The sequence below is a fragment of the Lycium ferocissimum genome, chromosome 9, assembly GCF_029784015.1.
Source record: "Lycium ferocissimum isolate CSIRO_LF1 chromosome 9, AGI_CSIRO_Lferr_CH_V1, whole genome shotgun sequence".
NCBI classification, from domain to species: domain Eukaryota; kingdom Viridiplantae; phylum Streptophyta; class Magnoliopsida; order Solanales; family Solanaceae; genus Lycium; species Lycium ferocissimum.
In genome coordinates, this window is record NC_081350.1 from 3,667,577 (window position 1) to 3,730,627 (window position 63,051).

At 37.5% G+C, this 63,051-nt stretch overlaps 2 protein-coding genes across 2 annotated transcripts; both read right to left on the reverse strand.

The window, feature by feature from the left end:
* Nucleotides 1–39,048: 39,048 nt before the first annotated feature.
* On the reverse strand, nucleotides 39,049–42,504 carry LOC132029525 (probable polygalacturonase At3g15720). Its single transcript, XM_059418778.1, has 9 exons — nucleotides 42,359–42,504; nucleotides 41,722–41,859; nucleotides 41,435–41,596; nucleotides 41,056–41,082; nucleotides 40,581–40,788; nucleotides 39,924–40,005; nucleotides 39,735–39,843; nucleotides 39,497–39,613; nucleotides 39,049–39,381 (listed from the first exon to the last, which is right to left on the reverse strand). Exons 1-9 carry the CDS (start codon nucleotides 42,458–42,460, stop codon nucleotides 39,148–39,150), a joined length of 1,179 nt encoding a protein of 392 aa, XP_059274761.1. The 5' UTR covers nucleotides 42,461–42,504; the 3' UTR covers nucleotides 39,049–39,147.
* A 12,878-nt stretch (nucleotides 42,505–55,382) lies between these two features.
* Nucleotides 55,383–55,896, reverse strand: LOC132031531 (uncharacterized). Its single transcript, XM_059421527.1, has 2 exons — nucleotides 55,554–55,896; nucleotides 55,383–55,444 (listed from the first exon to the last, which is right to left on the reverse strand). The coding sequence occupies exons 1-2, from the start codon at nucleotides 55,894–55,896 to the stop codon at nucleotides 55,383–55,385; spliced, it is 405 nt and encodes a 134-aa protein (XP_059277510.1).
* Nucleotides 55,897–63,051: the final 7,155 nt, after the last annotated feature.

The following is a 63,051-nucleotide window of genomic DNA, read 5'->3' on the forward strand; positions in this document are numbered from 1 at the left end:
GGGGAAAAGGGAAACCGGATGATAAGGGGGATGAACAACGAAGTAGGGGTAGTGCTAGGGAAATGAGCGCACGGTAGGAATATGAGAACAAACAGGGGTGAACAGAATATGATTTGGAAGTAAGAAAGGGATTAGGTAGGAGTAATATTTCTGAAAATGTAGCGGTATTAATAAGCTCCTCGTGCGCAGAAAAGGATGGACATAGACTGGGAAAATATGGTAAGGGAATACTAAAGAAAGCATAAGGGGGTACTGCGTGCACACGATTCCACCTCGAAAATAATGGGACTTTTAAGCGACAAGACGGTAAGCTTAAAGAAGCAGATGATATAGGTCGAGACTGAGATGCTATCCCAAGAGAGTCTTGGACACCTATCATCGGAATATAAGTGCCACCTAACCGAGAAATTGGAATGCCTATAAGTATTAGATAATTATTGATTGAAGTACGAGCCCTTTTAATTCGAAGGGAGATGTGTTATGAGAAAGTTTTGAAACCTGTCAAGACGTTAACTTACTCCAGATTATGTGTTGAAGGTCATGTGGCGAGGTCGACGCGATCATACTAGCGTTAGAGCATCGAATTTCGTCAGAGTTCCAAAGTTAAGCGTCTGGGGGAGCAATTTTAGGATGGGTGACCCTGGAAGTTTTGGAAGCCTTGCTGGAATTCGGGCGTAAGGAGCAAATGAGAAGTTAGGTTAATCTAAGGAAAAATTAGAGTCTGCGGAATGGGCAGAAACCTTAAGAGGTCGTGTAGAACGAGGCGGATTGAACCGGTGAAAAAGAAAGAAGGTGCATTGCGGCCTTAGAATCAGGGTAAGTTGAATAGCATTGGGAATATTTTGTAAGCAAGAGGATAGCAATTATGTAGACACATGTATATGATATCCTATACATGACTATATCAGCGGGCATGTACATCCCAGCAACCGACGTTGTGGCATATTGGAGGGCAATAATCGGACAAAATAACGAGCTCAAGTGAAAGAAGAAAAAAATGGCACAAGTATTATAAAGCAAGCTGATGATGTTTTCACTACCGAGTAAGCTCGGAAAGTTCTAATATAATGATATTTTGAAAAAGAAAGAAAGTGAGTAGATGGGAGGTAAGGTGACCAAAATACCGGAAAAGGTGAAAAGTAAGAAACATGAGAGAGTGAAGCCTCCAAGAGAAACGACGGGCAAAACGCGGGACTATTTGGATAGGGATTTGAAGGTAGGCATGTGAAAGGAATAGAATGTGGTAGTATGGCACCAAAGAGGAATGAGAAGTAAAGGAAAGAATGAATAGGCCGTGCAACGACGCTAAGAGATTTCCTGACTCTCGAAAGATAAGTGCTGAAGACGATGGTTATTTGAAAATTATTGGCATAGTAGGACCTCCCTAACAAAGGGGGGGGGAGGGGAGAACATATTGAACTTGAAAGAGATTATGGCGTTCTCATACTCTATAAAGGGAAATTTGTTGGCTTGGAACGAGAGTTTGAAATGATTGCTAATACAAGGAAATCGAAGACACGTATATTTGTGCTATGATAGAATCATAAGGGAGTAAGAATGTCCGTAACCTATGCTTCTGGGTTGTGTTTTAAGAATTGAGGGATGAAGGTTAAAGGAATAGTTGTGGCGAGAGAGCAAAGAAAAAGCCCAAGGATTTAAGTTTGAACTCGGGCGAAATTGCCATAAATGTAGCTATACGGTGCATGATAGCGAAAGGCGCAAAACCATTGCATAGAACATACTTTGGATAAATAGCCACGAGAAGGAGCTAGGAAGGGTTTGAAAGACATGACCATTATATGCACTAGCGATAAAGTCACATTGGATGAGCACTCGAGACGTAAAAGTAAATAGTAACAAGGTTATAAGGACTAATGACGGTTATCGAACCGCGAGAGTCGCACAAGCGCACATTCAAGACTATTCATCTAGTTAAAGGCTATGCACGATTATATATAGAGAGACTTTCCAACGCTCTCACATCTATGATCTCGGACAGAGGAGCTCAGTTACAGCTAACTCCTGGAGATCACCCCCGAAGGGATGAGGTCACGAGCAAATTTTGATGTAGTATGTCACCCTCCGACTGACGGACAGACCGAGTGTCCTATTCAGCCATTAAAGAATATATTGCGGCCGGCGTGAGTGATTTTCGAGGCAGCCAAGATGATTATTTGCCACTTATTGAGTTCGAATGTAATAATACCTATCATTCTAGTATCCGAGATAGCCGTATGAGACTGGGTATGCGGGAAGTGCAAGTCACCGATTGGCTGGTTCGAGGTTAGCGAAACTAAGTTAATTGGGCCAGATATGATTCGACAAGTAGTTGACAAAGTGAAGCTCATTTGGGAGCGGTTATTAGCAGCTCGGAAGCAACAGAAGTCATATGCAGATACTCGACGTCGACACCTATAGTTCCAGGTCGACGATTGGGTATCTCTGGAAGTGTCACCCTTGAGGGGTGTTATGAGATTCGGCAAAAAGGGAAAGCTTAGTCCGAGATATACTGGGTCTAATCAGATAGTCCGTAGGATAAGCAAGGTTGCCTATGAATCAGATCTACCGTCTGATTTGGGAACAGGACATCCAGTCTTCTACCTGTCAGCACTTCGTAAAGGTATAGGCGATCCTTCCAGAGTAATTCACATAGATGATATCCAAATGACAGGGGATATATCCTACGAGGAGCAACCAGTAACCGTACTAGACCATTAGGTGAGGAAGTTGTGTGCTAAATGTATAGCTTTCGCTAAGATATTGTGATGGAACAATAATAGGGAACGGATGAGGAATGAGTATCCCTATGTATTTCCTATATCTTCTGGTCGTCTGAACTCTTTAACGGGTTATACTGATTGATTAACGAACTGTATGTGACAGCTATGAAAGAGACTCCCCCAAAATGCCTGTAAGACCCTATACGACTAGTTTAACATTCGAGGACGAATGTTCTAAAGGGGGGGAGGATGTTATATCCCGTATTTTGTACGTCGGGACATTTCGAGCTATTGGCGGAAAGTTAAGGACAAGGCTATTTCGGGATACAAGATTGAGACTTTTGACCCTCGATTTTATTTTAAGGCATATGTGCTTATGAATGTATTGGTATGGAATATTAAGGAAAATTTGGGGTTAAAAGTGAATTATGGAAAACTAATTAATTTTCATGAAATAGCCAAAAATGGCCATTTAGCCGTGTGGCACTAGTGGTTCCTACACATGATTTGGCCAAATTAAATTCATCCAAATCATGTGTGGGACATAGCACACATGGATGAATAACATATGGTTATATTAGATGACAAGCAAGAATAATAGTCATCTTTTTCAACTCTAGAAGTATGAAGAAACATGGAGAAAAAAATGAAGCATATTCGGCCATGGCTGGCCGAATTCATGCCATGGGAATTGGTCTCCAAAAATTATTTTCTTCTATGTTTTCCACTCTTTGGAAGGTGCTAAACAACATGAAGTAGTTGTTGAATCAAGCAAAGCCTTTGTTCTTGCAAAACCTTACCTTGGCCGAATGAAGAAGGTAAGTTTTAATCCTCTTTTCATGTGTTATGAAGGGTTTGTGCATGTTGTAGTAAGTGGAAGTGGATGAAATTCATGAAAATATGGATGTTAGTGTGTGGCCGAGTATGTGTGTTGTGTGTAGGAATGAAGAACTAATTTTATTTAGTATGTTTTGGTTGTTGTTGTATAGATTTTATGGTGAAAATGATGATTTAATGATCCAAGTTGAAGTAGAGAACGTTTATGGGCTGTTTTGAAGATAATGTGAATTTAGTGTAGTTTCTTGTATTGTTAAGGTTAATGTTGTGAGTATGTGGATTATTGGTGTAGTTTATGAATTTGAAAGAAAGAAATGTGTTGTTGTGGTTCCTATGGAAATTGGAAGGTTTCGGATAGCATTGCACATTGGTTGGACCGTTTGGACATTGTGTAGACTGTTTGACGTGTTTTTGAATCTTGTTTGAGTAATTTTGGATTAGTATTTGAATGTGTGTGCATTAGTGTTGGCTTGAGAGTGTGTGGTTAATTTGAATGAAAATGGAATGTCGTCGAAATATGTAGAAAAGAGTTATTGATGGTAGAATGCCTTTTGAATTAATTATTGATGTTGTTAGAATGGTTGTTGGTATTGTTGTTGAAGATTTAGCCGAGTTGAAATCTCGGGGATGTTGAATTTACAGGGAAATGTTTGCCCAAATTTCTGCAAATGGAGTGCTAGTTTAGAATTGGATTTCTAAGAGCTTACGACTAATGTTGGGCGTCTAATGATGTTATTGTAGATTTTGGAGAAGCCAAGACGTAAGTTTGGATTAATCTAGAAAGCGGACGAGATATGTAAAGCCTAACTTTTCTTTCTTTTGGCATGTCCTAGTGTAAGTACGAGTCTCGGGGGAACTTCATTCTTAAGATCCGAGGACGTATACGATTCTTGTTTACTTCTTAATGTTAACGTCCTTAATATGGTCAACTTATGGTTCTTAAGTCTTTTGTACAATTGGATTTCAAATTTTGCATAAAGAATATTGTTTTTAAAGGATCCTATAACTACGAACAACCGTAACTTTCATAGACGAGCTCGGATCGCTTCGAAACGTTCGTGGGGAGATTCCATAATGAATAAGGTCTCCAACTTTCATAGATGGACTCGGATTGGTTTGATACCCGTCCGTGGGCCCCGAGACTTTCCCTGGTGTAATACTAACGACCTTTGAAAGAATTTGATGTGACTATTATCTTAACCCTCGAGCGTCAACTACTTACTTCTCTATCGGGTTGTAAAGACGATTATGCCCTTAATCTTCATAAGCTATTTCATATGGTTTGATACATATCTACGAGTCCTAAAGTTCTATTTGATATGTTCTCGAACAACATTTGGAAGAAACTGGATTTGACTATCGCCTTGTTCTTTTTTTAAAACAATGGTTCTTTTTAATTATTCCATCGAGTCTTTGAAAATGTTTTAAACTGCATATAGTTGCTCACGACTCTGCTAGTGCATTATGTTATTACATCCTTCACCGAGTCCCGGGCCGGTTATGTATCGTGCGCACTATGTTATATTCCGGAGTATGATGTGTCGGTTCGCCGAGCCCCTCGTTAGAGGGCCGGGTACCGAGTATATTTGGTGTTATGCTGTGTTATGATGTGTTATGATGTGTGACGGGGATACGGAGATATGAAACCTTCTGGTGTGATGCTGTGTTGTGGCGCCAACGACGGGCGGGCGACCACAGTTCTAAGAGCCCCATGCATGACTTGTGTTTTATGAGTAAGCATTTTTGATATTATGAATACTGCATTTACTTTCTGTACTTCTGGTTTTGACTATGATCCTGTTTACTATATTCCATACTTTGCATACTCAGTACATATTCCGTACTGACCCCCTTTCTTCGGGGGCTGCGTTTCATGCCGCGCAGGTACAGATACTTATTTGGATGATCCACCAGCTTAGGATTCCTGTTCAGCGGACTTGGAGCGCTCCCTTGTTCTGGAGCCTATACTTTGATCCAGCTTCTGTTATTGTATGTATGTATATGTTTGTTCACGGGTACGGCGGGGCCCTGTCCCGTCATATGATTCTGTTATGACTCTTAGAGGTCTGTAGACATTTGTGTGTGGGTATGGGTAGTCACTGTTCAGTCATGTCTGTGTGATTTGTGTTTCGGACGGCCCCCCGTATTCTGATAGCCTTGTTGGCCTATATGTGATATCATTTGCTGACAGCGATATGTGCATATGAATTTGTGATAGATTTTGGGGGTGACGGTTCACTCCTTTGTATGTGTAAGATCTGATTATGCCAGCTATGGTCTGATGTCTGACTTTTGTGTATGCAAAATCTGGTTGTACGCTGATTATGGTCGATAGGTGCGTATGGGTGCCCAGCTCGGGCACTAGTCACGGCCTACGGGGTTGGGTCGTGACATGTTTTGACTCAGTCCTTCGCATTCGATTAAAGTACCTGCAATCAAGTAGCAGCTAAGATCAAGACGTTAATACTTGGATAAATAATGCAATACAATTTACTCTGCTAAAAATAATTGATTTTTATGTCCTTAGCAACGGCGCCAAAAACTTGTGGCGTCCAAATGCACACGCAAGTATACGTGGTCGTACAAGTAATATAGTGATTATATAAAATAGGATGTCAAACCCACAGAGACTTATGACCAATACTTTCACAAAAATAAACTATTGCTACTAATTATGCAAGTAATGAATAAAAGCTTTGTTTGTTTTGTAACTTAATGTTGAAAACTAAATACTAACAATATAAACTAGAATTGGTGAACGTCTTTGAGAGTTGCTTTTATCAAGATTTTAGAAACATTCCAGGGTCATGATTGGTTCACCAATCCTATTGAGCCATTCAAGCATCATACCTTAGTAACTTTGTTCACAACTGCTAATTAATCGGATTATTAATCTCGTAGTATTCTTCCGAACTACTACTCACCGATTCAAGATAATTTGCCTCCTATATTCCTATGGTATTGACTTATCAAGAACGCAATAAGAGCACGGTATGTAATTGATTGCAGTAACTAAGTATATTTCTATCCTAGTCAAAAATCCTAGCCCAACTATAGGGATAATCAAATCACAATCTCTTTACTGCTTCTCTAAACTAACAATGTCTTTCCCAAGCACGTATATCAATTAGTAAATAGAACTCAACTGTTTTGCGGACAATCGAGAAATTAAGCACAGAAGTAAAGAAACAATTGCATACGAACAACCTACTAAGATTAAAATACTTGTCAAACGTCAATATTCATGGCTAAACCACAACCCCAGAATTAAGGTGTTTAGTTACACATGATTCCAGAATAGAAGCTAGAATTCATGAATAACATAGGGTTTCAATGTAAAGAAAAATAATACAACAACAACCCAGTGAAATCTCACAACGTGGGGTTTGGGGAGGGTAGAGTGTACGCAGACCTTACTCCTACCAAGGTAGGATGGCTGTTTCCAAAAGACTCTCGGCTCAATAGAAAGCATAAAAAAAGGTATAAAGAAAAATAATAGAAGAGGAATAAAACCTAGAAAGAGTTTCACAAGTCTCAAAAATCGTCTAAGCCACCTATGTAATGTTTAAAATGACTATTTATAAGCTAGGGAAAATATGAGATAAGTTGGCCCAATGCCAATCAAATTAGGATTACTGACGCCTCTTGTGTGCTGGCTATGCGACGCATGGCCTGCGCATGATCTTCCTTGTGTTTTGCTCACTCGACGCATGACTAGCGCATGGCCTGTCTAAGATCCAGGGATGGAGTTGTTGTGCGATGGCTATGTGACGCATGGCTAGTGCATGAGACCCCTTCAGTGGTTAGATTCTGCCTTCAAGTGCTGGAACTTCCTTCCCAACATTAAATCAATGTGCACACCCTTAGAATCAATCAAAAAAAGCTTAGACTACCCCTCATTTGTCCTTGTTGTACCGATTCATGCAAGCATACCAAACATAAGCTCATATCAACAATTTACATTAAAAACTACGATTAAAGTGCTAAGAATTAGAGTGAGCATGACACTAAATCTAGATATTTATGCCAAATGTCATACCCCATTCCCCATATTGATGTTTTATTTGACCAGCTTCAGGGGGCTTCTGCGTTTTCTAAGATTGACTTGAGATCGAGTTACCATCAGCTGAAGATTCGAGCTGAAGATATTCCTAAGACAACTTTTAGGACTAGATATGGGCACTATGAGTTTCTTGTTATGTCATTTGGGCTTACTAATGCCCCAACTGCTTTTATGGATTTGATGAATGGCATTTTTAAGCCATACTTGGATTTTTCTGTGATAGTGTTCATTGATGAAATTCTTATTTACTCGCAGAGTAGGAAGGATCACGAGAAACACTTGAGGATTGTTCTTGGTTGCTGAAAGGCAGGGAGTTACATGCTAAGTTCTCCAAGTGTGAGTTTTGGCTTGAGTCTGTATCTTTCTTGGGCTTATGGTTTCGAAGGAGGGAATTATGGTAGATCCTAAAAAGATTGAGGCAGTGAGAGATTGGGCTAGGCCTACTTCAGTGACAGAGATTCGTAGCTTCAGGGATCTGGCTAGCTACTACCGTCGATTCGTGAAGGGGTTTGCTTCTATTGCCTCGCATTTGACCCATCTGACTCAAAAAGAAGTACCTTTTCAGTGGTCTGGCGAGTGTGAGGAGAGCTTTCAAAAGCTCAAGACGTTACTGACTATAAGTTTGATTCTAGCATTGTTTGTGGAAGACAAGGACTTTGTGCTTTATTGTGATGCTTCTCATTTTGGTTTGGGTATGTTGTTGATGCAGGAAAAGAAAGTTATTGCGTATGCTTCTAGACAGCTGAAGATTCATGAAAAGAACTATCCTACGTATGATTTAGAGTTGGCAGCGGTGGTATTTGCTTTGAAAATCTAAAGGCACTATCTCTATGGTGTCCATTGTGAGGTATTCACCGATCATCGCAGTCTTCAGCATGTGTTTACTCAGCGGGACCTTAATTCTAGGTAGTGGATATGGATGGAATTGCTTAAGGATTACGACATTACCACTTTATATCATCCTGGTAAGGCAAATGTGGTAGCGGATGCCTTGAGCAGAAAGTCGGATAGTCTGGGTAGTTTGGCTCGCCTGATCGCTTTGGAGCTTCTGTTAGCCATGAAGGTTTAGATTTTGGCTAACAGTTTCTTGAGGCTTGATATGTTCAATTCGGGTAGGGTGTTAGCTTGTGTTGAAGCAAGATCATCGCTTTTGGACCAGATTAAAGAAAAGCAGTTTGAGGATGCAAGATTGTGCAAGATTTGTGATAAGGTTTTGAGTGGTGAGGCCAAAGAGGCCATGATTGATAGTGAGGGGATCTTAAGGATCAAGGGACGTATTTGCGTTCCTCGTGTTGATGACTTGATTCGGACGATTTTGGAGGAGTCCCACAGTTCTAGATATTCTATTCATCCTGGTGCTACCAAAATGTATCGTGACTTGAGGCGACACTACTGGTGCACTAGGATGAAGCATGATATTGTTGAGTTTGTTTCGCAGTGTCTAAATTGTCAGCAGGTAAAGTACAAGTACCAAAAACCCGGGGGTATGCTTCAAAGGATGCCCATTCCCAAGTGAAAGTAGAAAAGGATAGCCATGGATTTTATCGTTGGTCTTCCAAAGAACTTGCACAAGTTTGAATCGATTTGGGTCATTGTTGATAGGTTGACTAAGTTTGCTCATTTCATACCGGTTCAGATCACCTACACAGCTCAAAAGTTGGCCCAGGTTTATATCTATGAGATTATTCGTTTATATGGGGTCCCTATTTCCATCATATCTGATAAAGGCACGCAGTTTACATCCCGATTTTGGAGGATTTTGCAGGCCGAGTTGGGCACTCGATTGGATCTCAGTACATCATTTCACCCTCAGATAAATAGTCAGTCTAAGCGGATGATTCAGGTTCTCGAGGATATTCTTCGAGCTTGTGTGATTGATTTTGGTGGTCATTGGGACTAGTTCTTACCATTGACAGAGTTTGCTTATAATAATAGTTACCACTCGAGCATTGATATGGCTCCATTTGAGGCTCTTTATGGGAGGCGATATAGATGTCCTATTGGGTGGTTTGATGCATTTGAGTTAAGACAAAGGGGTACTGACGTTTTGAGAGATTCATTAGATAAAGTTAAGGTGATTCAGGATAAGATCCTTGCGGCTCAGAGTAGACAAAAGGAATATGCGGACCGAAAGGTCCAAGATCTTAAGTTCATAGTTAGGGAGCAGGTCTTGCTGAAGGTGTCACCCATGAAGGGTGTGATGAGGTTTGGGAAGAAGGGCAAGTTCAGTCCTAGATTCATCGGCCCGTTTGAGATTCTTAACCGTGTGGGGAGGTATCCTATGAGTTAGCTTTGCCTCCAGGTTTGTCAGGTGTTCTCCCATTGTTTCATGTCTCTAGGTTAAAGAGATATCATAATGATGATTCTTTCATCATTTGTTGGGATTCAGTCTTATTGGATAAGAACTTGTCTTATGAGGAGGAGCCTATCGCTATTTTAGACAGAGAGGTTAGTAAGTTCAGGTCTAAGGAGATAGTGATTGTGAAGGTTCAGTGGAAGAATCGTCACGTTAAGGAGGCTACTTGAGAGACTGAGTCTGATATGCTTAATAAATATCCCCAGCTTTTCACTAAGTCAGGTACCTTTCCCCTTGTTTTCTTTCATTGTCCGTTTAAGGACGAACGGTTATTTAATTGGTATCTGGTGTAACGACCCGCTAGGTCGTTATGGGAATTTTGATCATTTTACCCCTGTTACTTCCTTTCCGAGACTAGTAGTGACCCCAATGAAAACTTAAAGAGTTAGAATTGTAAAAAAAACTGAGGCGTTTGATTTCATTTTGCATGCTTGTTTGAAAAACTTGGTTCATTTCTGTTGGGGGTTGACTTAGTAAATTAGACCTCCGTTGGGAAATCTAAGGCCACGAGGGAGTCCGTAGCGTGTTTTTACATAGGTGTGCATGTCTAGTTTGTGTATGTAGGGCCTCGGATTGATGTTAAGAAAAACCAGAGGTCATTGGTTAGGAGGCGACCACCGCAGCAGGCGAGGGCCGCTGTAGCGAGTCCTCACAATGGGGCGCCGGTCGCCACCGTGGGATTTCGAGAGTTGGAAAAGTCCGCCATAGCGAGTGGTGGACCACCAAAGAGTGACCGCGGTCTTGACCGCTATGGCGAGTCGGTCGAGTTAATGAGGTCCGCCGTAGAGGTGGTATTTTCAGCTATAGCGAGACTTGTGACTGTTGCAGCGGTTGATAGGAGTCAGAAACCCACTTTTATATTGCTGACGTCGAGGCATTGCCCACATAACTCCAAAAACTGTTCTCAAGAAAGTGATAGGCGAATTTCCTAAAGTCTTGGTGGATTCTTCTTTGAGGGTAAGTCTTAACCTTTTCCCTTGTTCATTCCATTATCATCTTTAAATTCATTTACTAGTTAAGGGTTCTCTAATGGTGAATGTAAAGACTAGAACCCTAGAATTGTTAAAACCTTGAATAATTGGTGGATCGTGGATTTTTTTTTTTTTAATCACCTAAGAGTGTAGATATCACTTTCTAGGAAGGGAATTTGATTAGTTATGGTGGAAAATTGTACATTGAGACTTAGGGTTCAATTAAAAATGGAAACTTTGGCCTAAAATCTGTTTTGAAAGGGATAATTTATAGAAACCCATAAATTGGAAGATTATTATTGTTGGGATTGAGATTACGATAAATTTATTATTAAGTGATAGTTTACCCATTTGAAAGGGGTAGAAGTAATTGGGTCTTCTTTCCCAATTGTTATTCTTATTTGATTAGAAAGTCTATTTCTTACTTAGCGTTATATTGTTAGACTTTGAGCATTATGAAAGGGTAAAGCTCTTGCGGAGTAGCTTGCATTGTTCCAGTTCTGCATTTGAAGTAGGTTATGGTTTACTTGAGTTAGACTTTGATTAGTTGATTGTATGTGTAATAGAATTGATGGGTCAAAGCATGTATAGGTCTTCAGACATAACGTCTTGTTGGACATTATCTAGGTTGGTATGATTCCTGATTATGTGGCCTTGTCGTCATTACTTAGATATACCAAAATTTGAGGTGAAATTATTGTGTTCTGAGAAGGAAGGAGTCAATATATAGTCTTCTTGTTGATTGAGATGGTTGCATATTCATGCTGTGTTGAGTTGATTATCTGAGTCCTGTTATGACTTGTGGCATGGTGTCTTGCATTTATTGACATTGAATTTATTGACTGATCATATTTCATATTAACTGTTGGACAATAAGTTGAGATGCATATTGTGATCATATATATATATATATATATATATATATATATATATATATGTATGTATGTATTGAAGGCACATTTGACAGGGGGTGAGGATGTGACCTAGTTATAGGCTCCTAATACGGAGCGAGTGGTACATGGACACTATGGGTAACCTGCAGGTCATGACTAATGAGCGAAAATAGCCGTTGACATGTATGTACAGTTGAGATACTATCATTGGTTGCATTGCATTGCATTTGACTCATTCTTATTTCTGTAATAGATTGATTACTATTTGAGGACATTATTTGTTTCTGTGTTTTTGTACTTATCTGCCTATTCTGTTGGTTTTAGGAACGTTTGCATGATACTAATCTTAGTCGGCCTATGATATCTACTAGTACATAGTGTTTGTGCTGATACTACTGTCACGACCCAACTGAAGGCCATGACGGGCACCCGGGCCCTACCTTCCGAGCACCACTAAGCATGCTTTCCTATTTTAATCCTAATTAAGAAATAAACCTCAAGAATCATCAGATGGAGATCTGCTAAACTATAAGAGCTGTATTGAAAAAGAAATGAACACGTAACATACTATATGACTAAGTTGAACATAAACTGTGCAAGCCGATGGGGCACTATGAAATACTATACAATATGGTATAGATCGAAGGAGTCGGATATGGTCTAGCTATACCATGACTGTCTACAAGCCTGTACTGGAGTATCTAACATAAAGAGGCCTGGACAAGGCCCCTACATACCCATATATACACAAACAAATTACGTACTAAAAGTACAACGGAAACTCCGGTACTAGAGGAGCGCTCCAACATCAACTGAATGGCAACCTATGGGGGCGGATCACCAAACTGTCTATTTGCACCTACGGGCATGAAACGCAGAGCCCTCAGGAAGGGATGTCAATACTGACAAAGTACTGAGTACGTAAGGCATGAAAGTAATATAAAAGAGACATAAGAAACATAGGGTATATGAGAGCAACCTGTATGTCTGAACTGCCTCTGTGAGTCAATAATATACATAAATACTATGCATGAATTCATGAGGTCATACATATATGTATATGCCTATATAACGCACACGCCAAGCCTCTATAAGCATCCCATCATATCATATCGTCCTCTGTGGGCATCATCATCATTATCATCATATGACCAGATGATCAAGTGGTAGTGTGTATATAACACTGTCACCTTCCCCGTACCTCATATATATATATATATATATATATATATATAAAAATGAAATACAATGGATAAACATGATAAGAGTACATTCTGAATCTGTCGGATTGACGTAAGGTTGTTATACCTCCGAACATCATTATGGGATAGCATTTTCATCAACAAGTAACTCTAGAGATCATATTGGATCTAAAGAAAGACTTTCCGGAGATAACATTATAGAACATGAATCAAACGGATCACCCTTAACTTCTAAGAACAGAACCATTATGGATTTAACGTTAAGTGTACGTCTTGTTCATAAGGATCATGCCAAAAAGAAGGAAAGGGGAAGCCTTAACATACCTCGTTGTCTACTTATCCATTCAATGTCTATATTCTTGAGCTTGCAAAGCTACATTCAAAATGATTCACACTAAGGTTAAGTTGTTGAAACACTTACAAGGTCAAATTAAACTAATAGGTGAGCTAACGAAAATTGGACAATATTTCTTCTATATCTATACTTCCTCCCAACTACAAAAAATCAATATCAACATAAACAATACCATAGTCAAGAGATTACATTCAAATTAGACTCAAATCAGTCCAAAAATTTCTTTCAAATTCAGCTCATAGCCAATAACCTCAACTCAACACCTATGACCTTTCCACCATGACTCTTTTCACTTTTTAAGACTTGTTACACCTTCAAATAAACTCATCATAAGAAATAGAATGAAGAACATACCTTATAACTTAAAGAGCTTCAACCCATACAACTTGCTTGAAGATCAAATTCACCACAACATCAAGTAGAAGCAAGAACAATAACCTTCTATGAATTAGTTGCGGATTTAGAGCTTGATCTTTTCTTGTAATGGTTTGGGATGCTTTAGGATGATTGAGAGAGCTTAGAGGGTCACTAGGGTTCTAATTTTGTGGAATAAATGAGCCCCGAGTTGTGGAAATCAATTTATAGGCCAAGGATAATTTTCCACCGACTTAAAGTACGGCCTCCATGTACGGGCCGTACATTTTTGTACGTCCCATACTTTCATCCCTCACCTGGGATGTCAATTTTTTCAACTTTCTTCCAACTTCTAGAAAATTCTGGAAAATGAGGTACGGGCCGTACATTATCCCGTACTTCTTAGATTTATGATTTGTCAGTTGCATTGGAAAAAAGACTCGCTGAATTTAAATTTACATAGGTTATACATTCCATAAATCCTTGTATGCTAGGAGATACACCTCCCTCAAGTTGGACAAAAGATCATGTCCAGAATTCTGTCAAGTTTTTCCAAAGTTTCGACAAACTTAATTCCTTCGATTCGCTTGATCCCGGAACCTTTAGACACTTGCTTAGCACTTGTTAAAAGTCTTCCTTAATCTTATAAGGGTTCCATGACCTCTCCGGGCTTACGTTAGTTTACCTACGATGCAAACGATGCGAAATTTTTTTAGCTTTAACAACTACCTTACTGCACCCTTTTTGAGTGCAGATTGTGTGCCAGAGACTTCGTCCAGATCTCACATCTAGCTTGGGGCTATTTCCTGTCCAGATCAAAGGGTGAGCTCCTATCCATGCCATGCCGCCTGAAGATCTTTCCTATCTTGATGTCTACTTCATTTCAGACATTTATGTTATTTCAGACAGCTATTATTTCTTAGACAGCTTTATGTTTTAGAGTCCTTGTACGATGACTTTCGGATTTTGGGGTTGTAATAGTTAGACTTCCGCATCTTTATTTTATTTATGGAATGACTATACAGTTTTATGGTTTTATTTCTTGTTATGGATTTATACTTGTATAACTAAATTAAATGGTTAGGAGATGGGTCGCCCACCAGTAGGGGTGGGCATGGTACGATATATACCGAATACCATACCAAAATCGAAATTTTTAATACCGCGGGTTCGATATTACAATATTTGGTATAATATTTGGCATGCATTTTAATATTATTTGGTAATCGGTACGGTATTCAGTATTTATAAAAAGAATACCGAGATACGGTATATCGTGCCGAAGTTTATACTACATGTACAATCCATATATATTATACTTAATACTATTAAATATATAGACTAGTTTTTGTACAAAATATTACATCTCATTCAAGTTAGATTTTGGATGTCACTAAATGAAATTTTTGATGTAAAATTTTACAGAACTAAGGATTATGTTCGGTTAATGTTGTTTAGACTTTGTAACTTCGACTACTCTATCGTGATTCAAATGTCATCTTTGGGTAATTGAATAATGAAGAAAATTGCTTGTACTTTCTTTTGAATATGTCTACATGTGTAAGGTGTTAGTTTAATATAATTGAGTCGTTCCTTGAAAAGTCGAAGTCATAATCCTTTATTATATGAGTATATATGTAAGTTGAAGTCAAACAAACTATGGTTACCGAATTACCATACCGAAAAATACCGAAACCGAACTTAGAAATACCGAACCATACCGAACTATTTTGGTATGGTATGGTATAGTATTTTTAGAAATCAAAAACCGAATTAACCGAACTGAAGTTTCAAATACCGTACCATCCCCCCCCCCCTACCCACCACGGGGTTAGTGTGGGTACCATCACGACGGGTTGGGTCGTGACAGCAACCAAAAGACCAATGCCCCCCGAGACCCTCAGGAACTGAACCAGCCACTCAACCAATCTATAATTGACGTTTCGAAACTAGTGGAATTGATGGAATTCGCAAAAAGATATGTTTACCCCCAATATTTTCTTTAGCCAACCCAACATTTATGAAATGCCAAAACTCTCACTTTCTCACTCAAAATACATAAGATTGCCTTGGAAATTGCGCCAGCCTTCCCCACAAGTCAAATACACTCTAACAAAGCTATGGGGAAGGTCAAAAGGAGTAAAATGGTCAATGGTGCTAAAACAACCTAACGGGTCGTTACATCACCCACCACTTACACACGTGTTCATCCTCGAACATGAAAGAAAAAGATACACCAGAATTATTGAAAAGTTAGGGATATCTAATCCACAAATCCATCTACCCAAAATAGCAAATGGCCATTCCTCAAGAGTCAAATTCTGATCAAGCAACACTGAAACCCACTGAATCACACGAGAACCATTTGGATGGTACTTCTACAACAGGGAAATGTGAAACACATGGTGAACACCCGAAAACCTAGATGCAAAGCCAAACTTGTAGGCTACCTCACCAATATGCTGACCAATCTCGAAAAGACCAATACAATTAGGGCTCAACTTGCCCTTCTTGCCAAACCTTATCACCCCATTCATGAGTGAACCCTTCAACAAAACCAGCTCAATATCCATAAACTCCAAATCACAAATCTTTCGATTTCCATAACTCTTTTGTCTACATTTGAGCTGTGAGAAATCCCCTTGAAATTTCCTAACTCTGTCCAAACAAAATCTCGTAACAAGTCTGTACCACGAGGTCTAACCTCAAATGCATCGAGCCAACCAATCGAAGATCGATATCTTCTACCCTACAGAGCCTCGGATGATGATAGTCGTTGTAAGAAAACCCCGCAGAAGGCAAAAATTGATCCCAATCACCACCCAAAATCAATCATGCAGGTCTGTAACATATCGTCAAGTGTCTGAATAGCCCACTCGGCCGGATCATCAAACTGTGGGTGGAAGGCAGTACCAAGCTCCACCCAAGATCCCAACTCTTTCCGTATAGGACGCCATAAATGAGGAATAAGTCTGCAGTGATAGGAATGTGCACCCCAAGCAAACGAACCAACTCTCGGATGTAAATTCTAGCCAATTTCTCTGAATCGCAAGTAGTCTGAATAGGTTTAATATGAGCCAACTTATTCTAATGGTCCACCATGGTCCAGGTGACATCAAAATTTTCCCATATACCATGAAAATCTTACCACGAAGTCCGTAGAAATTCTCTTGCTCACTTAATCTGTCAAACCTTTCTAGCTTAGCTCAAAAGTCTAATACTTTTACATTTGACCGTTTCCACTCGAGAGACCCGATTTGATTATATCCAAAACCCTAAACGCAATATGTTAATCCCATAATTATTATCGTAGTAGCCACAATCCTCTATCTGAAGGCGTAACCCATTGTCAAACTGCACTCGCGAAGTACCTCAATCTCACTTATCTTCCTCCCTCACCTTCCAAAGCCATTTCTAAAAATCACGTAGTCATACACCTCGAGTCCAAGTCATGACTCCATCTGACCAGAAAAATAATTTGTGTTTGTATTGAGCCAACTCTAAGCATCTTTGTCAACATGATCTTATACAAAGCCAATTGCACAATTCTCAATTCCCATAGTCTCGTACCGACGAGTTGAAATCACTGAGTCAACACTCACCATACAGATCCTCTTAATCCTTCAAGTATCATACTATGCACACTACCCCAATGTTTAACTTGTTGTACCAATTCTGTAAAATCAATTGATCATTCCAAAGTAAGGGCTATGGCCCCAGCTTCACCCTTCATAACTGCAAATCCCTGAGTGCAATACTTATTACGCCTTTTAACAAATCCAAGAGTACCCTTACCCTATACGGATACCCTCTAATCACTCACATTAGAAATAATCGACCATACTATCTAACCATCAACACTTCAACAAGGTCTACTGCTGCGGACATAGCCTTTTCTCAAAATTATGACTCCAACTACCAATTGTAAACATTCCTTCTTATCGATCAATTCTAGCTCGTCCATTCAAAGATGCCATGAAATTACCTATCTTGGTACTGCACCAGTTGCCTTCTCATCAACCCTCAGTCACAAAGTTCCGCTGGCATTTGCCACACACTAAGTCAAATCATCCATAGAATTCCTCAATCAAACCTGCCACTTTACACCCTTTCTGAAAGATCTAATATAAGGACACCACATCCCGATCATGATTCAAGTAGTCGCGCTACTTCAGTTTCAAGTCTTATGAACCTTAATCCTCCAAAAATGATAGTAAGATGCTATTTTTTTTAACTCCTCTATTTCCATATCCCATAAAAACAACTTTTATCATTATCACCAAGAATCACCCAAACCCACTCGTGGGGTGGATTAAAAACTATAACTCTTTAAAAAAAATAGCTAAGCCAATCATGGTGGTCATAGAAAATCACAATCTTGAGCGTCTGAAAGTTTCACTTGACTCACTCGAACCTTAAAACTGAAAGCTCCTGTAATTCCAATGCAATACATATACCATTCCTCAAGAAGCCTTTCAACCAGAAAATACCAATCAACCCTGATCATTCAATGAAGTTAATCACCGTCGGTGCAACTCTCAATCACCATTGAAGTAGTCCATAACCTAAAAGGCAATCATTGTCTACTACACATGAATTCCTACCAACATCCTCATATAGCTCATACCGATTTCCTTGCCAAAATCCCCTTAAAAGACGAATAGCTCTACCATCGTGGCTCGTGAGTCTACCGACCCAAAATAAGTATCCAAAGTCCTTTGGCGAATCCACTCCTCTTTGTTCAAACTGATTTCACTGATCCTTAAATAACCCTCTGAAATATACCCCACAACTTGAATTAGTTAATATCCACCGTTAATCGTAGAACGTTTTGAGCCAAAGCCACATTTACACTATCCATAAGTATATCCCAAATAGTCAAATCTTCACACTTATCCCTCGTTAGATTCATTCCTATTAATCGATCATTGTCTATTACAAAAACCTACAATGTAGACAAACTTACCGATAAACTTACGTCCCTTTAGCAATCACTTCATAGGCAGAGCAGTCTCGGAAAATTGATAGGCTCGGAGCTCAAAATGACCCCTTACCATCAAACCAATGAGACATCACGCAAACCCGCAAACCCGACCTTTATCAAAGGACTATACCCGATCATTCCCATAAGAGTCAATCATCTATAACCACTAATTGCCGAATGAACACATCTACCACTTGTGCTCGTCCCATAACTGAGAATGATCCATTCGAATTCCTTTCATAAACATTTGTTTTGTCGAGTAACTGATGAGCCGACACACATACCCCAGAACAAAGTCATTCTCACGACGACACACCTCGTACCATACTATGTGATGTGACATCCAACCGCTCATGCCCAAACCCGAAAACGTGTCCTCACCATAAGTTAGAGATTGGAAATGAAGCTTAGAACTTACCAAAATCAAATATGCACGATAAGGAATGTAGTAATGGAATTTTCCTAAGTTTCCCAAAACCTCTTGAAGATAAGTACAGATGTCTCTGTATCGATCCTCAAGACTCTATTAGACATTGTTCTTGTACTTGTGAGACCGATTAACCTAAAGCTCTGATACTAATTTGTCACGACCCAATAAGTCGTGAAGGCACTAATTCCTACCAAGTTAGTAAGCCATCCACAACCCACTAGAACAATGTGATAAAGGAATTAAAGCGGAAAAAGAAATCATTCAAGTTATTTCAAATACTAATTATCCTTATTTCCATAAAACACGATAATAGAGGTACAACCATCCCCCAATCTGGTGTAACTAGTACAAGAACTACCAAATAAAGTATAAATCTAGGCATACATCCGAAAATTACATAAGATGTCTGAATCAAAAGACATCAATAAAGATAACTGAAGAAGATTCGGTGGCATGGACGAACTGATGGTTCACCCCGAATTGTCCAGATAACTATCACAATGGTTGGCAGCGACTCGAGATCCACTCATTTCGGGAATAGAATCTACATACGAAAAGAGTGTAGCGTTAGTACAGGGAGCAACGTGTACTCAGCAGCATCGTCGACTGACCCTAATGAAAACGGAGACAAGAGTTGGCCAACGATTACTACTTCCAGACTTAACCGCTGTTAGTTCACAATCATATTAATAATATATCAAGCCGTAATAATCTCAGATGAGGTAACCAAATGAGGTAACCAATTGAGCATCTAAGTCCTTAATCCGTCAATCATCCAAAGCCAAAAAAGGCAATCAAAATCACAAGATAATCTTATATTAACAGTTAAGCTCACATAACAGATAGATTTCAAGCTAAGACAAGCTAAATAAAAAATTTCACAACAATAACATAAAGTATGGACGAATGTGATGCAAATGCATGTAATACCATGCAATAAAATGCAAGGCCTTTCCATCACTCGATATACACACGTTCGAATGTTAACGAATCGTGACTCACAGGGGACTCACGAGGTCCATATACCACCCGGCATCACTGATCTTTGAGATCCCCTCGGGTTTCTACATATCAAGTCTCAACCCCTTAGGCTCATATACCTGTCAATTAGCCGTTGGCTCATAATCACCACCACTTCGTCCGAAATCATTTCCTTTCAGACCTTTCATTAGTACAATCAATGCATATGAGATACCATGATAAATATGAATATGACATGCTCAACAACAATAAATCAATGCATACAATAAAGGACCTTATTTTTAGTCATGATAAGTATGCGGGAGATATATAATAAGTATGAATATGGCATGCATCACAATAAGAATCATGAATACACATAAGATTCCCTTTTTCAAGTTCACATTATCACAAAGGTTCCACCTTTAGCTTCTTATACACAATAAAGTTCTGTCTCAAGATACCATCATCACTCCGTCCGAAAACATTTCCCCTTAGACACACATATGTATCCACAATATATATATAATGCATGAGATACCAGATGAAGCATGACTATGACATGCACAATAACAAGAAGCCAATAAATATAGTAAAAGATCTCATCTTTATTCATTATAAGCTATAAAGTGCCTACCTTTAGCCAATTACGCAATAAAGTTATTATCTTAGCTTCTTTTCCACTTATCAACTAGCACTTAGGAGTGATGAGTACCACACATATCAAACAAGACAGACTCAGAATTAAAGAGACAGAAAATACGGGCTTCATACCCCACTCACAGATCTATAGGATCATACTATCTACCGTACTAGTGCCCAAAACATGGCATGCAGATCGACTTTACAATTTAAACTACACAAGTTCCAATAACATGTCACCGGTACCCGATACAAGTGCTCATTTTCTCATGAGTATCGGGCCCCCCTTATTATCCCCGTTACAACCTCTTATTTAGTTAAATTTATCAACTACGACGCTTAAGTTAGAGTTTACAGTCTCAACCTGCCTGGTAAGAATTCTAGCCAAATCACAGCAGAGCCTTGCTTTTTCGTAGAGCTTTCGAACAATCCAATCTGCTCAAATACAGATTAAGCGTAAGAATACGAGACAAGCGATGCCCATATTACCTTATAGAATATTTAAGTCCACAAAGTCAACCTATATACCCTGTTCTAAATCCCAAAGGTCAATGTCGCAGTTTTATTAGAGAACGGTTTCAATATAGTCTACTTCGTATTCTAGGAAGTTGTACGAATCTATTGATAACCATAATGGTATTCTTTAAATTCAAACCCAAAAAGTCACCCAAAATAGTATTCCGAGCCACGAAGGGCAAATTAGGAAATTCGTCCCAAAATCAATTTATCATGTTTCGTATAGTCTATAAATCCAAAATGGATGAAATCTATCCATAAATTCATATTCAAACCTAGAGTTCTTTAATTCCCACCTAGGGTTCTTATTTCCCCCAATTCCCAATTTAAATCAAGCTTTCTATCATGAAAATCCCTACTAAATGATGATATGAATGTAAAAAGAGAGTTGGAATCTTACCCAAGAGATGTGTCTAGCAAAATCCTCCCAAGATCCTCTATAACCGAGCTCCCAAATAGAAAATATGAGAATGAAGAGCTTAGGGTATGGAAGGAGCACTAAATATCTATTCTAGTCCAACGATCTCCGAGCCAACGGACAATTCCTTGCACCCCCGAGTTTGCTCCTGTGGATAATCCACCGCAGGGGTGAAGTCACTTAAAGATCTCGGAGATGCGCGCCTGCGGACCAATCCACGCAGGGATGACTCCGCTTCTATGAAAATATCTTCATAACAATGAGACCTAACAACATTTCCTAAATCTTGCGCCTACAGGCCTCCTTCCGCAGGAGCGACACTGCAGGGGCGGACAAAGGCTCGCAGGGGCGAGTACACCAGAACTAGCAAAAATCTGGTTTTTGACTCAACCACTTCGAAATCCTGAGACTCACCCGGAACCTCCCGGATACCAACCAGATATGCAACCCACATAAAAACACGCTACGAACTCACCCGCGCACTCGAAATTTCAAAAAGAGATCATTTTGAGTCGATCAACCCCTAAAGCCCAAAAATCAACTTTCCAACCAAAAGATCATAAAGCCCCCGAGACCCTCGGAACCGAACCATGCACTCAACCAACCTATAATCCACGTTCCAAACTAATGGAATCGACGAAATTCACAAAAAAACGTGTTTACCCCCAATGTTGACTTTAGTCAACCCAACACTTATGAAATACCAAAACTCTCACTTTCTCACTCAAAACACATACGATTGCCTCAGGAATTGTGCCACGCTTTCCTGCAAGTCAAATACACTCTAACAAAGCTACGGGGAAGGTCAAAAGGGGTAAAATGGTCAAAAGTGCTAAAACGACCTAACGGGTCATTACAACAAACAACTGTTTCTAGAAGTTCAGCTGAAGCTGAGTATAGAAGCATGGCCACAACTGTTTCTGAACTAATATGGCTCATTGGTTTGCTTAAAGATGTAAATGCAGAAGTTGCACTGCCTATAAACATCTACACTGACAACAAAGCAGCAATTCAAACTGCTGCAAACCCTGTCTATCATGGAAGGACAAAGCATATAGAAATAGACTGCCATTTTATAAGAGAAAAACTACAACAAGGACTGATTGCAGCTCAATACATGACTACTAAAGACCATACTGCAGATATCCTCACTAAGGGGCTTACCAGAGTACAACATGAGTATCTTATGTCCAAACTAAGTGTATTAAACATATTCCCTCCACCTAGTTTGAGGGGGAGTGTAAAATAATGAAGAAATATACGAAATATACAACTTATATACAGCCGATATACAAAAGTTGTTAAGAGCATAACTAACTTTCTAAAAGTTAGTTATGTAAAGTTTCCAAAAGTTGTTAAGAGCATAACCAACTTTCCAAAAGTTAGTTATGCAAAGTGTTCCCTCCAAAATGTAGTTACGATTAGTTACTCAGTTTTAGAGAGATTAGTAGGTTATATAAGGTTTATTCTATCACATTGTAACTCAATCAAATCAACATAATATGCAAGAAATGTTCTCACTATATTTTTCATCTTCTTCTTCATTTTACCTTGCTCGACTGGTTCTAAACCAGTAACTGATCTTGTGCACATTACTTTCATCTTTGATTTTGATTCTTGTGCCATTAATTTCAGTATCTAATGGTGCGGTTCTATGAGCAAAAAATGTGAGAATTTGAAGTTGGCTAGAGAAATTGCGACTATCTATTATGGTGCACTTATATAGGGGCAGAGCTACCATAGGATTTGTGGGTTCGGCCGAACTCAGTAACTTTGATCCAAATCTTGTATTTGTTGTGAAAGAATCATTGAATATGTATAAATTGTTACTTTAGAACCAGTAACTTAAACGAATTAGAATCTCAAACCCACAAACTTCAAATCATGGCTACTCCTCTGACTTATATGAAAACTCTGTCAATCTCAAATTATCTGTCGTGTTTCTCTCTTACATTCTTTCTTATTAAGAAGATATTAATTAGAAAGGATTTTAACTATTTTATCATTATTTATATCTTAAGAAATAATCTCTTCATTAATATTTACTTTATCTATGTGTCATCTCTTAATAATTGAGGTGTTTATCGTGTTCGAGAACAATTACTACTAAAGGGTAAAATAAGAAAAAAATAATGAATTTTGTCTTGAACTTCTAAAATAACAAATAATTTAATAAAACTATATTTCAAAAGCACGACATATAATTAGAGTCGGATGAAGTATTGAGATGGTTACTCCCTTGCTGTAGTAAGAACTGCATGGTTCCTCGAACTATTCACTAGCTTTATTGGGGATTTTACATAAATGACTATATTTTGGGGGTTTAAAAATTGTCATATCTATATTTTCAATATTTACATGGCATAGCTACTTTTTTTTTTGGCTGTATTTGTTTTTTTTTTTTCGCTGTATACATTGTTTTTTTACACTATATTCATGAAAATGACTATTTGTATTCATAAACGGGCTCGTTGTATTCATGAATACAGCGAGTAAAACTGAATACATAAAAACATAGATACTCCAAAAATTGATAAATACACCCCAAAAAATATGAATACAATCTAAAATATTAATAGCTCAAAAAAGTGAATACAATCGTCTTGTTCATGAATACAACAACACCAACCACTAGTTACGCCAGATCTGCCGGAAATTTCACAACAACAACAATGCTTATGCTAACAAATACACCCTAAAAAAATGAATACAATCGAAAATTTTAACAAAAAATGCTCAAAAAAGTGAATACAGTTGCTGTATTTGTGAATACACCAACTTCCGGCCAGATCTGGCTGTTTCCGTCCAAATCTGACACTGATGCCACCAGATCCACGAAAACATCGTCGTCACCAACAACCCCCGCCGTTATCCTTCATCGTCATCGTCACCAACAACTCCGCCATTAAAACGAATCAAAGCTTGTTCAAGAACCCTAACAATGTCAGAAAGGTTTTTTGTTAAAATCAAAAAAATGGAAGAAGATATTCAACAAAATACAAATAAAAAATAACTAAAAAACGAAAGAATTGTTGTGTGTGTGTTTTAGAGAGAGAAAGAAAATGGAGATTTTTAGAGAGAGAAGATCGTTGAAGAAGAAGAAGAAGGTGGGTAAGTACAAAGAGAGAGTCAAAGAAGAAGGGACATTTCCAATGCTTTTTTCTTTCTCCCCTTTTACTTTTTTACTTTATTTTATTTTAATGGTTATTTAAGTGTCATTAAAATACAACTATTAGCTATGAGATATAATTAATTGAAACTATAGCTACTAAACATAATTAGATAGTAGTAGTTAGTTGTGTCCCGTAATTATCCCAGCTTTATTCCTCTCAATCGAAGCCCATTACAATAATTAAAGTGGACAGCCTACAAAAAGGGGGAAAGGGAACTCTTCGTAATCTTGTAAAGGAATATATATCCAAAAATGAATAGACTCAAATAATAAACTTAAGTAAAGGACAAATCGCATATGGATTAGATTGATTTAATCAAATTTTACAGAAAAAAGAAGTTCAGCTACATATTCGTATTTGACGCACCCTTGGATTTGATAATCCTCATTTACTTTATTCCGTCCTCCGAGGGGCTAATTATTAGAAAATGAAAGCACGTTATGTAAAGCAAAATGTCCGGCAATCACGTCTAAATTGATTAGTATACCAAAGATTTATGTGCAGAAATGGACTTTAATTCGTCAGCCTTCTTTTAGATCCCACTTAAGTGCCTTTGCGACCAATATATCTAAAGTTTGTTTGAGGTTAACAATTCAACGCGTCTTCAACTAATTCCCATTTGATGTTTTACACTGTGTTCTAGATTTCTCCGATTCTGGGAAGTCGACAGGCGACTTTCAAATTTTGTTAACAATTGAGATACCCGTTTAACGTTTTTTCAAATCCATCTGGATGGTTTCTATTTCGATTTTATTTTATTTAAAATGTTTATCTTTTCGTTTGGGGTGCGATGGAGAGCGACCTTATTTGAACATTTTAATAACTGAATACTTTTTTTTAGGATGAATATAAATAGTAAACTTGGTGGAATTGTTGAGATGTTGTTGTCTCAACAAATAATGGGAGAATGACATATATATACATAAGAATATGATATATTTTCAAAACATGACGATACTTTTCAGTTTACAAAACATAGCATGGATCTCTTGCAAAACATATACGAAATTTTTTGCTCGAACTTTTGTGTATGAAATGTGTATAACTCGCTCAACGCTTAAAAATTTTGCTTAAAATTTTGTGTATGAAATATGTATATATTATATCCCGTATTTTGTACATTGGGACAATCCGGGTTAACCACGATAAGTTAGGGGCAAGACTAGTCCGGAATATGAAGTCGAGACTTTAGCCACGATCTTGTTTTAAGGCATAAGTGCTTATGACTTTGTGGGCATGGAATATTAAAGAAATTTGGGACTAAAAGTGAATATTAGGAAAATAAATATTTCATGAATTAAGAGAGAGGTGGCCGGCCACATGGGATGTGGGCCATGGCCACATGGATGCCTTGTATTGTTAATAAAAGATGACTTAGTCATCTTGTTCATCACTTTCCAAACCTTAGAGAACAATCAAGAAACTTGGAGAAAGAGAGACTAAGGCATTCGGCCATAGCTCCAAAAATTCAAGACCAAGAAATCTTCATCAAAAAAATTGTTTCTTCTAGCAAATCAACTAATTGAAGGGTCCTTGTTAACGTGGGAGTGTTGTTGGAATCAATAGACCTCTCGTTTTCATCATTCACTACCTTAGCTAAGTTGTGAAGTTAAGAAGAAAGGTAAGGTTTAATCGTGTTTTTATATGTTATGGATGGTTTATGTATGTTGTAGTATGTAAATATGGATGAAATTCATGAAAAATTTCATGTTGGAGTTGAGCGTGAACATGGGGTATTTGTGCATGGCTTGTAGCCGTGCATATGTAATGTTGTGTGGGAGTGATGGATTAAATTCTATGTATCATGTTTAGTTGTTGTTGTAGTGTGTTGAAATGGATGAGAATTATCAATATGTGTGTGTGTAGTGATGGCCGAATATAGGTCATGTTATATGACCAAGAATGGATCAATTCTATTTAGTGTTTTGATTGTTGTCGTGGTGAATTCTATGCTTATAATGAGGATTTAATGACTCAAGTTGAAGTTGTAGTTGATGTGGGACGTTTGGCACCTTAATGTGATTCTTATGTAAATTTTACATTTGTGGAAATGACATTGTTAATGTGTGAAATGTTGGTGTAATTCATGAATTTGAGAGAAAGGAATGTAGTTGTGTTGTTCTCGGGTTTGGGGCAGTTTTCGGGTGGAATGGTGTTTTGTTTGGGTTGTTTGAAATATTATGTGAATTGCTTAAAGTGTTCTTGAATATTGTTTGAAGGGTTTCGGATTAGTAATTAAACGTATGAGCGTTGATGTTGGCTTGAATGTAAGTAGTTGAATTGAACATTATGAATGTTGTTGAATTATGTAAAAAGAGCTACTAACGTTAGAATGCGTTTTGAATTGATTATTGATGTTGTTAGTTTGGTTGTTGGTATTGTTGTTGATGAATTTGGCCGAGTTGAATTCTCGGGGTTGTTGTACTTATAGGGGAAATGTTGCCCAAATTTCTGTAGAATTTGGTGTTCGTTTGGAATCGGGTTACTAAATGCCTTTTAGCTAATGGTTGGTATTTAATGATGTATTGTAGATCTTGGGGAGTCCGCGACGTAAGTTTGGATTAGCCCGAGCCGGACGAGGTATGTAAAGCCTAACCTTCCGTTCTTTTGGCATGTCCTAGTAATAAGTAGGCTATGATACGAGCCTCGGGGTAATTCCATTCTTACGATCCGAGCTTGTATATGATTCTTAATCTCCTCTTAATGTTGGCCCTCTTAATGTATTTAAATTAAGGTCCTTATATTTTATATGAAAGGATTTCAAAAGTTGCGCCAAGGAGTTTCATTTTTTTAGAAGATGCTTGTAACTACGAACGACCGTAACTTTCGTAGGCGAGCTCGGATCGCCTCAAAACGTTCGTAGGAGATTTCATAAGGCATAACATCCCCCAACTTCCATAGGCGGGCTCGGATGGGATTGATACCCGCCCGTGGGCCCCGAGACTTTTTCTATGTGTGTTCTAGCGACTTTCGGGAAGGACTTAGTATGGTTATCGCCTTAACTCCCGAGTATGGACTACTTACTTATTTATCGAGTCTATGATAATTATTTTTTTATGCATATGGTACACTCGCGACTGCGCTCGTGCATATGGTTGTTACCTCTTTCCATCAAGAGTCCGGGCCGGTTATGCTATCGTGCGCGCTATGATATATTCGGAGTATGATGTGTCCCGGTTCGCCGAGCCTCGGCTAAGTGGAATCTTAAGTATGCTTGGCGTTATGATGTGTTATGGCGTTATGATGTGTTATGTGATATGTCTAGGTTCGGAGATATGAAATCTTACGGAGTATGATGTGTTATGGCGCGATGACGGGCGGGCGACCATAGTTCACGAGCCCATGCGATTTGTATTTTTGAACTAAATATTTTGACGTTTTGCATATTGTACCTATTTTACGTATCTATTGTTTTCGATTATGATTACATTCTTGTATTTCTTGCTTTGCATACTCGGTACATATTAAAGTGCGGCCTTTCTTCGGGGGCACGTTTCATGCCGCAGTACGGACGCCTTGATTTGGTGATCCGCCGGCCTAGGACACACACTGCTGTATTTGGGGTGCTCGCACTGTCGGAGCCCACATTTTGGTATATATTCTTCCATTGCATATGTATATATTCATTCGGGGGGGGTACGGCGGGCCACTGTCCCGTCATATGATTTTCTTTGTCTTGTTTAGAGGTACGTAGACATGTATGTGGGTGATGGTCATTTACATGCGGTTGTGTTCGTATGATATATGTTTTGGGCGGTCCCACCGCCATGGCGGCTAGTCGGCTTACTTGTACATATTCGAGACTTTGTGCATTATGAATGACCTTGCGGCTTTTGTGATATATGTTTATTCATATGCGATAATTTGGGATTTTAAGTGACCTTTGTATTTGTGCAAGTACTAGTATCTTGGATTCGAGTAATAGGTGCGTATGAGTGTCCAGCTCGGACACTAGTCATGGCCTACGGGGTTGGGTCGTGACAGTATATCTCGCTCAAGGCATAAAACTTTCACTCAAAACTTTATGTATGAAAACTAGGGGTGTACGAAGAAAGCTGACAACCGCACCAAATCTATAAACCGAATCAAACCGAGAAAAAAAAATCCGACTAGTGGTTTGGTTTGATTTGGTTTGGTGTTAAAAAAAAAAACCCCGACCATAATTGGTTTGGTTTGGTTTTAGCTAAAAAAAAATCAAAACTAACCAAACCAACCCGACATTACATGTATTCAATTTTTTAAATAAAAATATTTATTTGTAATGTAATTTATAAATATTTCTTAAATTTTTTCATAGTTTTTTGCCTTGTATCATATTATTTCAAGCTTGAACATTAGAATTTTGAATGTGATTAAGTTTTATATCCCGTGGATGTTAATAACTCAAACAAAGTTCAAACCAAAACCAACTCACTAATGCTAACAAAAGATATTCAATTCGAACTCTAGGAATGACAATAATGTTAGATATCTATTCTTTAGTTTTGCATAATTGATTTAGTGAGTGAAAATACGTAACTTAATTTTTTTCTTTGTCATGTAATTAATACTTATTAGCCGTACTTATTTTAGCATGACTTAGTGTTTTTAGATTATGGTTAATTTCTTTATGGCTTATTAATTAGCAATATTTATTTTAACCGATTTTATTATCTTTTTTGTTGAATATTTTAATACAATGTCATCACTTATCACATTTAGTGTTATTTTCTTAAGAAACACCTTAATTATATGGTTGTATATTACTAGGACTAAAGAAATATTTGAAGTAAAAGTTATATTTTGTATGAAGACTTTTCCGGAAAAAAAAAACCCGAAAAAATCGAGAAAATCGAATAACCCAAGAAAAACCAAAGTTGAAAAACCCGAATTTTATTGGTTTGGTTTGGTTTATAAATTTAAAAACCCGACGCAACTGGTTTGGTTTGGTAGTTGAAAAATTCAAACCAACCCGGTCCATGTACACCCCTAATGAAAACTATATCAAATATGTATATCTCGCTCAAGGCTTAGAATTCTCACATTTTTTATATGAAAACTGTATAAAAATGGTATTAAATATGTATATAACTGTGTAAATTTTGTATAAAGTTCATGTTAGCTTTTTGGAAATTTAAAAACAATTACAAAAATATTGTATACAACATTCATACAAATTTAATACAACAACAACTACAACATAGAAAACTTAATATACAATTTTCATACAAACTCGGCGTACAATTATCATACAATTTTAATACAAATTTGAATCTCGCACAAATTCCTCATGTTTGCCACTTGGCACCAGTAGGAGAACTAGATATTAACACATTAGCTAGTTCAGGCCACGCTCCGGCGGCATATCTAAAGAACACAGATTTGAAAAAACACCAATTCCGTCAGTTTTGTCAAATTACCTTCACGGCAAATTCTCACAAAATTCCTTACCCCATTCCTTCGTCTGCACCAAATTCTCACCGCATAGGGACTCTTCACTGCAAATTTTATCTACTTCCCTATAAATTTTGTGCACACACACATGGGATTTCCCAGAATTATCTTTTTTGTTCTGGGCAAAAACACTGGTGGTGTATATAGCTGTCATCCTCCCGGTGCGGCAGAGGAAAATCCACGTGGCCCATCTATCAAACTCACTTCACACGATCCATTATATATGTGATTTGGAAGGTCGATTAAGGCTAATTTGCAGTCGCCGATTTGAGGGGGGGGGGGGTATATTTGGCCTTGATAAAAAATTTTGGGGGGGTTAGTTACTCTCTTTCGTTGAAATTTTCACACTTTTTCCGTACTTCGGTCATAGATTAATCATGCTTCGAGACTCCAGAACATCAATATTTTATATAGAACCCTATTTTTTTTTTTTTGTGTGTGTGATTGTAGGCTCAATACATCAAGGATAAGCAAAAGATCAAGTCGTTGTTTTAGTGCTTGAAAAGTGCACGAAGTAAGTTTTTGTTTGAAAACTTGTTATCATTAGCTTTAAATTTTTTTAATTTTTACGGTTTAATTTAAGCGTGATATTTTAAAATTAATGCGTAAATTTATTTCGAATATGTCACGATTTTTTTAATGATTAATTTAGGATGTCACACGAGTTAGTTATAAACGATAGAAAAGACTAAGATAATATTTATAAATACAATAGATACGCAAAAAATATAATATTTACTTAAACTGAAGAACTTAATTACATATACACTACCTTGGATGGGTTCCACATATGGTATGCTTGAGACTACCCTGAGGCCTACGACTAATACTATAATCACCGCCCTTGCCATCGTCAACATACCCTTTTTCCTCTTAATAACAGGGTGGTCTAAGCCATGATCATTCTCTCTTCCTTTCCCCTTTGCGCCCTTGAGCATAACGTGCTTCTTTTTGGGATCTCGTACCGCTGGTACGCTCGAAATTTGTCGTCGGATGGGTTGATCCACATCATGAGACTGGACCTCAACATAATCATCCTCGTTGGGAGACAGGACTGTAGGCGCCAAAGGATGAACCTGAAAATATTTAAAACTTAGTACCAATTTTTATTTATATTGAATACATTAATGTTTGTTAAAAAATCAAACCTGTGTAATGACGGGTGGCTGAGTAAGCTCCCGAAAGGGCTCCTGAGGCGGGTCTGGTGTAGAATTTGAAGTAGTCTCATGGACGGGATGCTGGGAGGCTGAAGCTGGAGCAGTATGCTGTTGGAGGTCCAAATAAATGTTAAAAAAATTAAAGTAATGTTCAACTTATATTGAATAAAATTAAATTTTACTAAAAATCTTACATGTGGCTCAGTAGGCTCATGAGAAGACGCTTGTGGCTCGGCATGCTCATGAGAAAACGGGGTGGCTCTGATGGACCTACTGTCGGCGAATCCTAAAATATGAAAAATTACAAAATAATAAGTACTATAGATATTTAAAATAAGTACTTTAATGTTTTAAATAAGTATTTTAAATACTAACTGAGAAATCAAGAAACCTGGGACCATCTACATTTGTCACTGGCCGCTCCTCACATAATGACGCACGAAACGCATCCCAATCCATGTCATCACATATCCCGAGGTACCTATTTTGGCTCTGCTGAGATGAAGACCTGGGTGTATAAGCAAATAGGCGCGTCGGCGTAAACGCAAGTGTCGACAATAGGGATAAATTAGACGGGCCAGCTGAGCTGCGACTGGGCTCGAACGGCTACGGCTGGAATGGAATGGAAGCGGCCTCATTGGGCTCATCTACCAGATGGTGTCCTCTGCCACCGCGTCGTCTAGCAGCACCACGTCCTCTATCAGCACCACGTCGTCCTATATCACCACCTCTTATGCCTGGCTGTACTCCCCGTTTGCCTCTACGACGTCCTCTTCCTCGTGCCACCTGATACTGACCCTTTGGAACAGGATCATGCATACGCCTAATACCTCCTGCCTGTTGGATACCGTCCTCGGATATCCATACAACCTCCCCAGCAAGCCTCGAGGTTAGATACATGATCTAACCCCAATATGCGCAGTCGTTGTACAGTCACCAACTATATTTGTTTTCAACAGTAATAATTAGTTAATTTTTCAAAGTAATAATTAATACTATTAAATCAATCCAAGTGTGACAAACTTACCAACGCCTTATACTGCCCGCGAGTGTTGCGTATCCTATGTCCCTCAAGAGACGTAAAGCGGGGTTGCCAATCAAGCGGCATGTGATCTGCTGGTACCGGTGCATGTAATCCCTAATGGGAGTCGCATGATCGACCTCCGCTAAGCTCCTTAACCTATGCTCCCAACGCTGGAGCTGGACACTCATGAAAGTCAGAAGTGCATCATCGATGGCCGATCGATCGTCCCGCTCGTCGTGGTGGAGCTCATAACGAACGCGCGGGGGGAGGGAATGTATATTCTATCGATGCCCAAACTGTCGTAAGACGCTGTCGGGCATGTGGTCCTCAACGATTTCTAGGTGTATCAAATGGACACCGCGACATCCACACGGCCTGACCAACCCTGCAAAACGCCAGCAATCCATCAAAAAAACTAGCGTACGACATGCATAAAAATAGCTACATAAAATATAGCTACAAATTAGTGATGAACAAATAGAAAATAAAATAATTAAAGTAATACTGTAAAATTAAATAATTTTACCGCATTGTCTGCCATGCGATCAAACGGGTCCCGGAACGGAAGAATACTGTGGTGAATATCCATATCCCGATCAAACCCTGTCGTCCACGTCCTCGCCTAGGGCATCTCATCAGGGAGGTCATGCCTAAGTACAAATGAAAAGCAGTATCCTATCCCACGCCTATAACTGAAAGCGGTATTAAAAAATATTTTTTTTACTCGTCGTTTCAAGAGGTATATTTAAAAAAAGGAACACACACTTAAAATATTACCTCGAGAAGAGCAAAAAATCCACACACATCGCTGCTATCGCTAATAAACGCTCGGCAAAGACATCGGTAGAGGTAAGCTAAAACAGAACCGCCCCAACTGTAGTCTGCCAAGCAGTCCAGATGCTCTAAGAAGATCAAATACCGTAAACTAACATAGGCACCCAATGTGTTCGGGAACAGGATGCCCCCGAATATAATGAGCAGATACAAACGGGCATAACGATCAACAACCACCTGATCAGTGCCGTCGTGAATAGGAGGCAAGTCCCGCAAATACTAGCAGAGGGCACTAATCCTCACTTGACTCTGTCCTGAGATAGTGGTGAGGCCCATAGACGCGAAATGCGTGAGTCTAGTCAACTCTATCGTCCATGTACGACCAGGAGGAGGCTCAACCCGGCTATATAATGGATCTCCATCTACCCATAATCCAAACATGACCTCAACATCCTGAAGCGTGGAGATGAAAGGTGTGTCTCCGGCCTCCACCGCTCAACTATGGCAGTCACAAGTGCCCAATTACCCGACCAACGGAGACGCAATAATAGATCGCCCCGTAACAGTATCTCTAAGAAGCATGGAGGTGGGGGGCTCTAGCGTAAAAGAGTCCATGCCATATCCAGCCTACGATGACGGAGCAATGTCCCCATCTGTATAACATCACCCCATAATATCTCGGACCTATAATACTCTGCAGAGCAAGCACTGATCTATCGTCGGGCCCGGGTGAACATTGGGATCCATGGAGGTGTCGTATCTATATAGACTAAATTATTTATCATTCTTGAAATTAGAGGGAAATTATGTTAACTCACTAATCCTTTATCGGAAAATTGTATTAACTAACTAATCATTTATAGAGAAATTATATTAGTGATGTTCAATCCAAAACTAAGGATTTCATTTATCGTTCGTTATTCAGGATAAAATTTGTGGACTGTGAGAATTATGTCGTATTATAATTTTGAATATTAATAGCTAATTTAAAATTATTTAATTTTTTAGCGGATAATTATCTTATCTAACTAATTCTTTAGCGGAAAATTATATTAACTAACTAATCCTTTAGTGAAATTTTATTAATGATACTTGTTTATCATTCGCTATTCAAAATTTGTGAATTATGAGAATTATGTTGTATTATATTTTGTGAATAATTATGTCTAATTAAAATTTACTTAATTAATTAATTTCTTAACTAAAAATTTATATTAAATAGTTAATTTATTTAACGATAAATTATTTTAACTCACTAATCCTTTATCGGAGAATTGTATTAACTAACTAATTACTAATTAACAATTTTTAACTAATTATTCTCCTAACTGCAATTAAAGTAATAACAAACTAATCTATTACAATTAAAGTAATAATGAACTAATCTATTTAAATAATTTTTAACTAATTATTCTCCTAACTACAATTAATAATTAATTATCTAATTAACACGTAACAATAGATAACTAATTAGCACATTAACAATTAACATGGGATAAATAATTTCACAAAAAATAAATTAACAATTAGATAATTATCAAATAATAGGAGATTGCAATATTTTTCCTAATTACACAATTAATAATCAATTAACAACAAATAATTTAACAATTTTTTTTTAAAAAAAGCCACTGGGCAGTTCAAAAACTGTCAGTGGAGATGATTCCAAAAATAATTTATTTTTCGAAATTCAAGACTATAAAACGTTAATCATGCTTAGGATTATAATGTATTTAATAAAATAGTTAGAAAGTTCATAGTAAAATACCTAGATCGAAGCTTGTTGTTGTTTGAATAGAGTTGTCAGCTTTTTTAAAATTGAACGCTTCGAATCTTGTACCTTGACTTGAATATACCGAGAATCTTGACTTTCATAATTAAATTTGAAGCGAAAAGGCCATTTTTGGAAGTGGGCCTGGAGCTTTTTTGCCTTTAATGGGGTTTTGTGGTTTAAAAAAATTTAAAATGGGGGACCAGTGGGGAAGAAACTGATGGGGTTAGTTATATACCTCTATAGCGCACAAAATTCTTGCGTTAAAAGTACTTTGGTAACAACTTTTTTTCTTGGGGTATTTTGGTTCATTTTGATTTTTATTGGGTCATCTAGGTTCCGGACTCAAGTTATTACTACTATTACAATTTTTTGACTTAAGTAAGTCATTATTTCAGCCAATTCCCCAAAATAATACATTTAAAAAAAAAAAATTACAAAACTAGAATAAACGTATTCCGCATTAATGTGTTAGGCATTATTTTATTTAAAAAATCCAATGGGCAAAAAAGTTAATGGTTAACGGTATTAAAGGGCAATTCGTTATTGTGAGTAACGTTTTATGGTTAATACATAATGCGATAGTAACGACTCTAAAGAATCCAGGCACAGACAATCCTTGTTTAGTAGGAATGATCTTTCGGTCTTGTTTCTTGCTGCTGGAAAACAGTTAACCAAATTTGACGATTTTTTTTTTTTTTTTGAAAAATATTTGACAGGTTAGCATATCATTATTATCTAAGTTTTTAAATCTCTAACAAAATAATGTAAAATATTACTGTAACAACCAGGGGCGGATTTACATGATGCTGATGGTGTTCACCCGAACACCCTCGGCAAAAACTTATAGTTTATATATAGGGTCGATTTGAACATCTTAAATAAATGTAAAAGGTTAACTTAAGTGGTTCAGGGTGTTCAAAATTGTCTCTAGCATCCTAGGTTCGATTCCCATCAACAACATTATATTTTATATTTAGTTTTTGTTATTTTTTCGAACCCCTGAGTGAAAATCCTGGATCCGCCACTGATAACAACATTAATTTATTGAATCAACGCCCAAATTTAGATTCTTTTTCACATGGAACTATGCGAATCGTGGTTGGAAACTTGGAAAGATTAAGGCAAATATTTTCTTCTTTGCTGTGGGATTATTTCTCAACAAATGATAATTATTCTGTTGTAAGGAAACTAAATAAATAAAGTGCAAGTTGGAGCATTTAATTATAGGTGACCTTTAAGTTTTAAAATTGAGTAGAGGTGACTCAAGTTTTAATTATTCAGTAGAGGTGATGATTTTTTGATTAAGGAGTTTTGGACTTTCCCAATAGTTTCGGTTTTAACACTTTGACCCTAAGCTTTATTTTTAGCACTTTTCCCTCAAGTTTTATTTTTAACACTTTGACCCAACCAATATAAACTCTAAAATACCAAAATGGGTCAAAAAAAAAAAAAAAGGCGCCACTAGCCGCACCCGTTTTTGCTCTTTTCCCTCCATTCTTCTTCTTCTCCATCCGCTCGTTCTCATTCTTTTTCCCTCCATTCTTCTTCCTCGTCTGCGCCATTTTGAAGAATTTGCTCAACAAAAGAAAAAACGAAACCACCAGATTTTGCAATTTTATGGTTGGATTTCGTTCGTATCTACCTGGGCATTAATTCATAAGTATTGCTGCTTCCCCTACTTCTTCTTCTTCCATTGCTGCGCCATTTTGAAGAATTTACTCAACAAAGAAAAAAAACGAAACCACCAGATTTTGCAATTTTTTGGCTCGGCATTACTTCATAAGTGATTTCCGCTCCAAACCACCAGATTTGCAATTTTTTGCAACTTGAACCCTTTGGACCCCAAGGTCTATCTCTAAACCTCCAGCTTAGCGTTAACTCCGTCGCGGGTCTCTTCAATCAAAACTATGCCGTCTGCAAATAACATACACCATGGCACCTTACCTTGGATTTTCCCCGTCAGTTCATCCATCACTAAGGCAAATAAAAATGGGTTGAGAGCTGATCCCTGATGCAACCCTATCATAATTGAAAAGTGCTCCGAGTCTCCTTCCGATGTTCTGAGCTGGGTCTTGGCTCCATCGTACATGTCCTTGATCGCCCTAGTATACGCCACCGGCACACCTTTAGCCTTCAAGCACTTCCGTAGCACCTCTCTTGGGGCTTTGTCATATGCCTTTTCTAGGTCGATAAACACCATGTGTAGGTCCTTTTTTCTCTCCCTGTACTGCTCCACCACCCTCCGAACAAGATGGAGAGCTTCTATAGTCGAACGTCCAGACATGAATCCGAACTGGTTCTCAGAAACAGACACGTCCTTCCTCACCCGCAACTCCACCACCCTCTCCCACACTTTCATATTGTAGCTTAGCAGCTTAATACCTCTATAGTTTTTGCAACTCTGAATGTTACCTTTATTCTCGTACAACGGTCAAAAATTCCTACAATTACAGAAATATCTATCTTATCTCCATGTGAAGTCCTTCACTTGCAGGGGTGCGGGAATTTGACTTTTCCTCTCGGCAGATATCTGGAAAAAAAATTCAACTTTATACATCGTTAGTTTATTGAACATTTAATATATAAAATAACATAAAACATACTACTCCTATTAGACTTGAACACCCCACAATTATGTTAACATCAACTAGATTTTTGAGCAACGTCACGTGCTCAATCAAGGCAGAGAACTACATAAGCTTGCACAGTTGCACTGCAACTCAAGTGACACTTCATGTTAAGGGTGTTTCACAAAGAGATCATAACATACAGATAAGGAACAATATAATGGAGAATAAGCAAGTGATCTATGAGGCCATTAGCGTAGCCGTGTATAAATGGTACGTGGGTTGGGTACTGGGGTTAGGTAAATGAATTTGGGTTGGGTTGGATTGGGATAAATGAGTTTGATGAGTTAAATAAATTTATTATTTAAAAAAATAGGACTTTAATATGACATGACATGCCAACTAGGAGAGAAGGAGGGTTTGTGGTGTTTAGCATGTTTTTAGGAAAATAGTGATAGTTTAGTGATATTCTAGTCCTTAAATAAACAAAAATGATATTAGTAGACAATTATCAAAACATGGGTGGCCTTTCAGAGAATTAACTCTACTCAAAACATCATTTGAAACACAAATATTCAAACGGGATCAGATTGATACAATAATTCTAATTATAATTGTAAACCATATAAACTCAGTGTTTTACTTAATTAATGCATCTAATAGTATCCTTATAGTCTACAGAGTGGTGGTTAGACCGACTATAATGTATGGGGTGGAGTGTTGACTAGTCAAGAAATCTCACGTGCAGAAGATGAAGGTTGAGGAAATGAGGATGTTGCAATGGTTGTGGGTATACTAGGAGAGATAGCATTATAAATGAAAATATTCGGGATAAGGTCGGCGTGTCCTCGGTGGACGACAAGATAAGGGAAGTGATGTTTAGATGGTTTGGTCATGTGATGAGGAAATGCACGGATGCTCTGGTACGGAGGTGTGAGAGGTTGGCTATGGACGGTTTAAGAAGAAGTAGAGGTAGGCCGAAGAAGTATTGGGGAGGGGTGATTAGACAGGACATGATGCAGTTTCAACTTACTGAGGGCATGACCTTAGATAGGAGGTTATGGAGGTCACAGATTAGAGTAGAATATTAGTAGGTAGTTGAGCACTGTCCTACTTATAGTCGTAGTATTATCCTTGTAGTTCCTTGTCCTTCGATTTTTGTTATTATCTGTTGTTTCTTGTACTTCGATTGTCGTATTACTTTTGGTAGTTATTGTTCCTTTTTCAGCCTGCTTGTCATGCTTTATATAGTATGAATGGCCTCTTCATTTTTCGTTATTTCTTTTTCTAGATTGCTTTGAATTGCTTCTCTTGAGCTGAGGGTCTATCAGAAACAACCTCTCTACCTCTCAAGTAGGGTAACGTGTACGTACACTCTACCCTTTTCAGACCCCACATTACGGGATTATATTGGGTATGTCGTTGTTGTAATAGTACCCTTATAGTAGCTTTGTGACCAACCAATCGCTAGTTTTTTGTCAAATCCAATTAACATTATTCAAACGGCTATGGTAGTAGATAAAAGTAATATATCCTCTATATAATTATCCTTGTGACAAGCAAGATACAGGAGCTGAGCTTGAAGAGGCTTTTCCTTGGGCATTATTACAAGTAGCAAAAATCTTTTCTCCAGGCACAACTGGAGTTATGTTGAGATTCTCCATCTCAATGTTGGTGCAAGCTGCGGTACTGCTACAATTCAAATTTATTGCTACCTTGCTGCTTGTAGTTCCATGTATTTTCTTGTATGTTACATTACTCACTTTGACTGCACTTACCTGTTCAACATTTTTTCAAACAAAAGATAACTTCAAATTTCTAAGTCTTCTTTATAAAATAAAAAATGTTATATATATATATATATATATATATATATATTTTTTTTTTTTTTACCTGAGGTTGACATGACTGACCACCATTGCAATAATTCTGATCAATAATGATTGGGTTTCCTACATTTTTGAGGTTAATATTCTCAAAATGTATAGACCTAGCATATCCAGAACCACCCTATGAACGCATGAAAGAGATATTTTAGGAAAAATAGTATATGCATATAATTATTCAAAATTATTTTGTCCCATTAATCTATACTCTATAAGATATATGAAAGGTGAGACTTTTTTGTTACCTGCCATGACTTAATTCTAACACCGTTTTGGGTTCCCTCTAGGTAACAATGCGTTACATAGACGTTTTCCACATTAGCAAATGTGTTATTTGGACCTAAACTTCCGATACTACATACAAAATATTAGTTATTATCCGCATAATAATAAACTGAATTTCCCATTTATCGTAACGAAAAAATGTAAGATACCTTATACCATGGCCTGGTCCACATGAAATACCAGTAATATTGATATCAGAGCACCCGGTATTGACGGCAATGCAGTCATCACCTGCTTGTTGTTCATTTGTTTTTGTGATTTAATTAGCTTTAGCGTAAAAAATTAAACATTATATGCAGTTAATACAAAAGAGTCCCAACATCAATATCCTTAGTAGTTAATACATCATCAATCAACTTGAAACTCCAGAATAAAAATACTGTGAACCTCTATTATTGGTTTTGTAGGTAAATTCGAGAACGGATATACTTAAGAAAACAGTTTGAAAGAAGGATAATGTGAAATTATGTTTATCCGGTCTCAACAAGATGCTCTGGTAACATTTTGGTTATATTATACAATCATTATTCACATAATTAAACCCCAAGTTATGCATTTCGATTACTTTTCGAGATAATATCTTAGGAGAACAGTTATATGTAATTAGCAGTTATACCTTTGGATTGCTTTTTTTTTTTTTTTTTCAAAAAACGTACTAGTTTGATTTCAAAAAAACAAAAACGCTCTTTTAATAAATGTGGTTATTTGCATTAATCCTTTTTTGTAAAATTTTAACAAATCACTTTTTCTACTCTATAAACAGGCTGAACATTTTAGGCAGTAGGAAGAAAATGAGAATTAAGTACCTGTTTGAATAATGGAGTCTTGAATTTGAAGCTGGCTAGAGAAAAAGATATCGATACCATCGGTATTGCGACTATAGTTTGGTGCACTTATATGAATATTTGAGAAGGTTACTCCCTTGCTGTAAGTAACGATTATATGGTTTCTCGAACTATTCACTAGCCGTATTCCACTCAATCGAAGCCCATTACAATAATTAAAATGGACAGCCTACAAAAAGAGGGGGGGAAAAGACTCTTTGTAATCTTGTAAGGAATACATAGGCAAAAATGAATAGACTCAACTAATAAACTATACTAAAGGATATAGCACAAGGAGTAGATTGATTTAAACATATTTTACAGGAAAAAAAAGGAAAAAAAAAAAAAAAAAAAAGAGGAAGTTCAACTAGTGATTCGTGTTAGACGCACCCTTGTATTTGAAAATCATTTTAGTTAATTTAACAGAAAGTGACTACATTATATATGTACGCCATACCGTTGGCTTAGTGCAAGTCCCGTTCACCTGAAACAAATAATATCACTTGTTAATATTTATGCAAGCAATGTACTGTTAAGAATTTGCTTCTAAAATGTTAGTAGAGTATACATTAAAGTAGCAAGTTTGTTCTCTTCGAACTGTGAATGTCGTTTGTTGCAACTATTTGCATTGTGGTTAGTGCAATATCAAATTAATTGCAGTGTACAGTACAGAACTACATGGTTTGAACAGAGTTCAATTGAATCACATCAATTTGTCAGAAAATTATACCGTGGAGATAAGGTAAGTAAAAACAAATTTTTATGTATACATGTGAAGTCCTTAACTTAGTGGAAGTTTCTAAATTGTTTTAGCTAGATTTAGAGGAGAGACGCACCCTGGTACCGCTAGGAGTGTTCCACCAGCGCTGGCCATGGCCATTGATAGTACCAGAACCATTGATGAAGAGACCAAAAACTCCTGTAAAATAAATCCAACTAACATTTTCACAACCTGTCCACGCCTCTGGATCCTCCGGCGCTTCAATGGATCCTGATAACTGCAAGTAGGGGCATCAAATGGGCGGGTTATATGCAGTCTGCAAGCATTCTCCAACTTGTAATATATCATTTTTCAGATGAATATTGATGGGCTTGAACAGAAATCGAAGCATCTTATACTTACTTGTATCTGAATATTGGTGGACTTGCAAGGCCCTTCGAATGTAATGGGCCGTATTAGAAATGACCTTCCACTTGGTACAAGTATTGATGGATTTTTATTTTCATCACTACACACAGCTCTCCAAGCTTGTTTGAATGCCTATAATCATGGAATCATAAGGTGTAAATTACTGGAAAAGAACATTTTCTTTTCCTTTCTATGTCGATTTTATTCTCCTTTCCTGGAAAAAAGGAGGCCCTCAATCAAAGTAAAAGATCATTTCATTCTCGATAATTACTAAAAAAGATCTTCTGCAATGCCTATGTGTGTGTGTGTGTATACCGTATATGTATTTAAACCAGATGATACACATTATTTAAAAAGTTTAACTTATATACGCCGACAATTTAAAAACATTTACAATATATATCAGGTCACCTTGATTCTTGGCTATAAAGAAAGGGCTAATTTTCAAGATTACATATCTCAACTTTAATGGAAGGTTATTTGCAGATATCTTAAAGATAAACTGATTGTGCAAAAAATCTTTAGACTATTAGAATGTATAAGATAAACTCATTTCATTTACGCTTATTCACACAGTCACACTTAGCAGTATTTTTTAAAACAAATTAGCAATTGAAGTTATTTGTGTTACTTGAGTGTCATCGTGCACTCCATCTCCAGCAGCGCCATAACTCGTTACATCAAAACTAACAGCAAGACTTCTTTCCAGAAGAAGTGGAGTAATACAAATCATAAAGATGAGAGCTCGATGCTGCAAAATTTTAGGCGCAAGAAACAAAAAAATAAATAATCATGATTACCGATAAAAGTCGTAATAACTATAGCGTTGATGAAACAAGTCTAACATAACAACAACAACAACAAAAAAAAATCCAACCCAAAATAAATAATTAAATCAAGAAGAGTCTTAATTAGAGCATATGCACTAAATTCAAAAACTTAAGAATATGAAAATTAACAATTCGTATAAGACAATGAGCTCACCATTCTAAACGAGTGCATAATAGTGAGCAAAGGTCGTTCCTTTTCCGTTTTCTCTCTCTTTTTTTTTTTTTTTTTTTTTTTTTGTGTACTTTTTTGGTTTGGAGGAGGGCCTCTGTCCACTTCTCAGCATTGCATTTATTATAGGAAAAGATTTTCTAAAATCTACTTCATGATTCGGATCCTTTAGGTATAAATGTAAGGGTGACAAAATTAACTCATGAAAACATAATTCGTCCAATTTGCTTAAGTTTGGACGGGTTAATTAATCTACCCTTTATTAAACCAGTCCAATTTAACCCCTCAAGTGGGATAAGTTCATAACTGATCTTTAAAGCAGTTGGTCTTAATATTTTTAACCCATTATGAAAAGCTTAGCAGATGTACATCTGCAGGAATTAGCTTATCGACTCCTCGAACAATACTATAAGAATCGGTACTGAACATCCCACCTGTAATTGTACAGGCTCCCATAGCAATAACATATTTTGGTTCAGGCCTTTGCTCACATAATCTCACTAAAGAGGGGGCCATTTTCATTGTTATTGTTCCGGTTGTAAATTAGATCCGCTTGTCCACAAAATTTCATCATCTAGCTATAAAAATTGACAAAAATGCTAGGATAAAAGGTAAAATTCTCTAATTTCCTATTGGGAATTAACTACGTAATTAAGGATAAATAACTCAAAATACAAAGGAAAATTTTTACACTAACTTTATTTCTTAAAATATACGATTCAATTAGATTTTTAAAAGTTAAACTTATACGAAAGTAATCTTTTTATTATCTATGTAATTCCATTTTAATGTGGAAAGAATATGTTGTTTGATGTGGAAAAAATATGATATTTAAAAATATTTGAATTTGAATAGAACGACAAAACTACTTAAAAAATTTAATTTCTATTGAAAGATAATATATTTGAATTGGTATAAAAGAATCATAGATTTGAAAAAGTGCATAATAGAAAGTATGGTTTAATTGCTTTGCCGCTTTGTAACCGGCTCATAGTTGATTGAGTATAAAATATGGATTTGGTTAAATGAGTTTGATGAGTTAAATAGGTATATTATTAAAAAAATTGGCTTTGATAACATGGCATGCCAACTAAGAGAGATAGAGGCTTTTGAGGTGTTTAGTATATTTTGAGGAAAGGGAGAATAGCACTTTTAGTCCCTATGTTAATGGTATATTATGATTTTAGTCCTTGTGTTATCTAACTTATCAACTTTGACCTTCAATTATATTATGTGAGTGATTTTACTCCTTCAACTAACATATCCTAGAAATTCTAAACAGAAAGTTAATTCCACTGAGGGACAGTTCTGGTATTAACTTTACTTGATGAAGAACTAGCGACCCTACGCATTCCGAGGTTCATCCATGATCCAGGCGAAGAAAAGCTCGATATGGCAAAACCAAGAATAGCTTTTGCAAGGTTGTTATACCACTGCCAACAATTTCTGGTTCCACGGGATACTTCCACAAAGGGAAAAAAAGAGCCACATAACAAGATTTAATCATCGTTGTTGTCAGTAGAGCCTTAGGAAAAGTTTTCCTGCATCTTTTTCATATAACTCTAATTCTAATCAACCAATGAAACATGCTCAACAAATGTATTTTCTAATAGCAATCCAATGCAGTTGAAGGCACTTTGAAATCCACTAAATTTGGAGGTGAAGGAGATATCAAAGAGGGTTGGTTTAAGCAGCATTCTCATTTCTCAGGCTCCAAGAAAAGCTTATGTTGTGTGGGGGGTTTTGGGGAGGGACGGGGGGAGGTGGTGGGGGGGTGTTGTTTCGATCTGCGCAAACAGCAAGATAAGTAGAAATTTTGGGGGAAATAAGATATATTAGCCTCTTACAATTCGAATAGAAGAAAATGGTCTTTTCAGATCTCTTATGTATTTTTTTTCAGATTTCTTATATGTAAAAATGAAGATCTATTACAAAAAGATCATAAAACTAAAAAAAATTGTAAAGGGTCAAAAAATCATTTCTCCCGAAACTTTGCATTTGCGAATAATGATGCACACGAGGATTAAAAGTTCGCAGAGATATATAAAACATTGATCCAAGATTGGAGGATTCAAATTGGAAAAAAAAATCATCCATAAGAAGCAAATTAAACAAATGGTGCAGGTTGTTCGTTACAAACAAACCAGAAATTTGATATCAGAATTGCCCTTGATGAAGTTAACTTCCTGTTAAATATTTTGGGGTCTGTTAGTTGAAGAATTAAAATCACTTACATAATATAATTGAAGGTCAATGGTGGTAAGTTAGATAACACAAGGACCAAAATCATAATATAACATTAACATAGGGACTAAAAAGTGCTATTCTCCCTTTGAGGAAAATAGTGATAGTTGAGTACTTTATTGTCCTAAAAGAAGCAAAAGTCATGTTTAGAAGCAATTCCCCAAATTTGAGTCATCATCTAGGGAATTAACTCATTTTTATGAGGGTTAACCCATTGGGGAGTCAAATAACTTTTTTTTTAACTATAATTTTCTCCAACTCTTTTTATATACATTAATTATGCAGACTTATAATACTTTTTATGTAGCTTACAAATATGTAAATTTTATTATAAAATACTCAAAGAATCTATGTTTGAAATGTTAGTCAAAGAAAAAGCAGTTTAACTTCCTCAAATATGTTAACCCTCGTATAAATTGGGACGGAAAAAATAATTATTGTACTTAAGTAAAGTTATTTATGATGGAGTCAAAACCTATTCATTTTTAAATGAAAAGTAGTTGCAGAACCAATTTAAATAATAGAAAATATTAGTCACCTTTCCCCTTTTGATCAATTGAATTTCAGCACTTGTGTGCTTTGAAGTAGAATTATTAAGGACTTATTTGGTCACGAGAATCATTCATCTTTTCAGGAATAATTATTCACTTTAATTGAAAATAAGTGTCTGGTGATAAAAATTTAAATCCAATTTGAAGTTGAATTCTAAATTTGAAAAAGTGCTTCAAATTTATTTTTCAACTCCATCTTCAAAATTTCAAATAAAGTGCTATCTTCTCTTTTTGGCAAAAAGTATAACCAAACACGGTCCCTATCTTCAACTCCTAACTTTATAAATTTTAAATAAACTGAAAAATATTTGAAATACATGGTCGCCTACCAAATAAAATAATGACATTTGATGAGCTAGTTTGTCAAATAGTGTAAAGAAGAGATTAGAAGAAAAATTGAGGCTAGGTCGAATGGAAACAAAAATGGACTGCCATTATTGTTTCGTCATTGACCAAACAATCCTTTTCCTTTTTGGTTTCCCATCATCTCCGGTCCAATTTACTCTTTGGTTTCTTGATGAATCAAACCAAAACCCCAGTTCATATTATCGTACACTTTACAGAACTTTACCCTTGCCCTTATCTCAGAACAAATAGACTCATGAAATCAAACACGTTTCATGGATGAAACAGAGAACAAAAACATATTTCAATATCCATTAAGCTAGCTAACTCAAAACTAAATCAATCGAGAACAAAAGAGCACTAAAGAGGAAACGTTTAAAGCACATGATAAAGAAATGGAGGTTAGATAAAGAAGCTGAAAGAGGTGAGGAAATAGGAATACTAGCCTCCATAGCTGATTACACGAACAGGTAGCCGTCACGGATCGCAAACCTCTCCTCAGCTGACCAATTTAAATGTAGTTTGATGGTGTGAGTTACACCAATTTTTTTATATAGAAATGGTGTGGGTTTTTTGTGTGTGCTCTTTTAGTTTGTGGTTGGTATTGGCGGTGAAGGAGTGAATTTATGGAGGAAACATGGGGGTTTCAATGTTGGCTCCTCATATGATGAATATTCCCTATATCTATGTTTTATCTAATGGAGTGGTTCTATGAGCAGAAAATGTGAGAAATTTAAAGTTGGCTAGAGAAAGAGCAATCAATACCATCAGTATGCCACTATATTTTGGTACTTATAGGAGTACTACATCCATCTCAAATTATCTTGTCGTGTTTTTTTTCCTTACACGTTCCGTAAAAAAGATATTAATTAGAAGAAATTTTAACTATTTTACTCTTATTTATATTTTAAGATAAAAAATTTACTTTATTTATGTGTCATCTTTCTATAATTGAGATGTTAAGTCTTCAAGAACAACTACAATTAAGAATGAATTAAAAATAGAACAACGAATTTTGTGTTGAACTTCTAAAATTACAAATAATTTAAGACACCTATTTTTAAAAAACACAATAAATAATTTGAGATAGTTAGAGCCTGTTTGGATGGGCTTAAAAAAAGCAGTTTGAAAGAGATTAATTCCGTGATTATTCTCATTGATTGAATTGGTAAATATACCATGGTTACAATGTCCTATTAGGATACAAAATATACTAACCTAAATTAGAAGATTTACCAAATATTCTTTTACTACCTATTTACATTATCTATCACACCCCCGCAGTCGAAACGGGAGGTGTACGAACGCTGAGACTGTCTCGAAAATCCTCAAATAAGACCTGCGGCAGTCCTTTAGTGAAAATATCGGCGAGCTGATATCGGGACGGAACATGAAGGACACGCACGTGACCGCGCGCCACCTTCTCACGAACAAAATGGATATCCATCTCAATGTGCTTGGTACGCTGATGTTGGACTGGATTCCCTGACAGGTAAATGGCACTGACATTATCACAATAAACCAAGGTAGCCTTAGGGACCGGACAATGTAACTCCAAGAGTAGGTTACGTATCCAAAGAAGATTCAGAGACAACATTAGCAACCCCCCTATATTCTGCTTCCGCACTTGAGCGGGAAAGAGTAGGTTGGCGTTTCGATGACCAAGATATCAAATTGTCTCCCAAAAACACGCAATAACCCGACGTTGAACGTCGTGTGTCGGGACATCCCCCCCAATCAGCATCAGTATACGAAACCAAATCAGTAACGGAAGATGGATAGAGATGCAAACCATAATCAAGAGTACCCTGAATATACCGAATAATCCGTTTAAGAGCAAGCAGATGCGTATCCCGTGGAGCATGCATATGAAGACAAATCTGCTGCACGGCATAAGAAATATCTGGTCTGGTGAAGGTTAGATACTGAAGAGCACCTGCAAGACTCCGAAAAAGAGTGGGATCTTCACAAAGATCGCCAGAAGCGGCACTGACCTTCGGCTTAGTGTCAACCGGAGTGGAAGAAGGCTTACACGAGGACATGCCTGCACGGTCAATAATCTCCGTAGCATAACTTCGTTGCGAAAGAAACATACCACCCTTGTGACGGGTCACCGCAATGCCAAGAAAATAATTCAAAGGACCTAGGTCCTTCATTGCAAATTCGGAGCCAAGATGGGCCATAATTGAACAGCGGAGAGCATCTGAAGAAGCAGTCAGAATAATATCATCCACATATAGTAAAATGTAGGCCAAGTCGTGCCCTTTGGCGTAGATGAACAATGAGTTGTCGGACCTGCTATTAGCAAAACCAATTGAATAAACAAAGTCAGCAAATCTTTTATACCAAGCTCTCGGTGCTTGTTTAAGCCCATATAAGGACTTGCGCAACAAGTACACATAATCGGGATGACATGGGTCACGAAAACCCATTGGCTGATGCATATATACTGTCTCCCTGAGCTCGCCATGGAGAAATGCATTTTTGACATCCAACTGATGAATGGGCCAATGCTTAGAGAGAGCTAGACTTAAGACAGTGCGAATCGTAGCTGGCTTTACGACCGGACTGAAGGTCTCACCATAATCAATGCCAACCTGCTACGTTTTGCCATCACCTACAAGACGGGCTTTATGCCTCTCAAAATCACCATTAGACTTTTCTTTATGAGTAAAAATCCACATAGACCGAATAACATTCACATTAGGTGGACGGGGTACCAACTCCCACGTCTTATTTTTAATAAGAGCATCATATTCATCATCCATGGCCAATTTCCAATTCGGGTCACGTAGCGCAACCAACGGATTACGAGGTATGGGGGACCTGGTAACAGCCGCATGTAGATTAAGTGGGTGCTTGGGCTTAAAAATCCCGTGCTGAATACGAGTGACCATGCGCGTTTGGGTAGGGGGCGGCTGGACAGGAGGATGAGTGGTGGAGTTTTGTGGGCTGGTGGCAAGCTGGCTGGGCATAGGTGCGGGCTGGTCTAGCGTAGAGGAAGGCAGACGCCGCTGCCCAGCCAAAGGTGGCGTGGGCGGGCCGGACACGAGCGAAAACCACCGGCGGGGGAGGGGACACGGCGGCGGGGGAGGGGGACACGGCGGCGGGGGAGGGGGACACGGCGGCGGTGGAGAGGAGCTGGTGGCGAAGTGACGGATCAAGTAAGGGGAAAAACCATCATCAAGGAAGTCATACGTGGTGGGAGTGGGAGTGTGGATTTTAGACAACGGAAATTGAGTCTCATCAAATAACACGTGACGACAAATAATGATTTTATTGGAGGATAAATCAAAACATTTGTAGCCCCGATGGTTTGGTGGATATCCCAAAAAGACACATGGAGTTGACCGAGGTCGCAACTTGTGAATAGTAGTAGACGGAAAAAGGGGATAACATAAACACCCAAAGACCCGGAGATGAGAATATGATGGTTTCCGTTGATAAAGGACTTCTAACGGGGATTTGTGACCCAACAATTTGCTTGGTAAAATATTAAGGAGATAAGTTGCCATTTGCAATGCATGATGCCAAAAAGATGGAGGAATGGAGGCATGAGCAAGAAGAGTTCGGATGCATTATTTATTGAACGAATTTTTCTTTCGGCCTTCCCATTTTGAGAGGATGTATGAGGACACGAGAGACGAAAAGACATCCCATTGGACGCACAAAATTGTCCGAACTGACCATTATCATATTCCTTCCCATTATCGCATTGGACATTCTTGATAGGACGTTCAAATTGAGTAAGGATATGGGATTTAAAATCTATGAATTTTGAGTAAACATCAGATTTTCTAGCCAAAGGGAAAGTCCACAAAAAATTAGTAAAATCATCCAAGAACAAAACATAATAACGATGCCCCATAGAACTCAAAATGGGAGAAGTCCACAAATCACTATGAATAATGTCAAACGGAAATAAAGTCTCGGAAATAGAATTAGCAAAAGGCAACTTAACATGTTTACCAAGAACGCAAGAATGACAAATACTAGATGAACTAGAACTATTACATTCAATGCGTTTATTGTGCCGAAGAAAATCCAAAATAGAAGCTCCCGGGTGGCCCAAACGATCATGCCAACGAGTAGAAGACAAGGCAGCAAAAGTTGAAGGTGAATGGATGGGGTGTTTGAAGGTGGACAATGGATAAAGAGCACCCCTACTATTACATCTCATGAGAGCCATCCCCGTCCGGAAATCCTTCACAGAAAACCCATAAGGATCAAATTCAACACTTACAGAGTTATCAGTAGTAAATTTACGAACCGATATTAAATTCTTTATGAGTTTTGGATCAAGAAGGACATTATCTAATAATAACGGAGGGGTTCGGGGAGGCAATTTAGCACGACCACAACCTCGAATTGGAATTGACTTACCATCACCAACAACAATGCCAGTATTATGATCGCTCAAATTAAAATAAGACGAGAGAGTACCTTTTGTGGATGTCATATGGGATGTGGCGCCGGTATCCATATACCAATTAGGATCGGGTTGGCTCAACGTCATCGTGTGCATGGCCGATTCAATATCAGTCGGAGTCCACTGCGTCGTTGGGCTCGCTGCATCGCATTTCTTTGTGGTCGCGAGCCCAAGATCCCGGGTTGGGCCATCGACACCCACCGCAAGGAAGGTGGCTGCGGGACCGCTGGCTCGTAGGCGGAGCCCGGCTGTCGTGGGATACGGGCAGGGGAGCCCGTTGCGGCATCCACCCCCACGGCCACGGTGAAGGGGACGGCGCCACCGCCTGCACGCTGAGTCGCCGGTCGCCGACGCGACCGACGACCAGCATGGCGACGGTTGGCACTGCCGCCGCCAGAAGCACGGCCACCGCCGTTAATTTTCCCGCCGCGAGAGCCACGATTTTTGTGGTTATTTTTGCCCCGATGATGGTGAGCACGACCTGAACTGTCCAAAGGAGTGGAGTCATCAAACTCACGTTGGGAATTAGCCACCATAGCCGTGGGCGAGTCATCATGCATTTCAGCCAACGCTTTTTCCTCAAGACACAGACTTGACCGAGCTTCAGAAAATGATGGAAGAGGCTTACTCTCTTGGGACGTAGGTGCCCACATTCTTGTACGCCTCGTGCGAGACCGGCCGCCGGTTGAAGAACGAGGCGGTTGTCGGTCACCGGAGCCCCCACGCTCTTGAGTTGATCGGCCAAGGTCTTGAGTCGTTGACAATACGCCGAAGCGTTCGGAAAATCCCGCAACTTGACATGAGAGAAATCATGTTCCAATGCAACTGCACGGGAGTTTTTGTTGTCTTGAAAAAAAGTTACGGAGGCGATCCCGGCCTCGCTTCGCCGACAGATCTTCTTCGATGATCGTATGCAACAAGTCAGTGGAGATGGTTGCATACACCCATTGAAGAACTGTGGCATCCAAGGTGGACCACAACTCCTTTTCTTCGTCGGTGGAAGGAGCCCTCTCCTTTCCGGTCGGGAGAATGTGGGAAAGGACACGGTGAGGCCGGCATGAAGCTTGAATAATTCGGCCCAAGCCGAATAATGGTCCGTTTCCATCTCAAGAACGATAGGAATGTGATTCTTGATGTTGGAGACAGCCATAGCAGGATGGAACTTGGTGTCTGCCATTGATGGAAAGCAAGACGGTGGACGGAAAAGAAGGACGACAGAAAATTAGGGCAGCGGAAGAGGAGGAAAAGAAACCCTAGTATCTGATACCATGAAAGAGATTATTCTCATTGATTGAATTGGTAAATATACCATGGTTACAATGTCCTATTAGGATACAAAATATACTAACCTAAATTAGAAGATTTACCAAATATTCTTTTACTACCTATTTACATTATCTATCACAGTTTATAAGCTGAAAACAGCTTATAAGCCAAAAATAAATAAATTGGAGTATCCCAACTTGTTTTTTTGGCTTATAAGCTGTTTTAGATAAGCTAAGTCAAACGGGCTTAATTAATTTTTTAGGCTTATTTTAAGCATAAATGATTTTAAGGTTTGTTAAGTAAATCTTTAAAAAAAAATTGAAAATTTGTTTTAAAGAACTTATAAGCCAATCCAAACGGGCTCTTACTCTCTTGATGTAGGTAAGAATTAAATTGTTCGTCGAACTATTCACTAGCTTTATTCCACTCAATTGAAGCCTCCCATTACAATAATTAATGTAGACAGCCTGCAAAGCGGGGAGGCAGGGCCGGGGGGTGGTGGGGACTCTTTGTAAGCTTGTAAAGGAATATATGTGCAGGGGATAGAGTCGAGTATAAACTATAGTAAAGGGTAAATCGCATAAAGATTAGTATTTAAACAAATTTTACAGAAAAGAAGTAGTTCAACTAGTGGTTGGCTCCCCTCCAGTGGAGAATCCCTCCAGTTGCTCAAGTGCAGCCTTGTATAGCTTACACGTGTTTCATGAATTACCCAATGGATCAGATTCAATTTATTAACCTAACAATATTAACTATTGTTACCAACATTCTCTCTCCTCTCTCTTCCTCTTTCCTTTGGGTGCTAGCAAAAGAGCCGTCCTTGACTCCCACTAGAATTTTGACTAATTTATCTTTAATTGAAATGTTCTTTTTGTGTAATTAATTTACGAAAAAGATTTATTGTGCTTTCTTTTGAATATATTTGGATTGGGCTCCTATCTATTTCCACTCTCTCCTTTTTCCCCAAGTTCCTGTTTGGATGAAAGTCACATGCCATAATTAATAATTAATTATTGCGATCTAATTGCTCAAATCAAGGTCCTAATCATAGTTAGAATAACAAATATTTTCTTTATTTACTCTAAAAAAATTTGACAATCCCAAAATTCTAACTAAAACATCATCTCACCTATAAATTAATCCTAAATTTTTTTTCTTTTCCTATTTATTACGTGCTCTTCGTTTTTTTTTTTTTTTTTTTTTGGCTTCTTTTGAACAATTTTTTTTTGTACTGTTGTTCTTAATCCCCTCCCATCCCCCCCCCCCCCCACCACGTCCATCTGGATATGTTCCCCTTCTTTTTTTTTTGTATACTTCGTGCTTTAATTTTAATTCAAGAAAAAAAATAGGATTAATTTATATGTTTTAGCTAGAATTTTGAGATTGTCAAATCTTTTTAGAGTAAATAAAGAAAATATTTGTTATTCTAACTATGGTTAGGACCTTGATTTGGGAAATTATATCTCAATCATTAATTATTAACTATGACATGTGTTTTTCATCCAAATAGGAACTTGGGGAAAATGGAGATAGTAGAAATGGAGAGGAGCTCCATCCAATATATTTACATGTATAAGGTGTTAGTACGATATAATTGAGACGTTTCTTGAATAGCTGGATCGTAATTCTCTATTATACGATGATATGTAAGTCGAAGTCGAACAAACTATGGTACCGATTTTACCGTATCGTAAAATATCGATATCGAACTTAAAAATACCGAACCATACCGAATTAATTGGGTATGATAATGGTATAGTACTTTCAAAAGCCGAAAATCGAAAACCAAAGAGGGGAGAGGAGAGAGAATGCTAGTAACCATAATTAATATTGTTAGGTTAATAAATTGAATCTGGTCCATTGAATAATTCATGGGACACGTGTAAGCTATACAAGGCTGCACTTGAGCAACTGGAGGGATTCTCCACCGGAGGGGAGCCCAATCCGTTGATAACCATAGGAGTACTTAATTATTAGAAAAATGAAAGCACGTTATGCGGCTTAATTTTGAGTAATCATAATCCAAACAAGTAGGGAATTAGACTATTAAAATTCTTATTCGAAGGAACATACATGTGGTCGGGTTACGTCTAACTTGGTCGAAGCAAAATATCTGCCATTAATCACGTCTTAAATTGATTAGTGTTAAAAAGATTCATGTGCAGAAATGGACTTTAATTCGTCATCCCTCTTTTAGATCCAATTAAGTTCCTTTTTGATGAAGAGGAATTAGTCACAAAAGTCATGTATATAAGTTTGTTTGAGATTAACAATTCAACGGTCTTCAACTAATTCCCATTTGATGTTTTACACCATGGTCTAGATTTCTCCAATTCTGGGAAGTCGACAGACAACTTACAAATTTTGTTGACAATTGAGATACCCGTTTAACGTTTTGTCAAATCCATCTGGATGGTTTCTATTTCTATTTTATTTTATTTAAAACTAGATAATTTTTCCACGCTTCACGCGGTCACGAATGACCTCATTATGCTTATGAATCATCATTCTCTAACATCGGAATATTAAGAATAACAAAAAGGTAGATTCTTGTTAAAATTAAGGATAATTAGAACATTTTTCAAAATAAAGCAGAAGTTTGGCATTGTCATATATATCAAGAACCTAAATAATTGCAAAACTCTTTCTCTTTGATCAATTGTATCTTCTACATATTTTCCGGTCGTAGCATTTGTTCCTTGGATATAATTCGCTTCTCAATTGAATGATTTTTCATGAAATAATCTATCATCACTTTTTTTTTTTTTGTGTGTACATGAAAAATGTAAAATATTCAATTTGACTGCATACTCATTCTCAAGCTTCTACTAGCAAGTTTTCCTTGCTCATCGATGTCATTGTCATTAAGCACTCGTAAACATGAGAAGATAATTAGCCCCTCCTCGGTCTGTGTTTCTTTTACAACAATGGACTATTCTAGTGAGTTCAGACTTAGAGAAAGGAGCATGAGAATTTTGTGAGATTTGATGCAAGTCACATTCAATTCATAGGAGAATTTGTCCATACAATAATAGAAAAGTGCCCTCTTTGAAGAGTTGTCCTCGCAACATGTAGCTGCTACCTAGTACTTCTGAAATGGGCAGGGCTTACCTTTAACAATGGGAGATGAATTTTTTTTTTCCTCAAAGCAATCAACATGATGCTGATTGATTTTTATTAAAACAAAATAGTCTGTACAGAATAAAATTGGCCAAAAATGACTACAATAAGACTAGCAAAACAAAACAAAATCAAGAAAACATGCTGCTGCTTATGCTTCAACCTTGGAAAGCTGAAGCTATGCTGTAGTTGTCATCCTGCTTCTGTTTTTGCTGCTAACTTCCTCTATGATCAAGCTTGTTGAATATTCATTTGTGTCTCACCAAAGAAACTAGTCTACTAAGGAGATTCTTCCAATAGAATGAACCAAAAGGTTGATACCACACATTGGATAGAACTTCCCTGGTAGCTAAGTTCCAGGCATGAGACTGCTGAAATACCATGTAATCTAAGGCTTGGTAACTGCATTTTATCAGCCAAAAACAACAACCTTTGCCTCAGCTGGAAATTCCTGTAAATGAACTTAAGTAACATATTGTAATAGATTGCCTCTTTCCTTCAACATCTTGGAGTTACTGAGATTTTCCTATTGTATGATGTTTCCATTATAAGCCACCTCAAAGCTCTCACCAGGTGCTATGGAAATCAAGAAATCAATCTGAAAAATTACTGCCTTCTCCATGTTGCTGAGTTTCTGCTGCATTTAACTAGTATCCTTGATGAACTGCAGCACCTTCATTGTATTGCTACTGTGAATGCAGCTACTTGATGTTGCTACTGCTGCAGTGATGAGCAAACTGTGAAAGCACTTCAATCTGGTTCCCTGCACTTGTATACTTTGTATCTGAAACTAGGAAACAAAGTCTTGTCCGTGTTTAAGATTTTCTTGGCATGAAATGGTAGTTCCTGAAAGTTATTGACCGGTAAAGTACCTGCAAACTTGAGCACACAATTAGCTAAACAGTCTGCAAGTGCATTGCCTTCCCTCAGGATATGAGCAAACTGCACTTGCCCCTTATTACTCCAATACTGTATTCTCCTTATCTCCATTCTGATGTTCCAAGGGATACTCCATATCTGCCTTATGATGTTTAGCAAAGCCAAGGAATCAGTTTCCATAATCACAGGCAAGAACTGATGTGTCACACAATATTCAATACCATCCCCTATTGCTATGGCCTCTGCACAAATATTGGTAGTATCATTCAGTGTTCTAGCTGCAGCATACATTAAATCTCCTCTATCATTTCTTATGCAAAAGGCAGCAGAACTCATCCCTGGATTTCCCCTAGAGGCCCCATCAGTGTTGTTGTAACACCTCGTACCCTAACAAGCTTACGTTCATGATTTGGGACTTTAGAAACCAAGACAAATGTTAGAATTGGGAAATTTGACCCTAGAACGTCAATTGTATGTTTTACGACCAAAGTACGGGTCGTACATTGATGTAGGGGACATACTTTGGTGGGTGTACTTAGAGGGGAATTGGCAGAGAGCATCGAGAGTGAAAAACCTAAGTACAGGCAGAGAAGTACGGGTCGTACTTTGAGGTACGGGATGTACCTTGAGCCCGTACTTCCCCCGTCGAAATTAAATCATCACTAGAAATTAGACCCAATGTATGGCCACGATATACGGGCCGTACTTTGAAGAACGAGACGTACATTTAGGCCGTACTCTCCCCGCGTCGGCCAGAAACTATAAAAACGAGGGTTCAGTCCCATTTTTCGCTTTTTACAATCCCACCAGCCCTAGGACGAAATCTTCTTCTCCATCCATTGAAATTCACCAAGGTAAGTTATTCCAAACCATCCAAGTTAATTCTAACATGTATCTATGATTCCTAAACAAGAATTCATCATTCTTAACTTAGGGCTGTCAAGAAAACCCATTTAAAGGATTCAAGACTAAAGCTTTGGGATTCTTCTGCAAAGTTCAAATTTTTACTTCGAGTTTTGAGCATTACCAGGTATGTAGGATTTCTATCTACGAGTGGGAACATCATTGTTCTTCCCCACGCTTCTTCTTCCATAAAGTATGAAGCTTTACGAAAACTAGGATTTTTAACCATGTTCATGATAACCCTAGGTCCATGCCCCATGTTCTATTATGTATTAAATTGTTATAAATTCTTCATTGTGTTCTTGATACATCATTATGATTATTGAGAATCTGTCCGTAATCCATGAAAACTCATACTTTACATTTCATGGGTTCTTACATGCAAGTTTATGAACTATTATGATATGTTCAAGAAAAGCTATATATGTTTATTAAGTTCATGCAAGAATAATACGAATGATATTCATGTACATGCAAGTTATGATTTCATGAAAAGCCATGGGCAAAGAAGTGCCACTTGTTTTCCATGTTCATGGGAGTTGCATTAATTACCGAAAAGGCTTCAAGCAACCCGAAACTACGTAGCCACCGTAGACGAGGATCGCTCCACCCATGCTTAGGACGATCTCTCTCATAATGACTGGATCCTTTCATAATATTATTAAATCTCATGTCCCTAGCAAGTTATGAGTATTCTGCTGGTAGGACGGAAGTACCAGACCATGTCGTCGGTTATATTTACTGCTCTCCCTACTCACGATATTTTACACATGTTATATACGCATATGTACTCATGTTCATGATCATGTTTCAGATCAGTCTCTATTATGCTATTTCTATGTCCCATGTTGTTTCATTCAGTTGCTTTACATATAAGTACGTTTAATGTGCTGACGTCCCCTTTTATTGCCCGAGGGCCTACATTTCACGATGCAGTACGGTTTATGGACGACACACCCTTCGCAGGACGCAAAGATTTGTATCGCCTTTTTAGGTGAGCCTCATTCTCTTCGGGGTTTTAGTCAGTTATTTACTTTCAAGATTAGTTATGCATTTAAAAGTATACTGGGGCCCTTGTCCCAGCAAGTATGTTTAGCAGACTCATGTTCATGTCAGAGGTTTCATAGACTATGCAGTCAGTTATGTCAGATTCTTAGAGTTGAGTAGCCATCTTTGGCTTGATTTATGGTATTTCCGCATTCATGTTTTAAACAAGTATTTTATAAATATTTCTGACTTCATGTGTTTTCTTAAGCCCATCATGCTTTATGTTACATTCTGCTCATGTATGCCTCATGATGATTCAGCAAGACATGTGGTTCGCTCGGTCACATGCAGTAAGGCACCGAGTGCCGTGTTTCGCCCAGGCCATGGTTTGGGGCGTAACAGTTGCACTTGAACCATCCCATATCTCTATGCATCCACATGAACTCCTTACAAAGAATTTTTGCCCTATATCCTTCCAAGAGCTGTACCATTTGAGGCCATGAGTAAGGTACCTGCTGCAGCCAAGGATACAAAGACTTGATGAGATTATGCAGATTCAGATTTATACTATGGATCACCATAGTTCTGCTCATTCTTCCTCCATGCATTATGGCATTTCTCCTCTTCCAAAGTTGCCAACACACCACAGCTGGTATAGCTTGCATAATAATCTTCAACTTAGCATGACATGCACTTTCCCACCACTTCACTATTGTTTGATGAATCTGCACAAAAGGCTCAGGTTTCTGCTGCTTCTTTATAATATTGCCATATGGATCTGGCAAAAGAACTAGTTAAGAACAAGTACTGCAAGGTTTAGGAATCATCACAGCATCTACACCTATGACAATGAACTATCTTACACCCCATGTAAAGGGCAAACGAATTAAAGAGAACAACAAATAAAAAGGAAGAAGGCCTAGAGAAATGATTAAAAATGCAATAATTATGGAACATGGCAAGCTTGTAAGACCTGCTACTTAAACGATATTAATAAAATATAATGCAATCTACGTTGATAATTATCCGAACAAATTTGATGTACATGATCTATAATATTCTTATACATTATCAAAATCATATATGATAGAAAAATTGTATTATGAAGATATAAGTAAGAGAGAAGGAAAAAGGAAAAAAAAAAAGGAAAGATAAATTTGATGTGCATGGTCTATAATGACCTTAGAGAGGACATGGAACACATTTGATTGTTAAAAGAAAGCATAGTTAAATGCATAAGTCGCTCTTCAATCAGAACACAAAAGAGAAGAATGGAAAAATAAAAACGGAGTAGGACAAACATAATAATACTATTATACCATGAATTTTGTATAGTCAAAAGAAAATAAGAATTAGCAGGTTCATGAACTGCGATTTGAACTCCCACAATTTGTTACTAATACAGAGTAATCTCCCAAATGAAATATCTTCTCGATACAATTTCCAAACATCTGTATGAATTAAATGCTTGCAGATGAAACCAATTAGGAAACAAATCAACTATATATGCACTATTATACAAAAGTATTAGGATTGAATCTTCCAAAACACTATTATACATGTATCAACTAATTTCAATCGAACAACGAAAGCTAAATAGGAATTAAATTGAATTTGAAAAAATCAGATGTAAAGAACACAAAGATGGCCAAAGGGAAGGTATAAAGCAAAACACAAAAAATATGGAGAAGAAGACCCAAAAAAAAAAAAAAATTGTTGACGACCGGAAAAAACACCATTGCTTCACAGATCTCTGTTTCTTGTCCTCAGGATTTTGCCATCAGATTATTTTAGAGGTTGATTTCTTTCACTTATGAAACTTCCTTTAAAATAAATTGTCACAAATTTTCATCTTTCTAAAGCACCAGACCAAAAAAAGAAATCTTTCTACAGCAACGAACTCCAAAAAGGATGAATCGCGTGATTTGCCACATGGGTAAAACTATAAGAACAAGTTACATGGCCAGAAGAGAGGTATACGAATCACAAATTTGACCTTTTTGTAAATGAGTAGGCACTTTATTTTCCCGTTCTAATGCTGCAGCTTTTATCGTTGTTGGTTGTCTAAACGCTATCCGATATTAATACAGTATGTTGATTCCAATAACCGAGGATTGTGGGAGAAAGAAGAGGGGGAGGGAGTGGAAATTAGGAGGATGAAACGTTTCAAGTAGGAGGCATAACCCTCTAGAGAACGCCACGTTACCCTATGTCTCTCCTTTATATAAATACAATATAAGTTAACGTAAAGGTCAGTTCTTAGTACGACTTTGTAAATGTTAGTCCTGATAAACATTCCAAGGCTAAACATGTCTAAGATCATCATGAGAAAGAATGGATATTTGATATGGTTATAATTTTAGACATCTTAATGTTCCACCTAAAACCATTGAAACTATGTAATTTTGAAATAAAACAGGTCATAAGAGAGCGCAAAGAGTGAAGAAAGAGTAAAACGAATAATTTATATTTAGAGAAAATGTGAAACACTAAAATGTATGGAGCACTTAGAAAAAATCTGAAGAACCTAAAAGTACAGAGAAAAAGAAGTACAACAAACCCGTAAGAAGTACACATGTTATAAGACTCCATTTTCATGTTCCGGGTTTCAGAGCCATAAAACACTTTGTATCTCACAAAAAATGATGTCTATCATCCAATCCCTCTCCTTTTACATGATCTGCTTTCTGTTCGTTTTGCATACCAATCTCTTGCCAAGATTTTAAAACGAAACATGAAGATCTTTGAATATAGACTGAAATAATACCAGTTTGTCATTACTTGAATGCCACGGTTCACCTACTTTGATTTCTCTTGCCAATGTCTCTCTATCATCTCTTCTCTCAGCTTAAAGATATTTGACTTCAAAATTTTATCAGTAATCTTAAAACAGAAAACTTTGTAGTTCGTACAAATATCAAAAGCAGGGGTAAATCTAAATACTGGCCCGAATTATGTGTTTGTGAAAACACCCTAGTAGAAGACACCTTTAATGACTTGCCAACTTTGCAATAATGATCTTCACTATCTGAACATGAATTGAGGGCCGGAGTACATTTGTTGATGCAGTTACTTTTGAAGTTAAATGCAATAGAAAACTAGAAACTTGAGTCAGTTATTGTCAGGAAACTGTAAAAGCTAATCAATATGGGAGTATAACAAAGGAGGAGGATCAACAATCTTCATTCCCAAACTTTTTTAAAAAACAATACACTCTATTCATAGATGGTCCGTACTTTTAACATAAATGGAGACTGTTTTGCCTAGAAAATTAGTATCTTCATAGTCTAAGTATTTAACGAACATGTAACCTGTAAGTATTTACTGTTGTGTGTCTTTTTATTTTATCATAGATAACAAAAGTAGATCACATCCGGATACATAATTTAAAATCTAAAATTTCAAGCAAACAAAAAAAAAGGATAAAAGAAGGGAATCTGACCACAAGGGCAGAAGCCAATTCGTTGGAATCACCATGAACTCAAACAATAAAGCGGGGTAAGTATAAAAATGATGAACATAATCAGGTTGCTATTGAGGCACCTGATAGTATTGTGGAACGAAGTAGGAACCCACTTGCAAAGACACGGAAAAAGCAATACCCATTTAAGATGATTCAAAACGGAATTTTAAAAATCATGATGCAAATTATCATAAAGGCGATGAAAAACCTGAGTGGCAATGATGGAGCAGAGTATGAGGTCATCACAATTTCCCTCCCAATTGAGTCCACAGGGAACTATAATCGCCAAAAGCCCCTAATCAAGCACTTTAGGGTTCACAAAGTGCAAATTATTGTTCCAATTTCTAGTAAAAGGGATTTTTTTTATACACTATAAAATATAGGAGTACTGAATCTCCTTTAGTGTCTAGGAGAAGTATTTTATAGAGAAAGAGAGAGAATGCGAATAGCTATCGAATTGGAAAGGGGGGAGAGAGAGAGAGAGAGAGGAGATTCCAAGGTTTGGAGGAATAGTGGGAGGATGAATAAGAGGCGAAGAGACTGTTGGGAACCGAGAAAGAAAAGAAGCGACTATTAGAGAACAGAAAAAAGAAAATGTGAAAATGCCACATCACCGACCCCATGTCCTACAATTATATATATATATATATATATATATATATATATATGTGCGCGCGCGCGCACTCGATGGAGAGAGGCTCTATTTGAACATTTTAATAACTGAATACTTTTTTTTCGGATGAATAATACAAATAGTAAATTTGGTGGAATTGTTGAGATGCTGTTGTCTCAATAAATAATGGGAGAATGACGTGTATATACATAAGAATATGGTATATTTATAAAATATGACGATATTTTTCAGTTTAAAAAACATAACACGGATTTCTTACGTAACGTATACGAAAATTTTCGCTAAAAATTTTGTGTATGAAATGTGTATATTTCGCTCAAGGCTTAACATTTTGGTCAAAATTTTGGGTATAAAATATGTATATCTCGCTTAAGGCTTAAAACTTTCACTCAAAATTTTGTGTATGAAAACTGTATCAAATATGTGTATCTCACTCAAGGCTTAAAATTCTCACATTTTTTATATGAAAACTGTATAAAAAACGGTATGAAATATGTATATAACTGTATAAATTTTGTATAAAGGTCATGTTAGCTTTTTGGAAATTTAAAATAACTACAATAACATTGTATACAACTTTCATACAATATTCATACAAATTTAATACAACAACAACATAGAAAACTTAATATGTAATTTTCATACAAATTCGGCATACAATTATCATACAATTTTAATACAAATTTGAATCTCGCACAATTTTCCCCTGTTTTTTTCGCTTCGCACCAGTTGGAGAACTAGATTAACACATTAGCTAGTTCAGACCATGCTCTGGCAAAGATATCTAAAGAACATAGATCAAGAAAAATGCAGATCCGGAAAAACACCATTTCCGCCATTTTTTTCAAATTACCTTCACTGCAAATTCTCACAAAATTCCTTCTGTCATTCCTTCATCTCCACTAAATTCGCATCGCATAAGGACTCTTCACTGCAAATTTTCTCTACTTCCCTATCAATTTTGTGCACAAACATATGGGATTTGCCAGAATTACCTTTTTGGTTCTGGGCAAAAACACCGATGGTGTATATTATCGTCATCCTTCCTCGTGTGGCAGAGGAAAATCCATGTGTCCCATCTATACAAATCACGTCCCACGCTCTATCGTCTATGTGATTTGGAAGGTCGTTTATGCCTAATTTGCAGTCGCCGATATAGGCAGATTTGTTTTGTATGAAACAGAGAGCAGAAAAAAGGGCGAAAGGGTGGGCTTTTTATTTTTTCAGATCTGGTATGTTTTGTAATTAAGTTGTTGTATTTTGTAAATAAGGAAAAGTATCCTTATGTTTTGTAATACAGAGTCTTAAGTAGTATTTGTATACATAGCAAAATAAGGCTCGACACGTGGCATGATGGGAATTGGGCACGTGGCAGTTCGAGTTAAAGAGTTGCTTAGTCATTTTGCTTGGTCGGAGCAAGAAGTCCTGAAAAACCTGGAGCAACTCTTCCATACTAGTTGGCTTAGGTCATTTATGGAAGATGAACGTTAAGAGGGCCCGGGAT

Bases quoted from the DNA above. Each gene is read 5' to 3' on its own strand.
- LOC132029525 (XM_059418778.1), bottom strand. From the start codon at position 42,460: ATGATTTGTATTACTCCACTTCTTCTGGAAAGAAGTCTTGCTGTTAGT. The intron at 40,789-41,055 runs GTATGGCGTACA...CTCTTTTTGTAG, and splicing joins GGACTTGCACTAAGCCAACG to GCTGTCCATTTTAATTATTG. The intron at 39,844-39,923 runs GTATCTTACATT...TTTTGTATGTAG, and splicing joins GGACCAGGCCATGGTATAAG to TATCGGAAGTTTAGGTCCAA.
- LOC132031531 (XM_059421527.1), bottom strand. From the start codon at position 55,896: ATGAGTTCTGCTGCCTTTTGCATAAGAAATGATAGAGGAGATTTAATG. The intron at 55,445-55,553 runs GTACTTTACCGG...ATACAAGTGCAG, and splicing joins TTGTGTGCTCAAGTTTGCAG to GGAACCAGATTGAAGTGCTT.